This window comes from Talpa europaea (genome assembly GCF_964194135.1).
Source record: "Talpa europaea genome assembly, chromosome: 15".
Taxonomy (NCBI): Eukaryota; Metazoa; Chordata; class Mammalia; order Eulipotyphla; family Talpidae; genus Talpa; species Talpa europaea.
This window is the reverse complement of record NC_140083.1, coordinates 77,920,208-77,976,649: the sequence shown is the minus strand read 5'-3', so window position 1 is coordinate 77,976,649 and position 56,442 is coordinate 77,920,208. Positions and strand designations below refer to the sequence as shown.

At 42.1% G+C, this 56,442-nt stretch overlaps 1 protein-coding gene across 1 annotated transcript; it reads left to right on the top strand.

Moving 5' to 3' along the window:
• Nucleotides 1-3,520: 3,520 nt before the first annotated feature.
• On the top strand, nucleotides 3,521-34,646 carry SLC11A2 (solute carrier family 11 member 2; the record flags this gene model as incomplete). The annotated part of the gene is made up of 17 exons (XM_084255667.1): nucleotides 3,521-3,569; nucleotides 14,790-14,861; nucleotides 17,611-17,759; nucleotides 18,313-18,438; nucleotides 18,818-18,937; nucleotides 20,782-20,888; nucleotides 21,045-21,115; nucleotides 21,219-21,286; nucleotides 22,366-22,521; nucleotides 24,337-24,495; nucleotides 25,295-25,381; nucleotides 26,028-26,147; nucleotides 26,299-26,448; nucleotides 27,010-27,083; nucleotides 27,690-27,843; nucleotides 29,600-29,653; nucleotides 34,569-34,646. The coding sequence occupies 17 exons, from the start codon at nucleotides 3,521-3,523 to the stop codon at nucleotides 34,644-34,646; spliced, it is 1,794 nt and encodes a 597-aa protein (XP_084111793.1).
• Between the last annotated feature and the right edge of the window lie 21,796 nt (nucleotides 34,647-56,442).

Genomic DNA, 56,442 nt, shown 5'->3' with positions numbered 1-56,442 from the left:
GTCCCCAAAGACATACTTGAAGCCAACGTTGTGGAGGAAAACACAAATATTTAATGATTTACCTTCAGTTTCCCAACTGGCTAGGCCTGGAATACAGGTCCATTTTACCCTTAAGAGGTTGTTCTTTTCATTATTGCAATCTGTTCTGTGAATATGCTGATGCTGAATGAGTCTCCCTAGTATCATTACTTTGACATTGCGGAGAGATTGTATGGAATTGGAAGAATTGAGGATTGAACCCAAGGAATGCTTACAGTTAAAGACTAGGTGGAAGAAAAGTAGAAAATGAGAGAGAGAGCGAGAGACAGAGAGAGAGAGAGATATCCCAATAGAAGTACCCAGATAGCACAGTGTGGTGGAAGAGTTGTGAACGGAGTTGTATAACATATCCAAACATGGAAAATGTTAGAGGTAGTGAGCTCTGACTGTAGATGGCCAATGATGATGACATATAGCCACAAGAAAGTAATTTCCAGGATGGATCACAAAAGGTGGGAAAATAAATCAGTTTTAAAGAACTAGAGTAAGTGCAGATCACTTTTGCAAAAAGCTTGAGGTCACAGGAAGAAATCAAAAGGGAAGTCTCCCTCAGACAGAGGCAGTAGGTTTATGAGGAAGTGATCTTAGGATCAATACTAGGGAAGGGAGCAGCTCTGCACAGAAGTCAAGCTGTGATGCAGGATAAAGGCTCAGCCAACCTTCAGTGCATCCCACTAGGGTGAGAGTTATTGAATGTGGGCTGCCTGAGAAAGGGGCAAAGCATGACAACTGAGGGCCAATGACAATGTCATTCCAAGAAGCTGGGGTCATTTATTCACTTTCTGCCTGTGCCCTTACCACAGGAATAGTTCTTCATTCTGGCAGAATCAGGGAGGAATATTTTTAGGATAAAACTTGACTTTGGAAATAGATACATAAACAGACATGTTCTCATTATTATTGTTCATTGCTTGACAGCCAAAACTTATTTTATTTTTTTATTTTATTTTTTTAAAGATTTATTTATTTATGCAAGCACTGGGTACAGTCAGATGCGCGGGAGGGTGAGAGAATTCACCAGAGCCAGAGCGGGGAGCAGAGCAGGCAGAAGGACCCAAGTACACTGCCGAGGGGAGCAGCAGGCAGCAGGAGAGGTCTGCGCACCATGTGGGACCCTCCTCCGGTGGCCGGGGAGCAGCCAGGGGTTCAAACCGGCGCTGCAGAGGCTGCGGGCAGCTTTGCAACCCAGCGCTCAACCACTGCGCCACCGGGGAGGCCCCCAAAACTTATTTTAAAAGGGATAAGACATTTATGGAATACCTATATATGTGCTAGCATCAAAATGTCCCCTTTTGAGGACCTCTAAATTTAGCAAAAGAAGGAGGCAAAAAATCAATAACCCTGTAAGGGAGAGAAACATTAGGTTCTGTCAGGGAGCAAAACAGTCTGCTCCTAAAAATGTCACTTTGATTTGTGGGTTGTTATGAGCTGAAGGAAATTAGGACCCAGTAGATTCAGGAAGACTTTTCTTTACCTCTGTCTTAATTGCTTAAAATAATTTAGATAGAGTATATTCAAGGAAAAAAGGTATCACCACAGTTAAAAAAGTGAAAACCTAAAAGTGATAGACTAGGGGGAGTGAGTTAGTTCTTTTCTCAAATGCTTTTCTTGCCTTTCTGTAAAATTTCTTCCTTCTTTTCTTGAAGTCCCAGACCTCTACCACTTCTCTCTAGAACAGGTTAATGTTGTGTTCTGGTGACCTTTAAGGTAGGTTAGGTATATTAAATACACTTTTTACTTACAGTATTTTCAACTTAAAATGGTTTTAATGGGACTGAATCCCATCATAAGTTGAGGATGATCTGTCCAAGATGGAGGTGGTCTGATATGGCAGTTGAGTGCTGATTCCTTGGTCTAACAGATTGTTGCATGGTTGACTCTGCCACTAATGAGCTGTGTATTCCTAGGCAAAGTATTTAACCTAGAACTCAGGTTCCTAAGTTGCAAAATGGAGATGGTAAAAGTTCCTCTCTCAAAATTAGTGAGGCTTAATTCAAGTTTGGGAGAGGTTAAATACAGTGTTTGATATATAATAAGAATTTAGTTAACATTGTCGGTTTCTGTAGGTGAGAATTCAGGATGTAGAAGGCAAGAGTGGAGCATGTATGTTGGGAGGAAGCACTGCATCAAGGAAGCACGGGGCTAGGGGTAGAGTCTCGTAAAATTCATTCCTATTTTGGAATGCCTACTTATCTGGGATGTTTTTCTCCTGTAATTTATGGATGATTTCACACATACTTACATTTTCTTGTGAGTGGGGCACAAATTGGTGCCCAACCCAATGTCAAGGTAGCTTTGCCTTAGGAAAATCATGTGAGATAGAACAAAGACAAGAAGACAGAGCCAGTAAAATGATAGGACTTTTGGTGGTCACTTTTGAGGATGCATTAGAATAAAGAAATTGTCATCTGGGGTCTAGAGTAGAAGATCCAATAGTTCCTCCCTTATTCTATGGCTGTTTCTCATAGGAACCAAGCCACTTGCTGGAAGCCTGCCTTGACTGATATGAATTGATTACTCTTATTTTCTTTTCCATTCTTAAGATATTTATTTCTATCACACCTATTTGCACACATGTTTATGGTGCTAGGAGATTTTCTTTAAAACTATCAGAATACTTACTGAAAGCAGCTACTTCTTCCCTCCTGTATCCCACCCAGTTCTCACCCCACCCTAACACCTCTCCTTTCCAGCTGTGCTTCCAGCTGGTCCAGTAAGATTTTATGCCAGAAGCAATTTCCCCATTCTTTCAGTTCCTGTCCTCCCAGATTGAGAAATTCTGGGCTTGCCCTGGGTTTATTTTTTTTTTTGCAGCCTCATTTTTTCCTTATCTTTCCATCAGGCACTGAAACCTGGCCTTTCTGGCTTCATCCACTGTGGGTCACTGATTGTCCCAATGCCAGCGGATCCTTCAGATCTTAAGAAAGAGACCAGGCAGCATTTTCACCCAGACTCAGACTCCTCCTAATTGCACCAGTGCTGCACGTACCTATGGGGAAAATAGTTGTGGACTGTCGGGCTTGAGGTTAATTGGTTTCAGCTCACGTCTCAGAGGAGCAGAGTCCTAATGCAATACACCCCTGTTACAGGTGCCCTAACCAGCTTCATTCCAAGGGGCTGGCCCGCTGAAGGAAAGTCATTTCTTTCACTCCACCCCTTTCCTGCCGGCTTACTCAAAGGCCTGCCTCCTGCGCCGGCCAAGTGGAACAGATATGAAACCTTAGAAGAAAAGTTTTCAAGCTCAGTTAACTGTTCATTAATATACAGGAGTGGCAGGTCTAATGCGTCCCTTTTCATGTTAGGTCAAAGATGAAATCTGATTATGCTTCGAAGGGTGTGGTGTGTTTCTTGAAAATCCGCGGGTCCCACGTCTGCTATCGCCCAGAGAAGCCCCGGGTGCGCTTATCTGACCAAGGGAGGCGCGCTTGCGGCTTATAAAGCAGCCGGAGCCCTCACCGGGAAAGTCAAACCCATCTGCACAATGAAGCAGAAGCAGCCTAAGACCGAGGCAGCTCCGCACTGTGAGCTGAGTAAGTAGCCAGTGAGGCGCGACCGCCCAGGAAAGCTGCCCCGCCGAGCAGCCCCGCACGGGCGCCAAGAACGTCTCTCCCCGCTTTATTCTGTTGCAGCACAAGTTGCTCAAGTGAAGCTTCTGGCCTGGAGGAACTTCATGAAGCCCCTCGGAAGCTCCCCAGATGTGTTGCAGCGTCTCAGAACTAACCTGTGCATTTTCTTTTCTCTCCAGAAGAAATTCCTTATGGAAACCTGCCAGTACAGATCACTAATTCACCCAGTTTGGGGGGGGGGGGCGGGGAAGTCCTGCGTGTTTTTACTTTACTGTCAACTGGGGATATCTCTTTGTGCGCTTCACTCTATTTTCCCTCCCTTCTTGTACTTTTTTTTTTTTTAAAAAGATTTATTTGTTTATACAAGGACTGGGGTACAGGTCAGAGGTGCGGGGGTGAGAGGATTCACCTGAGGCAGAGCAGGGAACAGAACAGGCAGACGATAGAAATCCACTGCTGAGGGGAGCAGCGGGCGAGACAGGAGAGGCCTGCTGCGCCCTGTGGGTTGCTCCCTGGCCGGCCGGGGATCGAACCCGTGCTGCAGAAGCTGCGGATAGCTTCGTAGTGCGGTGCTTGACCCCTTGTGCCACCAGGGAGGCCCCTTCTTGTACTTTTTAGAAACCGATTAATAAAATTTCCCCCCAGCAGTTTTTACACCAAGAAAGAAGGTGGAGGGGGTTATGCCTGTTCCCTCTAGGTCAGCGGCTTGCTCAGGCCAGCCTGGTTATCTTTGCTGTCGGCGCAGAGGCTGCAGGATCGCCTCGGAGCTCTGTGGACGATGAGGGCGGGTCGTCAGATCACTTATTTTCTCCCCTCTGAGGCACCGCCGGCCTGGGGCCTCTGCGGGCGGAGGCTGGGGCCGGGGGGCACGGAGGGTCGGTGGAGACCGAGGCGCGGGCGAGAGAAGCGGCTGCAGGGAGGGCGCAGGGACCCCCCGCGGCCGAGGCTCGGGGGGAGGCATCTGGGGAGGCCCGGCCGGCCGCACGGCTGCCCGCGGCTCCTCCCGGCGGGTGCCCCCGGCGGGGCGGGGGGCCGGCTGCACTTTCTAGGACGGAGCTGGGCCGCGCGGAGCCCCGTCTCCACGAGACCGCGGCTACTGCCAGCGCCTCGCGCGCCGCCGCGGCTCCGCACGGCGGGAGGCGCCCCTGCCCAGCGGCCGCCCGAAGGCGGGGGCCGTGGCGGCCGCGCTCGCGGCGCGAGGGGCCCACGCGCGGGCTCGGGCCGCGCTCCCCGCCCGGCCGGCCCCGCCCCTGCGCGGCCCTGGGGGGCGGGGCCGGGACTCGCGCTCGGCAGGGCTCGCGCCGCCGGCCCGTCCCGGGATCCGGCCAATAGGAACGTGCGGCCCCGCGCCCGCCGGCCAATCGCGGGGCGCGTGGGGCTGGCTGCCGGCGTCGGCTCCTGGGACATGGAGACGCCGGCGCGGGGACGACCCGTCAGGCGGTGGAGCCGGTGAGGTGAGCGGCGCGCGGGGTCAGGGGTCACGCGGCCTCGCTCGCCCCCGGCTGGCGGGGGCCGCCCGGGGGGCCGGTGCCTGGGCCGGGCCGGGCGCCCCGGGCCGCCGAGGGCAGCAAGGCCCCGAGGCGCCGGGCGCGCGGGCCAGCTGGAGCCGCGTTATTCGACGGGCCGCCGCGGGGAAGGCGCCGGGTGTGAGGGGCGGTCGCCTGAGGCCCCGGGGGCCTCGGCCCGTCCCCGCCCGCCTGGAGAAATGGCCGAGCCCGGGGCCGCCCCCGCCGCCGCGCCTGGACCCGTGACCCGAGAGCAGGGTGCGCTCGCCGCCCGCCGCCGTGGCAGCGCGGCCCGGCCGGGGCGAGGTTCCGCGGGCCCCTTCTTATCGGAGGCTCCCGGGGCCGCTCCGCGCCCTGGGCCTCCTGCCGCCGCGTTTCTGCAACAGCAGAGGAAAAAAAAAATTTTTTTTTTTTTTTCTGTGCAGCTTCACTTCAACAACAAATTTTTGGTGCGGCCATAAGGCTTTTTATTAGTCCCTCCCCCACTGTGTTTCTATCTCCTTTCCCTCCTCTCGCGCTTGACCTCGGCGCCCTCGCGGTGTGTGATGCCACCGGTTAAAAAAATTCAGTTTAGTGTGGCCGATGTCAAGGGGGCGCCTCGAGTGGAGGCCGCTCAGTAGGTGTGTGGATTTTAGGGCTGTTTGTGTAGCTCCCAGGGCCCAGGAGAAGGGCAGGTTTTTTTTTTGGGGGGGGGGCATTATTGCACCTGGTGGGTAGGTGGGGTGTCTGCGCTGCAAGTGTTCGGTTACATGGGTCCCTGCTTTGCAAGCTGTCCCTTACGTTTACTTTTTTTAATTTCCGGCTTTGGATTCCTTCTTCCCTTTTGTTTTTCCCAACAAAATGCATTATGTACATAATGTATTATGACTGTTTCAAAGCGCAGCCTTAGGGGAGAAGTTGATGACCCTGAGCTGAGTTTTCTGTGTCTAAAATGAAGATTTTACCTACCGTCCACTGCGTTCAGAGGAGTATTACGAAGTTAAAAGAGTTTGACGTCTCTGAAAGTAGAGAACAAAAGCTAGATTTACGTGGGCTACAGGCAAGGGATGATGGGTTTCCAGGAGCTTTTGCTGGTCATAATTTTAGTGAATTGGGTGAAAACAGGGGAGTGTATGTTTACCTTGACGTCTGCGGAATCTCAAGCCAAATGCTTAGTTGGCTGTGTCAGCTGTTGAACACGTTGCTTAGCTTCTCTGCTCTGTTGGTTCCTCGTACTAAGAGAGGGGCTTAATAAAAATAGGGGTTGGGGAGTATTAAATGAGTTAATACACACAGTCTTAACAACAGCTCTTGGCATGCAGGAGTTTTTGTTGTTATGCTAGTACCTTCATTTGCCTTCTGTTCACTTAAAGAGTCCATGCTAAAGAATTCTCACCTAATTAACATTTACTCAGAATCCTATCAGCCTGTTACAATGAACCCTTAGGCCAGTATTTTCCCTCCAGGTCATTAACTTTGAGGATGTGTTATAATTACAAGTGACTACATGCTTTGGCTTTGTGGGTTTTTTTTTTTTTTTTTTTTTTTTTTTTTTTTTTTTGGAGCGGAGAGTCATTAAATAAGGTTGGAAACTCACTGTAGTAGGTCTGTCTGAGGTAACTATGTTGGTAAATGAAACCTGAGAACTTTTTAGACTGGTTAGTTTTTCACTGGATAATATTTCATTTACAGTCTTGGCCTATGCAGAGTTTATTTTGAATCCAGTACCAGGAAGGGCATGATTGCAGCAGACTTGGTTTGTCATGTTTCCCGAATAACTGTGTGACTCTGGACGGGAATTTCTGGGCAGCCTGGCAGCGCTTCTTGTTAGTGAATGGGTAAGGCTGGTAGAAATCTCATGTTACTCTACTGATGGAAATGAACAGTAGTCCTTTGTTTTACTCTGCGGAGCTGCTAAGCATCTTTGGTTCCCTTTGGACTCCATGAAGCCAAGGTTGGAAACTTGTATCCACAAAGTAGCACCTTTTCTGCTTGGGTGAGTGCTATGGAATCAAAGAGGTCTTTGCTCCCTCCCTTCTCTCACACATGTAAATGACTGCTGACAGACTAAGGCTCTTTCTGGGAGGGTAAATATCCCTCTCAAGTTCTGTTCGTACTGTCTGCAAGAATCTAAGGGAAGATTGTTTTGTCTTCCAGTCTCCCAAGTAAGCTGCTGTATAGCCAACATTATAAAAAATAATCACAAAATGAGAAAACTTGAATTTACAAAAGGAACATTGCTTACTGTGTGAGTGTCTTTTTGAAGCCTACTTGTGCTTGAACAAGGAGAGTGACATCTTTCAGGAGTTGAGTGTGTGAGGTGGTTGTCATATTTGTCATAGCATGTCATGTTGTCATGTTTATCATCTGCTTTTTGAATAGCCTTTGAATATACAAAACATAAGGAATTAGAATGTGTGGAACCTTGTCTCACTCATCAAATGCCGTTTATTCTTCTGATCATTTAACAAACATAAACTGAACAATTAGCATTTTTTGGCCCCTGCAGACACAAAGAAGAGTCCTCCAGGTATCATTAGGAATATCTTGGGTAAAATAAAGCAACATATATGTATTATGAATTATATATTAATAAAATAATAATGGAACATAAAATAGCAAGAAATGATAAAACTGTATTTACTGTCTAATTCCTTTTCTACTTTTAATTTAAAGTCAGAATAACTTATTTTTTAGTTTAATCACCAGTTTCCAGCAAAAACATAAAGAGGCCTAACTTAACTAGTCCTTAGTCTCTATGCTAATTGCTAGTAGGTCGTTCCAGTTATTTTTGTTTGCTTTTGTCCCATTTATCACCAATTTTCAAGTGTCTGCTAAAATTCTTAGGTAATGAAAGGAGAAGGCTGCAAGTTAATTATTAAAAAAATTTGACAGGTCCCTGAGAGCAGAAGGAAGCATGTATGAGGCCGGAGAAGCTTATGGCTTTTGTACCCTAGCTCTCTATTTTTTTTCTTTGCTTTAAGGAAAGAAACTCTGAGAGAAATAGGTACTTTAAATTGTTAAGGCCAGGTGTCATCCCAGGACCAATATCTGTCACTGGAATAAGTGAATTTAATGTATCCTAATGGTAATCATTGTTTACATTTGCCATACATTTGCTTAAGAAAGTATGAGGGCAAAACATTGTTTCTGAGGCAAGCAATGACTTTCTTATTTCTGCAGAAAAGTATTTTTGAAGTTGTTTGCAGAGCTTGGAGTCGTGTTCCATGATAGATGGGATAGGCCAGGGTGCCTGTTTGGCCCCTGAATGGGAAACAGACTGCTGTCAACTTCTCTTTTGAAGGAAATTAGAGGAAGCTCACACTGAGTTGGGAGGAACAAAGACAAAGCAAGCTACCATTACTGCAAATAAGACTTTTGTGACCCTGACTTGTGAGTAATCAAGACAGTTGGATTCTGGTTAAGCTTAGAGTGCTGAGCAGAGGAAGTGAAGAGTTCTTTTCAGCAGGTAGCAGCCCTTTCTAATACTGAAGTTTCTTGTTGATGAGTGGTATTTTTGTCTAAAAGATCAGTTCTTCTGGGCAGTCTGACCATGTTTCTGTCAAGTGTTATCATTTTCGACACCCAAGCAGCCAGCTTCATTATCAACTATACTCTCCTCTTCTTGCAGCTAACATTTTCCCTTTTTTATCTTTAGATGGTCTCAATGTCAGGGGTGTTTTTTTTTTTAAACTGTTAAATAAATTCTCAAAAGTCCAGCTCTGGTGAGAAGCAGCAAACAGTTGACACTGAGTTGAAATTGGTTCTCTGGTAGATTAAGCAGAGTGTCTCCAATTTTGAGATTATTGTTACATGCAAAGGTAGTAAAGCAAATAAAGGTCTATGTTGGTGCTTTAGTGGCCACTGTGCCAGAGAAAGAGAGGCAGGCAGGCTGGCTGGCCCCCCCAGACGCCCTGGTGTGTATTAAGCACATAGTACAATAGCAGCACTGTTTGTACTTCATGAACTGGGCATGTTTGTGTTCCTTTTGCTTGAAGGCATTCTAGTATCCAGTTAGGTAGCGAGGATTAGAGTTTTGGGATCTCTTTAAAATTTTTTTTTTTTTTTAATTTTGGAGACTTCAGTAGATTTTTTTTTTTTTTTAAGATTTATTTATTTATTTATTTATTTATACAAGCACTGGATACAGTCAGAGGCGCCGGGAAGGTGAGAGAATTCACCAGAGCCAGAGCAGGAAGCAGAGCAGGCAGAGGACCAAAGTACACTGCTGAGGGGAGCGGCGGGTGGCAGGAGAGGTCTGCGCGCCATGTGGGACCCTCCTCCGGTGGCGGTGGCGGGGAGTAGCCGCGGATCGCTCAACCACTGCGCCACCAGGGAGGCCCTCTTTAAAAATTTTAATTTTGTTATTGAAGTAGCAGAATTATAACATAAGTAAGTTTCAGGTGTGTGTCATTAAACGTCAACATGACTACTTTAAGTTCACCGCTAAACGTACATTCTACCCTTAGGAAGTAGATGTAATCAGTCTTCAACCTGCCTTTTTTACTGTGTTATGTCAAATTTATTTCCAGAAGGGAAAAATAGTATACATTTATCCAAATTAATTTAAAAATTAATTCCAAACTCCACATCGTCAAGAATAATACAGAAATTCACATGGATTCTCAAAGTTCTTTCTCTTCCCTCACTCCCAATAGGGGAAGATTGAGTTTTAGAACTAATTAGACGGATATCCTCTATGGGAAGACTCTGAAAATGGTGTTTCTTCACTGACTTGGAAAGGAAAAATAGAGGAAGTAATAATCTTTCATTTTTTAAAAAGTGGTTAGTCATTTTCCTTATTAAAACACACAGGGTTCTAACATCAATTCCAAAGAGCACCTGCACCCCTATGTTTATAGCAGCACTGTTTACAATAGCTAAGCTTTGGAAACAACCCAAATGCCCAAAAATAGATGACTGGATCAAGAAGATGTGGTACATATACACCAGGGAATATTACTCAGCATTCAAAAAAGATAAACACATGCAATTTGCAGCAACATGGATGGAGCTGGAAGGGATCATGCTCAGCGAAATAAGCCAGAAAGAAAAAGAAAAATACCGGATGGTCTCCTCATAGCAGGAATCTAGAAAACTTAAATAAGGGACCAGGAAAATGAATAACTATAAGAAAGAAAATATCAAAATCGACAAACAACTATGAACCAGAGACATTCTATGGCGGGTGGGGGGGGCCGGGGAAAGGAGGGCTTGGGGTCAAAATAAGGGGGTTGCAATTGTATGGGGAATATAAAAATAAAATTTAAATTAAAACACACACACACACACACAGGGTTCTATAAGCAGTTAGCTCTGTTTAAACCACTTGAATATTTTAGAGAATTTTGTTGATTCCCAAACTTCCAAGGGCAGGAGCTCACCTTCACAAACATCTTATACAACATAGACTTTGCATTAATAGTAATGGTCTTAGGAATATCCAGTACTTTAGCCTGAAAGTAGACCTTTAGGGAAAAGGAAATTTTAAGCTGATCTGGAAACCTTTAGGTTTTCTTCAAAACAAATAGAATTTTTAAATCCCAACTCCTTGTTACACTCTAGTTACTTGGATGTTGTTTTTTCAAGCCTTCATCTGTGTAGCTAAGTTCTTTCTCTCCCCTCTCTCCCAATGGGGCGTCACCAGCACTTTGTCACCAGCATTTCACTGGCATCAAACATAGAGGGTCAATAGGGAAAAGAAATGACTTTGGTAGTCAAGTTTAAATGTTTCCTTTTCACATTTATTTTATCAGTGGCTTCCTTGCAAATGCTCTTCTGGTTGCCCCTATGAAAGTTCTCTTACATAATGCTGTCTTTGACTTCACTGAGATGGGGCTGGGGAAGGGGAGGAGACGGGGAGGCAAGAATTAAAGGACTGTTGAAAAAACATTCCTCTCAACCTTCTGATTAATTTTAGGGAGAACTTTGCAGCGTCGAACACATCTGTAAAAATCAGTGAAATGGTTGTTTTGAATGCCTTTGCTCTCTACAGGGGGAATTTAATAAGAAAAATTTATCTCAAACCCTTTTTTTAACCCTAGGGGGACAATGTTTGAACTTGTATGTGTTGTAAAATGCAGTATTTCAGACTTTCTTGGGGGAATTTTTTTTTTATAAGTTTGGATTAGCCTAGTTGTTCTTCCAGAGTTCTTAATAAATGTTAAGAGAATAACATGATTATTGTTAATTAGATGTTCAGAATTTATTATAGCTGCTATGTATTTGGGGAGATACTTAAACTTACAGAAGGGTTGTAAAATAGTATCAAGGAATGTCAAGGAATAAATCATTTCAAAATAACATAAAGAAGACTGATCATGGCAAGAAGCAGGTGCTTTGGAGAAGAGCGCCATTTAACCCAAATTAGGAAGTCAGGAAAACTCTTCTCTGAGGGGATCTTATTTGATTCTTTGCATTCAGGTGGAGCTCGCAAATCGTAGCTTCAGAGCTTGGCTATCTGGGCACTAAGACAAAATAGTATTAAGTTAAGCTTAAGGCAGTAAGTGCCTGCCAACTGGACAGCTGCAGATCTCTGATTATTCATTACAGAAACTATGGAGAGAGTTCAACTGAACATCCCTGAAGTATTGGCTGAGAAACTGAGAGAATCCATATCACCTTTATGTAAAAAATAAATTATACAGGTACATGGTAATTTTTTTTGTTTAAGTGCAAACAGTATACAGTGTATATTCTGTGAGAAGTTTTCCTTTCACCTGATCTCATTTGTGCTCCTGCCACTCTTAGGGACGTTACCAGTTTTGGGGGTGTTCTTTGGGAGATAGTCTGTGTAGGTGTGTATTTTTTTTTTCTTGCTACATATATGATAACATACTGTATTTGACAACATATCTTTGAGAATTTCCTACAAATACATGAAGATCTGCATTATTTATAATAACTGCATGGTGTTCCATCCTATGAATAAACTATTTAACCAGTACCATGCCCCTATTAATGTTTAGGTTGTTTCTAGCCTTTTGATATTACAAATGATGCTGTGAGAAATATCCTTGCACATACACGTATGTGGGTTTCTTTAGGATGTATCCTAAGAAGTGAAATAGCTGGGTAAAGGATATGTAGACTTTTTAAATTTTGTACAGAAAAGGTAACTTCATTAGTATTTTTTATTGTATAACAGTCTTACTACTTTTGAAAAGAAATGGGATAATATACCCATATTACATTTAATCATAAGTATCACTTTTTCTGTTGTTGATTGCTTTTTGATTGGAGACTTACTGGATTTAAGAGAAGGTGATAACTTGGTGACTGGTGGTGAGCTAGAATAACAAAGCAATATTAATCTTAATTACCACAGTATTACTATGTTGATTTTGGTTGCTTTTATCTCAACTTGTTATTTTCTATAATGTAATTAAATGATTGAAAAGACCTGGTGGTACTTTACTGGAGAGCAAAACTGTTTTAATATTAACTGCTCCTGTAAGGGGGTGGTCCCCAGGAAAAGGGGAGGTTCCAGGTTCCCTGCTCCACCCAAGGGAGGTTGGAGCTGAGTAGAAGTGGGGAGAAGAAGCTGGAGAGGAGACTGGAGAAGGAAGGAAGCAGGATGCAGAGCTAGGAGACCTGGAGGAGGCACTAGCAGCGGAGAGACATGTGAAGAAGCTGCTCTTGCTTCTTGTCCTGGACTGGTTAAAATGTGGGTGAGAGACCCGTGGGGAGGTTAGCAATGGCAGCTTTTATCTTGATTTTGATTTTGCTCTTTTCCTCCCAGACTTGTCTGTTTCTGACCTTTTCAATGGATCCCTGCTGGAAGGTGCTTTAGACCTGTGGCAGGCTTCTGGGCCTTGCTTTGGGCCAGTCCTGTTTGGGTGGACTTTTACCCACAAGGGGATGGTAACTTTGAGTGCTAGATTTGGAAACTAGTCATTGTCTTGTCTGTATTGCACACTAATTGTATTAAAGTTCCTTTCCATTAAACGTCATATGTTTTGTCTTGATGCGGTGGATGGCAGAACCTATTTAGAGCAGGCAGGTTTGGGGGTTCTGGGGTGACCCTCTCCCTGCCTTGTAACAGATTTGGTAATCCAGATGGGACAGAGCCATCTGTGGTTAGCCCTGTGGGGAAATGTGACTTCCCCATGTCACTGGCTACCATAAGCACAAATGTGATTTTGTTTCTCTAATGTGTTTCAGATATGTATAAATTTGCTGTTAAAAAAACAAACTGGTTTGGGCTTTATGAAAATGCTGTGTGTGTCTGTGTATAATTTGTTTGTAGTCACTTGCTCAGAGGTTTGATTTTATGAAATTGTTCTGTGTAGCAGTTTTACTCGAAAGATGGTAGTTCATGGGACTGTGTGGCCAGATCAAAGATGGCGCCCTTTTCCCTGCCTTGTAACACTTCCATATGGCTTTATAAGTTTTCATGGAGACTTAATTACTGTGCTACAAAATATCAGTTATGTTATCTTGTCTTTCCCCTTCTGAACTTGGAACCAACTGAGATTCTTTCATCATGTGATGGGAAGTTTTTCAAAAGTCAGCCTTATTGGTGGGGCGCTCACTGGTGAATATGCCAGAGATCTGTCACCAAATGGGTTTGCTAATATCTCTTCTTCTCCATAGTTAAACAATCCAACAGGATGCTGGACATCAGGGACATACCCCACTTCTACCCTCATCCCAACCTCCCCAGGGCCGCTTATTAAAGGACTGAGAAAGTGCTGGCATTCTGCAGATCTTGTCTAAGCCTTCTCGTGCCTCAGCTCTTCTTCAGAGCCCAGGAGAAGCTAGGCCATGATCAGTAGTTTCATTCCCAGTTGTTGAAAGGTTAGGAATGGGGCCTGAAACGTAGCTAAAGTCTCTGTGCAGGAAAATTTGAGACTGGGAAATAGTGGCCCTTCACTACCAGTACACTGGTGAAGTGATTGTCCCTTCTGTCCAAAAAACTGAAGGATGAATAAGCTTAAATTGTTAGTTAAACCTGTTAAAAATGAAACATAATTCAGCCCAGTAAATTGAAAAGATTTGACTTTATTACACAATCATGAATGGGGCAACATTCCACCTAGCAACTAGCATGGAGCAGAAGACTGTACAAAATGGCTTTTATAGACAAGGAGCAGGGGTAAGGGGCTGCTGTCATAAGGAAAAGAATGAATTGTTTCAGTTCGGATCACCTTCCTTGGGGAACTGCAGCATCTGTGAGGCAGATTGCTCTACTCATCTGGAAAGGGAGATTCCAGACTGGCCAAGAGGGGTTGAGGTACTAAGTGTCAGCACAGGTGACACCATTTTGGACCTGTTGTTACTTTTTTGAACAGATCAAAGAGAGGAATAGTCCTTAAAAAATGGTAAAAGCAATAGGGGAGAATCAGTTTGGTTTTATATATTTGGGTTTCTGTGAAGGCAAAAGCAGAGAATGGGTGTTTGCCTAGCAGCCTGTCTGAGTGCTTATTAAAAAGTGTTTGCTTATTTCACAGAAATACCTTTTGCTTCTATTTGGTTGTGAAGTTTTGCAGCAAAAATATGGTTAAGGCTTTTTCACTTGTACTAACATCTCTCCTTTATACTCTAAAACTAATTATTTTGAAGTTTATCTAATTCAGTAGTAGAATTATTTTTTCACATAGCAATCCTTTGTGCACAGTAACAAAATGCTGGTTCTGAACTTGCTGGTTTTTTTTTTTTTTTTTCTTGCTAATTCCTTTCTTCCATTTCTTCTTTCTAGAATCCTACTCTAAGAACTCAGACACTCGGGTATCCAGCATGGTGTTGGATCCTGAACAGAAGATGCCTGATGGTAATTTACAGTTCTTTGTCATTGTTTACCTTCTTTTTTTTTTAAAAGATTTATTTATTTATGCATACAAGAACTGGGGTACAGGCCAGAGGTGCAGGAGGTGAGAGGATTCACCAGAGACAAAGGGGGAACAGAACGGGCAGACTGACTGAAATACACTGCTGAGGGGAGCAGTGGGGGAGACAGGAGAGGTCTTCTGCACCATGTGGGTAGCTCCCTGGCGGGGGGATGGATCTCCTGCTGCAGAGGCTGTGGCTAGCTTCACAGTCCTGTGCTTAACCCCTTGTGCCACCAGGGAGACACATTGTTTACCTTCTGTTTGGAATCAGCATTTAGTCAGTAACAGAAACTTACCATATTTTTTCCCTTTTGTCTGTTTTTTTTTTTTTTTTTAGAGGCATGCTTTTTATTTATTTATTTTTGTTTTGTTTGTTTGTTTGTTTGTTTCGTTTATACATGCACTGGGTACAGTCAGAAGCGCGGGAGGGTGAGAGAATTCACCAGAGCCAGAGCGGGGAGCAGAGCAGGCAGAAGGACTGAAGTACACTGCTGAGGGGAGCAGCGGGCGGCAGGAGAGGTCTGCGCGCCATGTGGGACCCTCCTTCGGTGGCCGGGGAACAGCCGGGGATCGAACCGGCGCCACAGAGGCCGCGGGCAGGTTCGCAACCCAGCGCTCAACCGCTGCGCCACCCGGGAGGCCCCCTTTTGTCTGTTTCAACAAAAATTATCCTCATCTTCTCTTCCCCAGTCAACAGTATCATCCTGGAGACCGGTTCCATTCAGAAATTAACATATGGTCACTTAAATTATAAGTAAAAATGGATTTATAACCTCAGAGACCTGCTTCATATCTTATTTCTAATTCTAAGATGAGCCAAGATTACCTACAAGTTAGGTTTCTATGGCAATAATGCTTGCAAAGGTGGCATTATTCACAGCTCTAGCATATAAGCCTCCAGAGTACTTTGACTGCTCAAGACACTTCTAATGTTTCACATATGTGTGAAGTACTAAAATAAAGGGCAAGTACCTTATACTGTGCATTGGACTAGAGTTTTTTAAGTGCTTTGACTAATCTTTCCTGATTCTCAGCTTCCCCTTTAAAATTTCTATTCCTTTTCTATAAATGTTCTCATCAGTTCAGGGGTCCTTAGGGTGAAGTAGGCAGCACCATATAGAAAGAAAGTTTTTGATCTTCTAATTGAAGGTTACAAGGATTACTTGCAACCACTGAGATTAGCTTTGTGACTCACAATAAGCCCTTTGATGGCTACATCAAATTGGGTTTGTATCTTGCTGTTTTAGCCTTTTTTCTCTTAAAAACACTTTATTAGTAGAAGACAGAGGCATATTCTTTTTTTTTTTCTTTTTTTTAAAGATTTATTTATTTATGCAGGCACTGGGTACAGTCAGAATCATGGGAGGGTGAGAGAATTCACCAGAGCCATAACAGAGAGCAGAACAGGCAGACTGACAAAGTAACTGCTGAGGGGAGCAGCGGGCGGCAGGAGAGGTCTGCACGCCATGTGGGACCCTCGCCCAGTGGCCGGGGATCAAACCGGTGCTGCAGAGGCTGCGGGCAGCTTTGCAACCCAGTGCTCAACCGCTGCGCCACCAGGGAGGCCCCTAGCCTTTTTTGTCTTATCTCTTCCCCTTCCCTACATTCAGATTAACTGCAAAATGTAGTACTTAGGGAAACCAGCTTGTCTGAGACAAGCCCTCCTATCATGTGGATGCCAGCCTCCTGTGACCTGGAGCTCATGAGGAGGTGAAGGGTTCCTGCTTGTTAGTTTATAGCTTGAGCTGTGGCAGGATTTTGCAAACTTGCACATTTTTTGAGATGCCTGAGGGAGGTAATATCCAGGGAGGATTCATTGACTAAGTCCTAGCACGTAATGGGGTAATGGTTGTTTCACTAGGCTGAACTAGTTCTTTTCTCTCAAAAAGTTAGGATTTTAATTACCAAATGGCTAGTCTAGGAATATTATATTTGAGCCATAGATATCATTATTTTTTAGAAGAAAATGAAATATTCTTAAAAATTGCCAAGTGAGAAGTGTGAAAGTAGGAAAATCATTGTGAGATTAGTGTTTAAAGAAAAAAGAGAAACAACAGCCAAAAAAAAATTGTGCTAAGCCTCACTAATATTTAATAAGTAACCTAATTTACAGTTTTCATTGTCTCCCCAAACTATAATTTAAGATTAAAAAAATATGAAATTTCCTGGTCAGCACTCTGTGTGTTAAGAAGCCCCTACTTTACCCTAAAGGAGGGAGGCCTTGCCTGATACAGTCTTTTGCTAAATAACTTCCCTGTCCTGCCATCTTTTTCAGTATACAACCCTTCCATTTTGTATAGTCCCTGTGGGTATGATAGTCCCTTTGGGTACTATACAAAATGGGATGTTACCTAGTTCATGAATCATTTAATGAAACCAGTTAGTGCTTTACATGGTTGAGTTTTTTAAGATAGGAAGTATTAAAATTGATTTAGAGCTGAGTGACTGGGGGAAGAGGGTGACTGGGGGAGAAGGAACTTTTTTATGTTTCCAGTTTCTCAACCATGTGAATGTATTACCTATTCAAATTAATTTATTAAATATATAAACATAAATTATTAAAAGTAAGTTGAGTTAGAATCAAGCTGTCTTGTACATTTAGGTATTGGAAAGATTTATTTCAGTATTACTAACGGTGAATTGTTAGTATGTTTTATTCATCTTTATTTCTTCTCAAATCTGTTCATCTAGATGATGCTTCTGGAGACCATGGGGATTCTGCCAGTCTTGGTGCCATCAACCCTGCCTACAGTAACTCCTCTCTTCCTCAGTCCACCAGGCACTCAGAAGAACCCTTCACCACCTATTTTGATGAGAAGATTTCCATTCCTGAGGAGGAGGTTAGTCATAGGTGTTAGAGGAAACCATTCCTATCTAGGGAAAAACCCGTCAGTGAAAAGTCAACTGGACAACTCAACAGCAACAGCTTCAGACCTAATTTTGCATGTATTCTCTGAAGACTGAGTTTTTGTAATTAGAAGAGTAAAATGAGGGCCTTGAAAATAGTTGCCAAGTTGGACAGTGATAGCTTTTTGATCGAGAAAGTATGAATTTCTTACTCCTTTTTTTGGTGACTTCTGTTCCTTTTAGGTAGTGGTTGGTAGTGGTTCCATTTAGGTAGTATTAGACATGCTAATACTGTGGTTTTCAAATGACAGGCTGGTGGAAAGAGCAGATGAGGGAAAGGCTCTTACTTGAACAGAGAAGTGACCAGATTATTGATAAGTGAATGAGATGCAAGTGAGCGCACAGTATCCATGGCCACACTCAGTATCCAGCCTCCCACGTCCTTTGTCCTTGCAAAGCTGATACTTTTACTACTGTGTGGTGAAATAACAAATGAGATTAGTAGTTTAGAGGTGATCATCAGTTTAATCTTTTCCTCTCGTGTAGTATTCTTGCTTCAGCTTTCGTAAGCTCTGGGCTTTCACGGGACCAGGCTTTCTTATGAGCATTGCCTACCTGGATCCAGGAAACATCGAATCTGATTTGCAGTCTGGAGCAGTGGCTGGATTTAAGGTGAACATCAAGTTCCTACTTGGGTTTCTTTTAAACAAACCCAGTACTTCTTCATACCCTTTACTCTGCCTACTGGGTATCAATTTCAGGGGCTATAAGCAAGCATTTTATCGGGAGGGACATTACATGAAAAGTGCTTTCCCCATCTGGTTTTTAATTTTATTTTATCCACGTTGTTTCCTTGCACAAGGAGAAAGTACAGATGGGAGAAACCACTGCTCAGAAAGGTACAAAGCAACCAGGCAGGTCATGTGCAAAACCTGAATCAGAACTCAGGTCGTTTGATTCCTGAATGTAGTGTTTCCCATCACATGACTAAACAACCAGATCAAAAATGCCAGGTGTCTAATGAGTGCTGTGGTGGGATTTTGTTCTCCAGTTGCTCTGGGTTCTTCTTCTGGCCACCATTGTGGGGCTTTTGCTCCAGCGCCTTGCTGCCAGACTGGGAGTGGTCACTGGACTGCATCTGGCTGAAGTGTGTCACCGCCAGTACCCCAGGGTGAGTATTGCACTGTCCTGTGTTTCTGTCACTCACATCACAGGAGTCTGTGTGTCTGGCCATGAGTGCTGACCTCACTGTATAGAAACAGGACTTGGGGTCAGTGTCCAGGAATACTGGGAGTCCCAGTAATAGAATGATATAGCCCCTTTTGCTGCCAAGCCTTGTTTTGTTTTTCTTCTCCTTCAAAATTTAACTTGAGATTCACTTTTCCTCAGAAAATTTCCTTAGAAAAATCTATTTGAAGAAATTTTTAGCAGTGACCAGCCCATGGAGGGGCAGAGATACTGTCTGTAAGCACTTTTAGTCATACATTCATATTACTCAGTCTCCTTGCATTTTATGTTTAATGTTTTTGTTTAACTTGACTTTTTGGGGAAAAGCTGTATGTGGCAGTGTCTTTGTATTTGCAACTAATGATTATTCAATTTACCCTGACCTTCAGGGTACCCTGACAGATACACTGTCCTCTATAGCTTCCTTCTGGACATTTGGGGCTTTTTATATAGGCATATAAGGAAAGGATCGATACTGTATCTGGAAGATTCCCTTGAGCCTAGCCTAATCTTTAGATAACTGGTCTTCCTCTGGTTGTCTTTAATGTTTAATCTCCTTTCTTGGCTGTGAGAAAGTGCCCTTTTCTGCTTTTTTCCCCTTATATTTAAAAACCTAGTATCCCCTTATATTTAAAACCCTTATAATTTCTTTTAACTTTTTCTTTTTTAAAAAAAAATATTTATTTATGCATACAAGAACTGGGATACAGGCCAGAAGTGTGGAGGGTGAGAGGATTCACTAGAGACAGAGTGGAGAGCAGAACAGGTGGATCCACTGAAATACACTGCTGAGGGGAGCAGCGGGGAGGCAGGAGAGGTCTGCTGCACCATGTGGGTCAGCTCCCTGGCTGGAGATCAAACGGCTGCAGCAGCTGCGGTTAACTTAGTGCTGCCTCTTAACCCCTTGTGGCATCAGGGAGGCCCCTAACTTTTCTTTTTTCATGTGTGTTTTTGCTTGCTTTTCCCTGAGCCTCTATCTCATCTATACCCATTCCATATTAATTTATTTTTTCATTTTTTTATACCTGGATTTTCTTTATTTTTTTGTTACTTTTAAGTGAAGTAACATTGCATTATTTATATGAGTTTCAGGTGTGTTTCATTAAAAATTAACATGTATATATATTCTTCGTGACTCTTGATAGTTGCTTTTTGCTACACAGCTATTGATTAGTTGATAAATTAAGGTCCTTTTTTTCCCTGGCCTTGGTGAGCCAGCATTAAATAAATGTATCTTTCACCTGGATTGTTTGACCAGGTTCATTTCCCATTTTATTATAAGCCACTCAGTTCCAACCACTTTACCCAAGGTCCCTTTGTATATCTGTCCTTTCTTTCATTTAAGATGGCCCCCTCCTTTTCACATTTGTTTGACTCGTCAGCGATGGTTAGGATAGAGGTTTTCTTCGGTCATTTTCTATTCTCTTCTAAACAGTATTTTCACCCCATTAGGATTCTCATTTTCCCCTAAAACTTTAGGATTGTCTTTAGGTAGGAAATCAGTGGATAGAAAAATTCCATTCCTCTTTTGAGTAAAAGGAATGAGCAAAGAAATGAGGATCAGCTGCTTCCTTGGCCTTGACTCATAGTCTCTGTTACATGTTACCTCTGCCTGCTCCAGCCGGCCACAGTGCAGTGATAGGCCATGTAGTGCCAAGTTCTGGTACTTTGTGTCTAGCCTACGGGCTTATAAAGGATTCTTTATGGTTAGTGCCAAAATGTGAATTTGGCACCGATTTCTTGGAAATGATTAACTAGAATCATGTCTTTCTGCTGCTTGGTGTTTAGGTTCCACGGATTATCCTATGGCTGATGGTAGAGTTGGCTATCATTGGTTCAGATATGCAAGAAGTCATTGGCTCAGCCATCGCCATCAATCTCCTGTCTGTAGGAAGGTGAGGAGGGTTTCATCAAAAATGAATCAATGTTTGCTAGACTTCAAAGTCAACATAAAAATGAAAAATAATTTTCGATTTTCAACATTTAATTCAGTAATATTCTCATTGTTTCCTGTCTTTTCCTTAACTCTCCAATTTTTATCTCTGACCTAGGATTCCTCTGTGGGGTGGAGTTCTCATCACCATTGCAGATACGTTTGTGTTTCTCTTTTTGGACAAATATGGTAAGGAGAGTGGGAATGAGTGTGCTGTAGGGAGGAATGTGCCACCATGTGACTAGGGAAGTCTGCCTGTGTGTGCTCACTGCTGCCTTTTCAAATTCTTTAGGCTTGCGGAAGTTAGAAGCGTTTTTTGGCTTTCTCATCACTATTATGGCCCTCACATTTGGATATGAGGCAAGTGTTACAGGCTATTCATTAGCTTTTTATTTATTTATTTATTGTTCATTAGCTTTTTAAAACAAAAAATACTTTGTTCCTTTTATAATAAATGACAGTATAATACTGAGGTGGTTTTAGTGTATGACACATATTAACAAAAGCCACTCAACCCTGGGCCAATTTTGAAGGAATATGATCTATAGCAAACAGGTAGGTCAAAAAATGCTTGGATTTTTCTAGGACTTTCCAGACTAGACTGCCTGGTTCTAAGTAGGCCATCCCAATCACAGAATAACCTGTGGGAGTCTTATACAGGGAGAAGCTTATGCAGAGGGCACTAGGGTCATTCTTAGCTATTAACTTACAGAGATCCTGGTTTTGGTTATCCTGATTTAACTAACTGTAACTTAAACTTTCTCTGTTTTACAACAGTTTTGGTGAGCTATAGGGAATATAGTGGATGCTTCTCGATTTGTGTCCCAGTGCAGACAAACGTAGGAATCAACACTACTTTACATAGTAATAGCACCTTCCTATGTCTGGTTGTTAATACACTGATTTCTGCTTATTGGCAAACTGAACTTTGAAAAATATACCTAAATTATGAGCAATTATGCAACTCAGTGAATGCTAAGCCAGGAGAAGTATTTATGGGAAGTGTTTATAAGGGTCTCAGTATATATTAGTGGCAAACAAGTGATTTTAGATAAACATGGTTTAATAGATTTAGAAAATCAGGAATTGGCTATATTGCTGGGTCTGTCTCACAGATATTATTGTAAAGTTATTATCAATAAGGCCCTTAATAACCATTAAGTTTCTTTAGAGTTTTAATCACATTCTATAGATTGTATATTGTATACCTAAAAATATGATTTTTAAAATAAAAAAATGATACCCCATTCCTGAAGTCTGACTTTTGGCAACTAGCCTCTTTGTCACTTGGTTTTTTGATGATTCTGTAATCCTCATTGTCCTAGTTGTTGGTGAAGATTATGGTAAGTAGTAAAGGATGTCGATTGTTTCCTAATACTGTGTTTTTCTCTTGGTCTCATATTCCTGTAAAGACTAATAGATGTTATATTGGTATATAGTATGTTACAGTGAAACCCAACCAGAGCGAGGTACTCAAGGGCATGTTCCTGCCGTCCTGTTCAGGCTGCCGCACCCCACAGGTCGAGCAGGCTGTGGGCATTGTGGGAGCTGTCATTATGCCACACAACATGTACCTGCATTCTGCCTTAGTCAAGGTGAGCATGGACCCTACCTCAGTGGCCTCCTGTATAGCTCATGGATTTTTTGCTTTACTTGCAACACTTAGTTTAGAACTGTTAGAGCACTGAAGGAGCCAGGAATTTTAACTTGGTTGGATATTTATAAACTTCATACACTTGGACACTACTTTATCACCAAGCTGACCAAAGATAACTGACCCACTGAGAAGCTGGGACTAAAGTTCTTCATAAGATATGAAAGTACAAGCAGAAGAACTGAGCAATAAGCAGGAAGTTTTCAAAACCAATGAGAATTTTTTTGTAATAACAAAATCTCTAGTTTATTTAATTCCATGTTTCCCAAGCTTAGATTACCTTATTTGCCACAAATATGACATCCTGCAATATAGTATACTTCAAGTATGTATTTTAAAAATTAGCACAACATGAGGATTATTAAATGCATTTTTATGTAAGAAGCTTGCGTGCGTGCAATAATGTTAACAGGTTTTTCTGCATTAATAATTTTTTTTAAAGATTTATTTTTATTTATTTATGCACACAAGAACCAGGGTGTAGGCCAGAGATGGGAAGTGGTGGTGAGAGGATTCACCAGAGACAGGGTGGGGAGCAGAACAGGCGGATCCACCAAAATACACTGCTGAAGGGAGCAGTGGATGAGACTGGAGAGGTGTGCTGCGCCATGTGGGTCAGCTCCCTGGCCTGGGATCGAACTTGTGCTGCAGTGGTTGGCGATAGCTTGATAGTGCTGAGTCTTAACCCTTAGGGCCATCAGGAGGCCCTACACTAGTCATTTTTATTTATTTATTTATTTGTTTGTTTGTTTGTTTGTTTGTTTTTTGTGGGACCCTCGCCAGCAGCCAGAGAACAAACCGGCGCTGCAGAGGCTGCCAGCGCTCAACCGCTGCGCCACCAGGGGAGGCCCCACTAGTAATTTTTAATAATGTTTGGAAAAAACATTGGTATACTTACTGTAAAGGTCCGGTATAGTTTTCTGTTTTCATCCGCAACAACTTTATCATCTCAGCCTTTGCAGAAGCGTTTGTGGCCTTTTTTTTTTTTTTTTCCAACTCAAACAGAAGATTGTAGAGCAGAATATTTGAGATAAGATCTCTACCCTCAATGTAGCCCTCTAAATTACTGCACCCACATCTCTTGTATTTAGATCTCAAAAGTCTAAGTGGCTTCGTGGTTGCAGTAAATAAGCCAAACCAGCTTTTACCAGTTAGGTTTTTTTTTTTAAAGATTTATTTATTTATTTATAAAAGCACTGGGTACAGTCAGAAGCATGAGAGGGTGAGAGAATTCACCAGAGCCAGAGCGGGGAACAGAACCGGGAGACTGACGAAATACACTGCTGACGGGAGCAGCGGGCGGCAGGAGAGGTCTGTGCACCATGTGGGACCCTCGCCAGTGGCCGGGGATCGAACCGGCACTGCAGAGGCTGCAGGCAGCTTCGCAGCCCAGCGCTCAACCGCTGCGCCACCAGGGGAGGCCCTTACCATTTGATCAAAGATTTTAGAGACCTTTATACTTAAGGTCTTTTTGGACTGATGGGTTGTTTTTCAGGACAGTAATTTTTTTTCAAGTCACGGTAAACTGAGAGCTTAGTAATCACTTCATCACTTAGTCATCACATTCCTTAATGGGGGAATATACAGTGTCATCAAAAGGTCATGAAGTTCTTACTTCATCTAGGAAGTAAGCAAATATTGGATCTCTCCATTTATTTGGTCAATTGTTTGACTTGTAAATCTTTCATCTGACTCCAAATTACAGGAAACTTGTTTCAACTAGTCAAAAAATTAATTGCTGCTGTAATCTCTCTAGTCCAGACAGGTAAATCGTGCAAAGAAGGAAGAAGTTCGAGAAGCCAATAAGTACTTTTTCATTGAATCCTGCATCGCTCTCTTTGTTTCCTTCATCATCAACGTCTTTGTTGTCTCAGTTTTTGCTGAAGCATTTTTTGGGAAAACCAATGAGCAGGTGGTGAGTAAGCCAGGGTCATGGTAGTGAATGTGAAGGTCAAGTAAAGGCTGGAATGGGGTAGGAAAATATTACAGTGACTTGGTGCTCACAGGAAATAGGTCTGTAGCTTCAGTGTTGCTCCCTAGAGCACAGACCAGTCCAGGTCTACAATGTTGGGTCTCCCAAGCATGGACCCATCTTTCCCAGCTTTTGACTGAAAAGAGAGTTTGCTTCAGACTCATGCTGTTATGTTAGGGGCTTCATATCTGTTTGGCTCTGTCATCCCTTTTTGTTTCCCATTTATCAATTGCCAGCCTGCTTGCCAGTACCATTATTTGGTGAAGAATCAGCTAACAGAAACTGTGGCTAGGGCAGACTTTCTTTCCATTTTGAATTCTCAGTCACCTTGATTCCTGGTTGCCTGTCTAGTTTTGATCACCATGATGTTTCCCATCTATAAGACCTCTGACCCTTCTTTGACAGGATTTTCTATTCTGGATGTCTGCTCATATTCAAAACTTTCTCAAGGACCCTCTCCTGTCACTATTTAAAAACCCAGCATTCATGTAATACCATACATGTTCTAATTTAGTAAAAATTTTTGATGACATACATAGTGAGAGCATAGAGAGATTATGGAGGGAGAACATAACCACAAGTGACATCACTATCAGTATCTGCCCACATCATAACCTGTCTCCTGTGTCTTACCTGCAGCCTGTATTTTATAATTGACTGTATGTGATCTGTAGGAGAACGCTTACCAACCCTTGCTTTGAAAATAAAAGTTGTTCCTAAACTGCTTTGCTTTGTGTTCCAGGTTGAAGTCTGTAGAAATAGCAGCAGTCCCCACACTGACCTTTTTCCTGATGATAACTCAACATTGACTGTGGACATTTATAAAGGGGTAAACTTGTTCAATTTTGTGATCTTTGTTTCTGAATCAAGATTCTTGGCATATTGTCTAGATTTCACTGGGGGTTTGCTTCAGAGCTGAGCATATTTCCTTAGGAGTGTCACTGATTTCAGAAGTCTAGATGCCAGAGTAGCATTTTTTTACCTGGGCGGGAATAGAGGATCAACTGAAAAGATGAAACATACCAGCCAAGTTTGTGTTGAGAGTGGGTGACCAGAGAAGTCACCCTTTTAGCTGCTTTCATTGTAAACTGCCAGGAATAGTGTTTACAGGTAGCATTTACCAAATCAGTTTCACATTTCTCTTTACTCCTATTACCAATTTCCAAAATGGTGTCTTGAGGAATATACTTTGAGAAATGTGTAGCCTTTCTAAAATTTTTTTTTTTAACACATAGGTTGAGGATTATGGCTTTAGGTACTTGGAGAAGAGAAAGGATTAGACTGAAGAATTTATCAAAATTGAGGTTGAAGCCTCTAGAATAAGGTTAGAACCTGAGTCTAGCTTTGGGACAGTGGCCAGCCAGCACAGCATGTGGTATAGGTGGGTGCAAGCAAAGAGCAGGGAGAGATGGTGTTTTGGGTGTTAGATAAGCAAATCATTGACACAACATATCTTTGTCCCTTGCTTCTCCCAGGGTGTTGTACTGGGCTGTTATTTTGGACCTGCTACACTTTATATCTGGGCAGTGGGGATCCTTGCTGCAGGACAGAGCTCCACCATGACAGGAACCTATTCTGGCCAGTTTGTCATGGAGGTTCGTGTTGTCTTGACTGGTATAGAATAGACGGGAACATTGCCCTTTTGTTATTTTTTAATCCCTTGCTTCTAAGGTCTTCCTGAACTTCCCCACACCACTTTCTGTTTCCTGTTCCAGATATTTATCTTGCCTCTGCGTTTTCTTCCAGGGATTCCTAAACCTAAAGTGGTCACGGTTTGCCCGAGTGATTCTGACTCGTTCTATTGCCATCATCCCTACTCTGCTTGTTGCTGTATTCCAAGATGTAGAACATCTAACGGGAATGAATGACTTCCTGAATGTTCTGCAGAGCTTACAGGTGATGAGGGAGCTTTAGAAATTTACCTCCCTTTTAGCCAGGCAGCATTATATACTTCCCTTAGGTATCAAGCCTGGCACTGGGTGCCTAGGGGCTGAGGGGAAATTGAGAGGAAGAAGAGGTGTGGTGTTGGCCTATAGTGAATGTATATGAATTCCCTAGCATTCAGTGGGCTTTAGAAAGGACTTGGTTTCTTAATCCCATTGATGTGAGTTATAAATTGTAATTATATAGAACACAAAATTCTGTTCATTAATCCAAGCAAACATTAAGTGAACATATAGAACAATACTAGGTCCTGTGGAGGTTAGGAAGACAAGTTTAGTACAAATATTTGTAAAGACACTTATCATATTGATGTTAGGTTAATAGTAGCTCTGTAGGTTTCAGCATAATGCTGGATTATGTTGGGATAATAGAGATAATTATTTCTCATGGAGTAGCAAGGGCAAAGTCTACTTACAGTAGGGCTAGGCAGGGTTTGTTAATAGGGCTGCTTTGCTTTGGGGTGATACAAGGACCCCCAGCACCCCAGTCTGATCTTAGCTCTTTATTTTTCAGCTTCCCTTTGCTCTCATACCCATCCTTACATTTACGAGCTTGCGGCCAGTAATGAGTGACTTTGCCAATGGCTTGTGAGTATACTCCTCTCGGTTTCCTACAGAGTATGGGGGGCGGTATCTTCATCAAGCAGGCCAGTCAGAGAATGAGTTATTGGGAAACTGTATGCTTTGAGAGGTAATTGCTAGAGCTGCCTCCTAGAAAAACGACCTGTAGGTGTAGTGAAGTAGCACAGCAGGTTTTTCATTTCCTGGGGGGACAGATCAGCTTTTAGGGCTTTAACTCTTCAGCTTTATCCATCAAAGCTTAAAGCACCTTAATTCCATGTTAAATGATCTTAATGATAAAGGAATAAACTAAGGACCCTCTGTATACATCTTTAAGGATATGCGGTATTTGAAATGACTTGTTGCATTAGTAGGGACTTCTGTACTTCTAAGGCATTTTGCATTTCTAGGGATTTCAATACTAGGGATTATTTATTTGTTAGTACTTTAGATCTATCAGTGTCTAACTTTGTCTCATTTACCCATATCTGGAACATATTAAAAACTATTTTTTTTTAGTTCATTTAAAAGTGCCTCTTACTCTTGTGACATCTGTACTACAAGATCAGTGTCCTTTTCTGTTTATGGCCAGGTTCTACTATTCCATCAGTTACTATGCTAATTCTTTTACAGGGGCTGGAAGATTGCAGGTGGCATCCTGGTCCTTATTGTGTGTTCCATCAACATGTACTTTGTAGTGGTTTACGTCCAGGACCTAGGGCATTTTGCTCTGTATGTGGTGGCTGCTGTGGTCAGCGTGGCTTATCTGAGTTTTGTGTTTTACTTGGTAAGTGCAGTCTGGAGTGGGCGGGGCATAGGTATCAAGAATGGTAAAGGTGGGGGCTGCCTAACATTCAGAAATGAAGGTACCCCAAAAACTCATAGTCTATCTCCAGAATATTGGAACAATTTATGTGAAATTGTGCATCAGCTGTGGTTAAATATTTGTAACCATGAAATTTACATTGGTAACTTAACAGTTACCACTTCCCTATTTGTTATTTCTATCAGGTTTCCAATCCTAATCATTTCTACCAAGAGAGTGTAGTTTGTGTGGGGAGGGAAAGAAGGCCAGGGATGTAGAGAGTAAAGAGCGGTACAAAGTGGCGTTGGCGAAGGGAGCTGCTCAGTGTGGTTTCAGAACTTTGGGTGGGACACCTGGGTTTACAACCCTGCTCAGCTCTACCACTGAATAGCTGTCCCTTCAGAAAGTAAATAAATACTGATATTCTCTCATGGATTCTTTTAGAGTTATTTAAAACTGCTTATAAAACTATAACCTACATAGAGAATAGAGAATTATTTGTATCCAGATGATGAAAAAATTTGTTTAAGTTATGTAAAAATAATAGCACCTTAGGATGGTGGGATTATGCCTATGTTCTTGCCTCTGTTTTCCATGTCTCTTATAACATTGTATTAATAAACAATACACTATATTAATGAGCAACAATAACCACAAAACGCAAGGATTGAGGATTAGGGATAGCAGAATGTATACATACCTGCTGCAGAGAATGGTTAAGGATGGGGGCTGACTGATTTTATAATACTTGCTCAGTTCCATGCCAGTGTCTGCCACAGGTTAGATATCTTGTTGAGAAAATCACTTTAGTGACTATTGAAAAGTTATATACCAGTGTGATATATCCCTTCTCTTGCTCTTTTTTTTTTAAGATTTATTTATTTATGCATACAAGAACTGGGGTAAAGGCCAGAGGTGCGGGGGGGCTGGTGAGAGGATTCACCAGAGACAGAATGGGAAACAGAACAGGCAGATAGACCGAAGCACACTGCTGAGGGGAGCAGTGGGTAAGTCAGGAGAGGTCTGCTGCGCCATGTAGGTAGCTCCCTGGCCAGGGATCGAACTCATGCTGCAGTGGCTGTGGCGAGCTTCATAGGTTGCATCTTAACCCCTTGTGCCACCAGGGAGGCCCTGTCCCTTCTCTTTTTTTCCCCAGTAAACTTAGGGCTTACTAAGATGATGCTCAGCCTAAAATCTAGGGAATAACCACAGGGAAGCCCAAGTGAATATGCCCTTCATAGGAGTTGTTTTTAAAATTTACTATAGAAGTTAAAATCCTCCACACAAATTGGTTATCAAGGCACCTGAGACCCATTTTTAAACCAATGGGCTCTTTTCTAGAATGGTTTACTGTTTTTTAGCTCTAAAACGTGTACTTCCTAAAGGAGCTCAGGAAACTGTTGAATTGTGTTAGTCTATCAGTCATTCCCCTTTTTGATGAATGGACCAGGACTACTAAGGGAACTCCCAGTTGCATCAAGAAGCACACTACAAACAGTAGGAACAGAGGGAAGTCAGCACTGAAGATGCGATGGAGGACTTTGCTGAGGAAGGCAGTCCAGGATGTTCTGACAGGGAGTGGGTTTGGGGAAATGACTTGTGCAACAGTTGGTGGTAGAGACAGGCATAGCTGGATGTTCACTGAAGAGAGTAGGATTGCATGTGAGCAATACAGTCATGATGGGTAAGAGAGCTCTTCAAAGAGGTTAACAAAAGATGACTGTGTTTTATCTTTCAGAGTTGGCAATGTTTGATTGCACTGGGCGTGTCCTTCTTGGATTGTGGACACACGGTAAGCATCTCTAAAGTCCTGCTGACAGAAGAAACCAGTGGTGACTACACTAAGTAAACAAACACTGGACCAGTTTGCTGTCTTCCACAAGTAGCCATCAAAACCAGTGTGTTTCTATGGTTTACTGTGTGACCATAGGCAAAAGTATGTGCTGTTGCACAGACTAAACCACCTTTGGGGCTCAGCTTTTTATTGGGAAAGACTTTAAGAGATGGAAAGTTTTTTCTTCCTGGCCTCCTAATCTGAGAACTGGTTTAGGTGCAATTTTTAAAAAGCTCACAATTGCTGCTGTCATTTCAACACTAAACTTTTAAATAGCTGCCCAAGGTAAAGCTTGTTTTACCCCTTGGAAAAATAAGCTACTATATATTACTTTTAACCAAGCAATATGTTAAAAATACATACTTGGAAAATAATAAATTTTTCATAATACAAATTAGAGAATGGGTATGCAAATTGTTTTTTCAAAAGGTAATGAAATAATAAATCGGAGAAATACTTTTCTTATGCATACCCTCTCAGTTATTTTACTTATAAAAATTTAAATATCAATTAGAGTGGTTTCATTTATATTAAATATAACATTATGAGAGATCTACCTCTATTAGGTCCAAGATTCTTTTAACTTCTTTCCACTTTAAATTTCTCAGTGGAAGTTAAGAGGGGTGAGAAAGCATAAAGAATGTGCTAAGTAGGCAAATAGCAAAACTCACCTGTAGGTGGTGATTAGTAACTACCTTGGAAAATCACTTCAGAGATATTCCTCAGAGATTGAAAGCTAATCAGGATTTTCATGAGATTCCAATTTTAACGACCCTCCTGTACGTGCAGAACTTTCCTGATGTTATTTACTCTCAACTCATATGATTATAAAATCACCATCCTAGTCCAGAGGGTGGTGGTACAAAAAAGATGGTAATGTTTATGACTGAGACTTTGGGAATGAGGAGAAAAGACTCAAAAGGAGAAGAGTTTCATTCCTGAAAGCCATCTCCTACCAGTCATATTTTTATCTGAAGCTCCGATCTGCTTCCTGCCCAGGACGACTTACTTGCAAGGCAATCTAAGGAGCTATGGACCTAACTTGCAAAGCTCTCTCACCAGTCACTAGGTATCACTGATTGCAGAGTTCTTGCTCAGCAAGGTTGCACTTGGTTACATACATCTCTTCAGTCATTTCCTCGGGAGAGAAATCTCTGAGACCATGTGGTGGAGCTCTGGAGTCAGAGGAAATGTTTCCATTCAGTATGAAGCTGCTGCTCTTCAGCCACTTCTGACGTTTTTTCACATGCGGAGCCTGAGACTGGTTATTGCAAATCCAATCATTTGTTTTGGTGGAGAAGAGTAATCAAATGTTTACAGTCTCCATTGACTGTAAGAACAGTAACGGAGATGGCACTGAAGGACTTGTCCCTCCTCACAACAGTTGTCCTGGCTGGTTGATGTTTTCTGCTCACCTGAGCCCCTTACAGAAGCCATTGCTGATATTTTGCACACACTCCAAACCCAGAGTCAGTGGACTGGCTTTCATGAGATGTTGAGGGTAAACAATTGTGTTTCACTGACCACCCCTTCATCTTAGACCCACCAGTAATAACAGCAGAAGGTCACAGAAGTTTCCCTAAATCTTCCCCACATCCGCTCCTCTCCTCCCCCGCTCTTTCCCAAACTGCATAAAAGGGCACTCTGAGAAGATACTGGGGACTGCCATCTTCATCAGGTTGCAGTAGGTGAAGGCCAAGCTAACCCAGAAAATTTTTGTAAAGAGCACAGTAACATTTACCTTTGCCCTGAGCCCGGATGGGTCCTGTCAGTGTCAGAATCACACTATTTAGAACCTACATAAAAGCTGCTAGCTTTCTTTTTGAAGTTATGTTTCAAGGATGGAAAATTTCCCAGTTAAATGGCATTTTGTAAATCCTCTGTGTGTGATGTTTTATAGTGTGAACATGCCCATACCATACTCCACTTGATTTTCTTAGTACTCTAGGTGCAATAAATGATGTTTAGAACTTAAGTCTTCCAATGTGTTTTTGTGGAAAGTTGAGGATAATTAATTGTACTTGGTTTAAATTAACTTGTCATCCATAAATGTGACGTGAAATAATTGAGCCTCTTCAGCATACTGAGGGTTACCAGGGATATGGAGGAGCTGCAGCTGGACTCCTGTGAGGTCCTGCTAGTTGTGTTAGGAATGGTTGCAACCAACTTTTTAGTGACCATTTAGCACTATGTAAACTTGATTTGTAATTAAAAATTTTTTTTGCCTTTTCCAATTTGGTTTCCTGGGTATTTTTTTAACCTGGAATATGCTAATGAGGTTTGATGAGAATCTTAGGAAGTCTCAACAGCTTTGATACAGAAATATAGAAACATCATCTACCAGCTGGGCTGCGTATGAGGCCCACACTGTTAGTGATTTCCTCCTTAGAAGGGAGAGAGAAATACATAGATTTAGTCTCCAGAAGACTCAATAAATTGCGGACACTAAGACACTAATTTCCATTCACCCACTTAGTCAAGTAGTTCTTCTGTTGCTAAAGGTGGTATCAATAGGTTTGGACTTGGGGGAAAAAATGTTATTCTGCTTTAAGCTGAACATTTTTCTATCTGTATCCTTTTCCCATCAAGGTAGACCTTTTCATTCTGTATATGCTGCCATAAAAAGTACAGACTATTTGATAGAGAAGTCAAAGTGTTGAGTGTAAATATGAATGATCAATTTGGAAGACCTGATATAAGTGTGACTATTGGCATTGTTTAATAAAAACAAAGTCTTTTAAATAAATAAAAATTTAAAGCACAGTACACTACTGGCCCTGTCACCAGACTCATGACGGGAAAATCTTAAGTCAGTCTTCATTTATCACAAGAGTGTCAGTAGATCTTCGTTTTCCCTTTCTCTGTTGCAAACTTTCTCTGCCTCTTACACGAGCTGAATACTCCAAGCAACAAGTAAAAGTAGTCTCGGGAGGATGTTCTCCATATTCTTCCTTGTTTTGCCCTCCTTGATTTGGATTTAATTTCAGAATTAAAATAGGATGTAAAACAATTGAAAGATCCTGATTTGAGACATTGCCTTTCGCTCTGCCCTCTGCAGACCCTTTCTCCTTCTTTGGACAGGACCCGTGGATTTAGCTTCCTCTGTCCTTTTAGCTTAAGCATTTAAAAATGGCTAGCAACTACTATTTGCTACTTTTGATTTTAGCACTTCTGTTTTCTCATTTAATTCTTATACCAACAAGAGGATCAGCCTCTTGTGAAACTAAAATAACTTCCCAAATCACATCCCTGATCAGTGGACAATTGATACTTAAGTAGTTCAACTCCGGAACCCACATTGTCATTACCTAACAAATGCATATAATGTGTAGTACACCCTTCGTGGGGTTAAGACACCAAGCACTGATGCTTAGCAGCACCAGAAACATGAATACATGGAAGTATTTGCTTGATACTCTGATTTAGTGCTAGAATATATTTTAGCTCAGAACGTGCCAGCTGCGGTAGACCAATTTTGTTTGACCTGTACTAAAATTTAAAGAGTAACTTTAAATGCTTTCTGGTAGGTATAGAAAATGGGCAGGCCCCTTATGATCTCATCCCAGCAATAGCTACTACAAGTAATTGCTTTCTCATTTGCTTTACTTCTCTGACCTGAAAGCTTTTTAGCTTACCCCTGTGCCATTTAACCCCTTTTCTCAATGTCTCAATGCACCATGACCCACTTCTCCAAAGAAGGAGTTCAGCCTACTAAGCAGTATGAGTGATATACAGCAGGATAAGGTTACTAACACTGCAACCCTCGCTTGCTACCTAATGAGAAAGTCTACCACCTAAGCTCACTGGAGAAAAGGCTGCAGTGAATGGTCAGTGTATCTGACAATTGCTCTTGGTTGTTAAAACCTGAGGTACAATACCCAGAAGTGAATAAGCAAGCTGAAGAAGTGTTTCAGTGTGTTCCTAATCCACTCGTTGGGAATAGTTTTATAGTTTACCCTGGTCTTTTCAGCATCATCACCAGCCTGTGAGGTATACAAGCAAGTTGTTAGGTATTATTTATTGAGGAATAATACGAGATAGCATGTTAGTGTACATCCTATTTATTCCCATTTTACCAATACACATGATAAGATTCCAAAAGGATATGTAACTTGCTCAGGGTCATAAGAAGTGGCAGAGTTGAATCCCTTTCCATTATAATAGGAATATTTTCTTTGTATAGATGTATAGTCTTGCAGTGTGCATTAACACTCTGAGGAACAATAACATTCCTAAAGTCTCAAAATGACAGTAAGGCTAAAAGCAGACTGAATGATTGCTCCAAGGTGTATGCAGAGAAAAGAGAAAAATGCAACATCACAGATCCTGATGGGTCAGGTCTCTAGGACGGGGTCTAGCAATGTGTTTTAACAGGAGCCAAGGTGATTGTGATGCAGCCCGAAAAAATCTTCAGACCATATTCCTCATTAAATATGGTATTTTATGAATTTTTTTAATGTAAGATTTTTCTCTGCTCAGCTTCCAAAAGATAGTGGGGCCAGGAAGATAGGGCACAGGATTTAGACCATTTGAAATTTGATTTTTAGAACACACAGTAGCAAAAGTCGATCTGTGATTGCTTAATGCCCTGATCAGGAACGCCCATCCAGAAGCACAGCGTACCACAAGAATAATAAAAGTGCAGATTTTGCTGAGGCATTAGACATTATCTCAACCATTAACTGTTTCAGCTCCTAGCTATTATCTTACATATTTGAAATGATGTCTCCTAATGCATTTTTTTGAGGGGAAGTAAAAATAACAGCATTGAAAAAAGGCCTAAACTGATAGGTTGATTATAGGTAGTTAAGGCCAATTTCAGTATTTAAATACTTCAAAATCAGTTTAACCCTTTCTATCTTTTTGTCCTTAGTACCACCTGGGATTGACAGCTCAGCCTGAACTCTACCTTCTGGACACTGTGGATGCCGACTCGTTTGTGTCAAGATGACTGACAGCCTGAGAGACTGTATAAGAATAACTTTTTCTTAGTCCTTTGGTGCCAAGAGTCCTGTTAACATATCTCTGTTAGTTCAGAGGTGAGTTTTGTTCAAATGTTTTGAACAAAAGGCAAAGATTTCCTCATGGAAAGCATGTTAAGAGCTGACAGCTCAAAGTGTAGGTCAAAGACCTACCAACCTCACAACAGTCCTGCAACAGCCAGAGTTAAGTAATGGGCCTAGGAAGGCCCCACACCCCTATGGACCTGTGACTTCACTTCTGGTTTGAAAACTATGTTGTGTATCTATTTATGTAAACCTGAACATACCCGTTTGGGTAGAATTTTAAGGATATATAAAATTGATCCATCTTTTGAACTTTTTTTTAATGTATTGTACAGTAATTCAGATACTTGTGTCTGGAGCACAAATGATCTTTGTCAGAAACATCTGGTCAAATTGACTTACCTTATAAATATATAGTGATGCTTTACTATGCCAGTTAAATTTCACTTTGATTTTAATTGACCAGACTTTTAGTAACTTAATATTGGTACATCATTTCTAAAGAAAACATTTCTTCCATTTGGTAATCATATTTAATTTTGGTTATCAGTGTGCTTTGTAATCATGATTTTTTTGGCTCTCATTTCACTTGGCTTGTTTTTCATAGATATGTTGTTATTTGGAAAAGAACTTAATACCAAGTAACAAGACCCAGACCAGATTTTTAACTAATGATCTGTTTTCCGTGTTGCATTGTAACTCATTCCCTTCTAGATTCAAGTTTTCGTTAAAGAAAGAAGGAACATTTAACATTTGACTTTGTAAGATGGAAGAGAAGATAATGTGTTTGTTTTCTTTCTAAAGATTGATTAGTGTCACCCTGTCTTTTCTTCTCACTTTTCCCATTAATACTTGAAACACCATTTCTGGTCCAAAATCTCTATCCAGGAAAGGCTCCTGGATCTATTAGGGCATCTCCTAAGGAAGTCTAAGCATTTTATTTTAAGGTATTTTTACCAAGTACTGTGAGATGAAAACTGGACTGGGACTTGGAAAATTAGCCCACACGTTACAAACTACCTGTCTACATCTAGGTCTTTTTTTTTTTTTACCTCTCTTCCTAATCAGCAGGTTTTTTTTCATTAGAACAAAAATGTAAATATCTAAAAATTTTTACAAAATTGACTGATTGAAAAGTGAGATTTTCAACGCTCCTGCAGAGAGTGTAGTCGACTGGCTTGAACGGCAGCTGTCCATTTCTAATGGACTGTACATCAGGGGGGCACACACTCCACACACCTCCTTTCTTTCCAGACCCAAAGGCCTGGAGTTTGCACACCCTGCAACCTTCTATGACTTCAGCATCAATTTTCAGCGTTAAAAAAACCTGACCTCTCTGCCTTATTTTACAGCTTGGTGACTTTCAATAAGTGTTTTGTTTTTCAAACCAACACTGTTTCTCTTTATGTGTAATGCCTGGCCCTCCACATGGGGGTGAGTTTTTCTAAATGATATTTCCAAATTCTACTTCAGAGGCTCTTGAAACTTCTGACAAGAGCAGTAGCCTTTCTGTACACACTGACATCCTTGTGATCTTAAAGTTGAAGCTACATTAACATCTGTTGTCAGCTTTAAAAGAGAAATTTTAAAATGTATCAATGTTTTATATTTTCTTCATAAGCAGATAACAATCAAACTGAACCAGTCAGTTGGGTTTTCCTCTTCCCTAGGCAATTTCATGCCCCACTAGTTTCATTACCAGAGAATAAGGAAAGTAAAGAAGACAAAAAATAAAATCCCTTTTCACAAATCCTAAAGAGGTAAGATAATTGTACAACAGAGATTAAGTATGTGGGGGCTTTCTATAGCTTATCTCATTCTTTAACTGAATGTTGTTAGTAACATATAAGAGTTTACAGAAGTTTACAAGTGTATCTCTTAGATCATGTGACTCCTTTAATCAGAAAATTTGATAATAAAGCAAACTGAATCATGCTAAAACCAGTAGAGGAGATTGCTATCTAAAGAGTGAGTCTAAATATTTTGCTGAGTTAATTTTAATTATTTATTATTCCTTAATTTATGATTTACAAATTGGGGTTTTTGTATCATGTGCTTCTATACCTGTTAATATATTCAATCTTGAGATTAATCTATGTCCATACACTCTTCTGAGTGCCTGACATTGTGGACTCAATTTGCAAAATATGCTCTGACTGCATATACCCAGAAGGCCAGAAAGATGCAATTCAGTAATTGTTACTGAGCAGCTGCTGCTACATAACTGTGTGTCAGCCTGATAGAAAAAATAGTCAGTATATAGCCAGGCACATAAGAGGTTTAGTAGTTTAAATATAAAATAGTTTATTTAGCAAGTGAGACATCAGGGGTTATAGTAGCCATGAAAATACCCTTCTCAATTTCAAACATTCTGATATTAAGTCACCAAAGCTTTGCCCCAGGAATATTTTCCAAAGTCTAGTACTATGTATTCTCTATTTATAGGGTATCCCTGCAATGACCTTCCCTCTCTACCCAAGCTAATGTGAGTAAATGAGTATCTTCATGCTTCTAACATTCCCCAAATGTGAGTTTACATTTTAATTTAAACCCCATTTTAATTTAATTGTGCATTTTCATAGTTACTCTTAATAAATACTTTGCATTGACTTTTTCAGATAATAAATATAGTAATTTACAGGTGTATGTTGAATCTCAGAGATGATTGTATAATTCTGGAGCCTGTTGGGTTCAATGAGAAAAGCCAGTTTCTCATTAAACACTTAATCTGTTCTTAATGCAATGTGTGTTTGGCAGCATAGAATCTTTCTTATAACGTGGTTAGAAATACCTTCTCATTGTATAATCGTCATGAAGGATGACTTCTCTTCCCACCCATCCTCAGCTTACCTGATCTTCATGGAACATGTTTTGATGCATCTACTGGAATATTTACTTAATGAATAAAGCAGTTGGATTTTTTTCCTTGTCTATTTTCCAAAGAGCACAGTGTTGACCAAAATATGAATACTTGTTGGTGGCACTAGATGGGCCTCATGATGTCTACAAATAACAACACTGTAAGTAATTACTCAGGCAAGTGGAGAAGAGTGTATATAGTACACAGAACAGTGGGTTAATGCCTAGAATGCAGACATAGATTTTGATTTTCCTTCCCCAAATACCAGACTTCACCTCCCCATGAGGGTCACCCTTAACTTCAGGGAATATTAAGAAGGAAGTCACCACCACACGTTCTCTTACAGTTCAGACACTGTGTCTTCATTTTATTTCAGGGAAAACGTCCCCCCAAGGTTGGAATCTTACTGAGGAAGTCTGAGTCACGACAGTTATAACTTGAACACAGTCTGGTTACCATTACAGAACCCAGGGCAGGGGCCAGCAGCGTCTGAGGCCACAGGTTTACTTAACATTTACTGTCTATTTCGGTTTCTTGTGTTTTCTACAGTGTCATACCAGAGCAGCAATAGCGCTTCTAGACTCAATCCTTTCACTTCCAAAATACCTCCATCAGTGGAAAAAGGGTTTGTTAGCAATTTACCTTTGCATCCCTAGAAATACCTTCAAGAAGGGTAAAATGATGTATAGTTAAATGTTAGACATTTATGCTTATGGCAAAATGGTCAAGTTTTTATATGAGTGAGATGCAGAGTGGTGATCTAGCATGATAAGTAGCATGTTTTTTTAACATAATTAAATAGCAACATGGCTGTCTCCTCTGATGTAATTGTTGCCCATTCTAAAAATAAATTTATGGAATTCTTAATACCTTGTTCTATTTGGGAAAGATACATTCACTAAGTAATGAATAGAGTGTCACCTTTATCATGGTCATAGAAAAGTTTTCAGTAGTCACTACATAACTACTAATTTTCAGATTGCTTTGACATAATGTAGATTATTTTCTGTTACTAACTAGAAAATAAAAAATTTAAGTCAGAAAATCATGTCCTAAAATCATGTCCTGATGTATTTGGAAATACATCACCAAAGATATTTTTGAGTTGGCTATGGTATCTGATTTGGAAATAAATTATTTAAACAATTGAGACTTACTATACAAGGCTATGAAAATTCTGTCTGATACTCCTGAAGCATAATTTGCTATATATTGAAAATTCACTATTCTTAATAGTTTTCAGAAAACTTCCTGCCTTTTTTTTAAAGATTTATTTATTTATGCATACAAGAGCTGGGGTATAGGCCAGAGGTGTGGGGGATGAGAGGATTCACCTGAGACAGAGTGGGGAGCAGAACAGACTGATTGAAATACACTGCTGAGGGGAGCAGTGGGCGAGTCAGGAGAGGTCTGCTGTGCCATGTACGTAGCTCCCTGGTTGGGGATTGAACTTGTGCTGCAGCTAGCTTCATAGGTTGCGTCTTAACCCCTGGCGCCACCAGAAAGGCCCACTTTCTGCCTTTTTTTGTGTATGACTGCCTTTTGGATACTTTGGAGGATCCAGGTCTAATGTAATCTTTATATATAGGATGGAGAACACATAGAAACTAAAAGATGCTTATCAACAGAGAAGCCATGGAAACAAACACTGAATTTTTTGCACTTGTAGTTTTCCAAAACTAGCCCACAATTTACAAATAAATGCTGTCCCTCTTACCAGCTTTGGCTGTGATCATATAAGTAGCTCCAAAAAAAAAAAACAAAAAAAAAAAAACACCACCTAGAGCCCTTGAAGAAGTCCTTAGCGAACATTCACAAAGGAGAATGGTTCTAATCCCTTCTTCTAGGTACTCACCATCTTTTATATGTGTCCTCAAGGATGCAGTCCTAAGTCTGTGCAGAAAGGGGGAAGTAACTGGGGAAACTGCCTGAGAAAGAGAGGAGTTGATTTAATGGATTCCAGGGATGTCAGCAAATATCCCCACACAAGTTCAGGAGTCACAGATTTAAACTACAACTCACCCTTGTCCCTATCCATATCAGCTATCAAGACATCACCTATTAGTAGATAGTCTAAACTAAACCTTTGGCTTATTTTTCCCTCTGCTTTCTTTTGGACATTGCTCATTAGTACCTTCGAAGAGTATACACAGGATAAAGTGTCAGTAGGTTAGTTCTCATCTCAACGTAACGGCAAAGTGAGACAGATGTCTGCATAATTTTTCTAATGAAATCATAGCTATCATGGATTCATAAAATTCAAGTAAAAAATCTTTTTAAACAAATCATTGTGAAATCTGCTGACTAAGAAATAACCAGGCTGCAATATAAACAGGACAGTGACTTTTTTGAGAATAGCAATCATACTTTGTGTTCTGGATCAAGAGGCAGTCCCAGAATGTGTCCATTAGGGTCAAGACACAGGGAAATTTTAAAGTATCAGGTATAGTTGTGGTCAAAGCTTAGGCCACTTGTTTTGAAACTTTTGGATTAGTTTACAGGTAGGAAGTATGGAGCCTTTTGCCCCAGTTTGCAGGTGGTTCCCTGTCTTGCTCCAGATTACAGAAAAGAACAGTGACTTGCTTTTATAGACAAGAAGATAGAGAATTGAGTCCCACTCATTGACTTAGTTCTCAACTCAGCAGTTGGAGACAAGATGGAGTCTGCTTCATTCAAAATACATTCCACATGGGGCCTCCCTGGTGGTGCAAGGGGTTAAGTCTCAGCACTATGAAGCTATCCTTAGACACTGCAGCAGGAGTTCAGGCTAATCCATATGGCACAGCAGACCTTTCCTGTCTTGCCAGCTGCTCCCTTCAGCAGCCAATCTGCCTGTGCTGCTCCCCACTCTGTCTCTGGTGAATCCTCTCACCCCCCATACTTTTGGTCTGCACCTCAGTTCTTGTATGCATAAATAAATAAATATTTTTTAAAAAAACAAAGACCAATCATGTGAGTAGAGGATTCTTCGACTTAGAGGGAGAGGCTGAGTTCAGTGACATTGCCAGTGATTCCTTCAGTCATGCCTGCATAATGAAACTCCAATAAAAACTCTAGACACTGAAGCTTAGCAGAGTTTCTTGGTTGGTAAACACATTGATATGCTAGGAAGGGCACATGACCTGATACCAGAGGGTGTCAAATAGGCATTAAGATTAAATGAGATGATATATTGATATAAAGCAGAATGATAAGAACATCATAAATAATCATTGTTAGCTATTATTGTTTTGTCCAATATACATCCATTCTCCCACCAAATCTGTTCATCCTTTATTAGAGAAAAGCAAACCTTCCATTTGGTGCCTAATCAGAAACAGGAGTCATTGTGGAATCCACCTTCTTTCCCCTCCCCAGTCATTTAGTTGCTGAATCCTCAGCATTCTAGAACCCATCTCCCATTCTGTAGTCTTTCAGGAACCATTTAATAAGTGGAAATAAGAATCAAAGTGAATATTCATATTTGTATTTTTTTTAATATTTAAAAAGCAGGTTTATTAGAAAAGGGATAGGGTAGTAAAAGACACTTGCATAGACACAAGCAGGCAGGAAGAGCTGCCCCGAAAGGGACAGGTTTGCTGAGAAAGGCCTGCATGATTGCAGCTGGGTGGCCTTGAGAAGAGCTGCCTCCACTGAGGGAGGTCAGTGAAGAGTATTCTGGGCATGGTGCAGGTCACGGGCAGGCAGGAAGCTGCTGCACTGCAGGAGAGAGTTGGTGAAAAGAAGCACCTGCATAGTCACAGGTAAGCAGACAGAGTGCTGCTCATATTTGTATTTTATAGACTGATTAGCAATTAATGAATTGAAATAAAATGACAAATACCAAAAATCAAATACATTAAGACAACAATAACAGGTATATTGAAACACGGGTACAATGCTGAAAAGTTTGGACAAATCTTTCTGGAAGATCTATAAGAGCTTATCTTATGTATCTCTAGCAATACACAAGAAGTGACGTTAATCTGAATGTGCTTTCTTTCCTGGAAATACTAATTTTGGGAACATACTCCAAGGAAATAAGCAAAAGAAAGAAGCTGACACAAAGAGGCTTATGGTTACACCATGTAGTCAAACTAAAACCTAAATTGGCCAAAAAGGAAGAACTGCTACTATTCTTGCTTAAAATAAATTGTAAGTATAGGAAATACTAATGCACAGAAATGTACCTAAGGAATGTGAAGTCAAAGAAGAAAACCCAAATCTATCAACACAGAGGTTAAATACATATTCTGCTTACACAGACTTTAACTGATCGTGAGAAATTTTTAAACAATATAAAAAGATGACAGTGATGGAGGCGTTTAGGAAAACACAAATGTTTTGTGAATTATCTGTACAGAACATTTCCTCCTGCAGCAGGAAATACGTAGTGGATTAGCTAAAAACTATTCAATAATATATATCCAAGTTTTATCATTATTTATATTTCTAACAAACACTTGGCTTTCTTGCCTTGATTAAATCAAAACTGTTCTTAAATTGGTTTGTTTCATTTAGTGATTAACGTCAGAACCTTTGCTGTTTTCTTAATTAAATTAAGTGAAACTGGGCCTCCCCAGTGGCGCAGCGGTTGAGCGCTGGGTTGCGAAGCTGCCTGCGGCCTCTGCGGCGCCTGTTCAATCCCCGGCTGCTCCCCGGCCACTGGAAGCGGGTCCTGCATGGCGCGCAGACCTCTCCTGCCGCCCGCTGCTCCCCTCAGCAGTGTACTTCGGTCCTTCTGCCTGCTCTGCTCCCTGCTCTGGCTCTGGTGAATTCTCTCACCCTCCCGCGCTTCTGACTGTACCCAGTGCATGTATAAACAAACAAACAAACAAATAAAATGCCTCTATAAAAAAAAAATTAAGTGAAACTTATAAATATAGAATATAAAGTAAAATTTTGATTCCGGTTGATATGTGAATAATGACACAGAGTAGCTAGATTTCCAATAACGCTTAATGGAAACTCATGACTTATGCCTATTTAGAAGTTTCATGGAATTAATACATTCAGAAACTTATGTGAGTCTGATAAATAAGTCATATTTCATGTTTCCAGACAAAGTCAACACAAGGAAAGACACGTGGCTACAGTAGATAATAATTTTTAGGGTGGCTTAAGCTTCTGAAAGAAAAGAAACAGAAAATTCTGATTTTTCTGCTTTTAAAACGTAATATTGGTGCTTAGCTTTTGTCAGTTGGTGTTCACATCAGTATAGTGTTTGTGGCAATTGTAAACATGCTAAGTATTTTGGGACAAGCTAGAGAGGCTAAGACGCCAGGTCTAATTATAATACTGCTCTTCAAACTGGACTGGATTTCACCATCAACCACAACAGATGGAACAAGATGTCAGCAAAAAGGCTCTGAGCACCAACCCTCAAAGCTCAAGCTCTCAGTGTACCAGTGGGCCCAGGCTTTCGATCAGCTTCTTTAAAAAAAAAAAAAAAGTATTTATTTATGCATATAAGAGCTGGGGTGCAGGCCAGAGATGCGGGGGTGGTGTGTGTGTGAGAGGATTCACCAGAGACAGAGTGGGGAACAGAACAGGCAGATTGAAGTACACTGCTGAGGGGAGCAGCAGGTGAGGCAGAAGAGGCCTGCTGTGCCATGTGGGTTGCTCCCTGCCTGGGGATCGAACTCATGCTTCAGAGGCTGCCGATTGCTTCATAGTGCTGTGCTTAACCCCTTGCACCACCAGAGAGGCCCTCGATCAGCTTCTTTACTCAGAATTGACTCACAGTCCTTTCAAGCTGGGGCAGCTAGCATCTGATGCCACAGAACACTGGAAGCAGTCGTTTCTGAAGGCACCCGACAGTAATGGAAGAAACAGAAAACTCAATAAACATCAGGCACAAGAATTTAAAGGCTTGAGACAAAAAGGCTCACATCTCAACAGTCCCTAAGAGACTTTCAGTACAGAAGCCTGATTCTGCTGCTGAGGGTCCTTCACCATCATGGGAGAGTTAAAGTCCATTCAATCAATTCTATTTGTGTGTGTGTGTGTGTGTGTGTAGAAGAACTGGGGTATAGGCCAGAGGTGTGGGATGGGGGTGGGGGGTTGAGAGGATTCACCAGAGACACAGTGGGGAACAGAACAGGCAGATCTACTGAAATACACTGCTGGGAGCAGCAGGTGAGACAGGAGAATCTGCTGTGCCATGTGGGTAGCTCCCTGACCAGGGATGGAACTCATACTGCAGTGACTGCCTATAGCTTCATAGTGCTGAGACTTTAACCCCTGCACCACCAGGGAGGCCCCTCCTTATAACTTTTCATGTTTAAGTGATTTCCGATTTACTCAGGAGTTCCCAGAAAACCAGCCCCACTTGTTTTACATTTAGCCGTGTTTGTATTTTGTTTCTCTCCCTAAGTGTTTTCTCTGTCCCTCTCCCTTCCCCTCTCTTTCTCCATCCCCCTCACTTCCCCATACCCCCTCACAGGTGACATATTTATTCCCATCCTGTAGCTTGAAACTTCAGTCTCTTCCACGGGTATTTCCTGATTTAGGGGGCCAGCCCCCCCACAGCTGACTCTGCTTTCTTTTTTTAAAATATATTTATTTATTTATTTATTTAATAAATTTTATTTTTATATTCCCCATACAATTGTAACCCCCTTATTTTGACCCCAATCCCTCCCCTCCCTGCCCCCCATCCCCCATAGAGTGTCTCTGGTTCATAGTTTTTTGTTGATTTTGATTTTCACTTTCTTATAGTTATTCATTTTCCTGGTCCCTTATTTAGGTTTTCTAGATTCCTGCTATGAGTGAGACCATCCGGTATTTTTCTTTTTCTTTCTGGCTTATTTCGCTGAGCATGATCCCTTCCAGCGCCATCCATGTTGCTGCAAATGGCATGTGTTTATCTTTTTTGAATGCTGAGTAACATTCCATGGTGTATATGTACCACATCTTCTTGATCCAGTCATCTATTTTTGGGCATTTGGGTTGTTTCCAAAGCTTAGCTATTGTAAATAGTGCTGCTATAAACATAGGGGTGCAGGTGCTCTTTGGAATTGATGTTTCTGTGTCCTTTGGGTAAATCCCTAGGAGTGGAATTGCTGGATCATATGGAAGCTCTGTCTTTAGTAGGTCCAGAAATCTCCACACAGCTCTCCATAGTGGTTGGACCATTTTGCACTCCCACCAGCAGTGCAGGAGAGTTCCTTTTTCTCCACATCCTCGCCAACATTTGTTGTTGCTAGTTTTTTTAATATGTGCCATTCTCACTGGTGTAAGATGGTATCTCGTGGTACTTTTGATTTGCATTTCCCTGATTACAAGATCTGCTTTCCTGTTTGCTGAGTCAGTGTCTCTGCCAGCGGGGAATTGACTTTGAATTCAGAAACACGGTTGGTAATTGACTTTGAATTCAGAAACACGGTTGCCTTTGCACAGCAGGGGATTGGCGAGTAACTGCCTTTTTAAGGGAGAATTTAAAGCAGTATTTTAGAGAGACCCATAGCTTTTGTGTGACAGGGAAAATGAAATGAATTCTTATAACACCTCCCTTCTTGATGCCAAAGACATTTTGACAAATGGAACTTGGCTGAGATTCCACTGAAGTGAAGGCAGGATGAGAAATGTCCCACCTCAGCACACTCAGAGTTCCTGTGTCTTTTGTTCTTTCCGGGTCCTCAGTGGAAAGGATGCTCCTGGCCAGCACTGGCGAGGCGTCTTTATTCAGTCTACTGATTTCAGTGCTATTCTCTCCCAGACACCCTGGAAGACATACTCAGATGTCATTTTTTTTTTTTTTAATGAGGCATGTTTTATTTATTTATTTGTTTGTTTGTTTGTTTTTGTTTATACATGCCCTGGGTACAGTCAGAAGCGCGGGAGGGTGAGAGAACTCACCAGAGCCAGAGCGGGGAGCAGAGCAGGCAGAAGGACCGAAGTACACTGCTGAGGGGAGCAGCGGGCGGCAGGAGAGGTCTGCGCGCCCTCAGATGTCATTTTTATCAGCTACCCAGGTGTCCCTTAGCCCAGCTAATTATTAACCATCACAGTCTTTCACAACTCTGATATTTTATTTATGCAGGCTAATTATTTTGTAGGATCTCTCTCAATTCCGGTTTTTGCTACTGCTTAGTCATCATTAGATTTTCTGACGCTTTCTTGTCATTAGGTTGAGGTTGTACAGCAAATTCTCAAATAACGAATATCCCTATAATATTGATGAGAATAAGACTGGCCTGGTAGACCTCGAAAGAAATGATGTATTCAAAGACCTGTTTCTGTTACCTATCATGTAGCTGAAGGCACTGTTTCCAGTAACCTTTTGATGATGTTAAGTGAGGACAGGTGCCACCTTCCACCGGGCCTGGGTTCTGCAATACAGACAATATCTGGGCTGGGAAAGACTGTGTTTGGCTTCATGCCCACCTATAAACTTTCTCTCGCTCCCTTTTCTCACCCCCTATAAATACATTCTGTCACCATTGTTTCTTCTTGTGTGTCTGCTTTTGAGTCATGTCCTACAATTAATGTTAACTCACCAGCGAGGATTCATGAACAAGGTCATGTCCTTTCCTGGATTTGAAGGGCTTCAATAACTGAGCCAGTGTTATTCTGAAAAATATCTAATTGATTCTCCAAGGGAAAAAAATGTCCTGATTTGTAACATTTGCCAATTTCCATGATTTAAATAGTACCCCAATTCCAATCCAAGCCACCATTCTCGCAAAATTGGGAAGCTCCGCACCTTTCCTGAGTTGATGTTGCTTGCAGAATCCATCTGGGTCCTGTGGCCTGTCACCCCCAAAAGCCAACAAACAGAGAAAGAATTGAATCTATAAGCACTTTCATTTTTCAGATCATTGGCCGCTGATCTGAGAGAATGATGGCCACAGCACCCTGAAGAGACCATTGCACCATCTCATCTCAGGCTGGCCTTGTGTAGTGGGTTAGAGATGCTTAGTCATAAGCAAACAGCCCAACAAGGTTGATGTTTCTGTACTCGTCATGTTCAGCCCCAGAACTTGTCAGCATCTCAGTTATCTTTACCCCAGTGCATCTGATGTCCCGCACACATTCAGGCTTCCTTGGGGCAGGGATCTCAGTAGGAGGCAAGCGTTCACAGTCTTCAATAGGGGCAAGAAAAAATCAAAATCAACAACCAACTATAAACCAGAGACACACTGGGGGAGAGAGAGGAGGGAGGGAGGATCAAACAAGGGGGAGGGTGGGGATTGTATGGGGACTATAACCAAGATGAAAATGCATACATTGTGCAAAAATGAAAAATGATGTAAAAAACATATAAAATTAAAAAAAAAAAAAGCAATGAATGTGATAAAGATTTGACCTCTGGGGCAGCTGAAGGGAAAATGACAAGATTTCCGAGCAGCTCTGAAAGTCTAACTCGGGTTTTGTGCTTTCTCCGGAGAGCAGCAGCTGAAGTGCCGAGGAGCTGGGTCACTTGTATGTTCAACAGAGCTTACCTGAGAGCTGCCTGTGCAAAGATGAGTTAAGACAGTGCCTGGTCCTCAAGAAGCTTAGCGTGAAACTGGGCAGACAGATGAACAAAGTGACAGTGAGAGCACGTGGAGAAGGTGATAGGGCAGAGGCAGGGACAGCAGGAGTCTAGGTAAGAGACCTGTAAAACACTAGAAAATTTTAAAAGTCGGGTTGTTGTTGTTTTTAAGAAAATGACTTATGGGATATTTTTAGAGAATGACTAAATTTTAGATGAAGGGGGGCAGGTATATTCCAGGCAGAGGGCACATCCAGGCAAAGGCACAGAGGCAAATAGCCGAACGGCAGGATGTGTGGAGAGGACAGAGTGACGGCCAGCAGGGCCAGATCCCAGGAGTCTTGGGTTTAAGTTAAGGGTTTTGAACTTTCATTTGAAAGCTGTCAGAAACTATCAGACTTTCAGGTACATTTTCTATTTAGGTTCTAGAAGCAGCAGAGGACAGCCGGGGGTGGGGGTGAGGGGGAGGGGGGGTGTCAGGCTAAGCCGATTACTCCCAGGAAGGGGTGATATGTGCAGAAGTGAGGGAGGAAGAAAGGAGGGGGGAGATAAGCGAGAGAGAAAGTTAGGACGATGTCCTGGTTTCCAGCTTGACTGACAGTGACAAAAATGATTTTGTCATTTGCTAAGATTTAAAAAATACAGAGAATAGAAGCAGATTGGGGTAAAAAAAGATCCAAGGATCAGAGATTGGCAGATTTGTCTGGCAAACAGGATATGAATAGGAGAGTCATGTGGGTTGATTTACTCTGCAGTCCAGCCTGGTGGCAGACGGGAGTGGATGTGGGTGGGAGTGAATGTGGGTGGGTGGCAGGTGGAGGCAGGAGAGATCATGAGGAGGAAGGACAGCTTTCGTGGGAAAGGCATGAAGCTAGGAGTCTGTGTTTCAAGAATGAGACGTCAGAGTTTAAAATTTCCCGTGTGTTACTTTAGAGGTGATGACAATATGCACAGACGGGAGCTTGGCATGGCTGTTTTCCTCCAGAAATTTGTAGGCATATTTTTCCCAGGGAAAGAACCTACATCTTTCATCAGATTCTCAGAGTCTCTTATGAAAACTTAAGAATTGTTTCTAGGTGACACGGTTTTTATTTCATTCTCACATTTTCAGACATGCCTGTTATTCAAGTGCTGTGTGAGTATTAGGCAAATGTTTCTTTAAAATTTTTTACTCAGATGAAAGGGCTGTTTCCCAGAATATGAAGGGAAAAAAGTAGAAAAATGTAGGCTGACAAGTTAATAATTTATTAATAATGTTCCCTTTCTCCATTGCTCCCTCCCACTTTTAAAACTGGCAGGCAGTGTGGTAGACATAAATGACATCGTTTATATTTACAAATAAAAGCATGCAGATGTTTGTTTTAATATTACAGCTTGTGTTTTTTTCAAAAGAGGGTTTTTAGATTCCTATATTCCTAAGCTGTAGTGGACAATACAGGTGAAAAAAACTCTTCCTCCGAGATTAGAGATAATACTCTTTTCCCATAACTTGAGAAGTAAGATAGAATTTGAACTTAATGCTGCTGCTTTTACACTCCTAGTGCTGGCTGCTTAGCCTGACAGCCAGAATGGGAGGCAGGATTAGAGGGGTTTAGATCATGTCTGTCCGGTGCTGCGTGTGGGAGTGATTTGCAGCAAGTGCAGGCAGCAGTGTATGAAGGCGCCTAACTTCTTGTTACGTGCAAAAACGAGAACTGCCAAGTTATCTTTTTTGGGCAATTCCTTTAAACATATATTGAATCTTCAGAAAACTTTAGTGTGTAATAAGCCAGATGATTGAAACTCCATTACTATATTTATAGAAAGATATCTTTTTTTCAAAGATTTATTATTTATGCATACAAGAGCTGGGGTACAGGCCAGAGGTACGGGGAATGGGGGCTGAGAGTATTCACCAGAGACAGAGTGGGGAACAGAACAGGCAGATCTACTGAAATACACTGCTGAGAGGAGCAGCAGGTGTGACAGGAGAGGTCTGCTGTGCCATGTGGGTCATCTCCGTGGCCAGGGATCAAACTGGTGCTGTAGTGGCTTCTGATAGCTTCATAGTGCTGAGACTTAACCCCTTGCGCCACCAGGGAGGCCCAGGAGTAAGATATCTTTTCTGAGAGAAAAGCAAGTTTCATTCCATTTCTCTCATGAATGCTCAAGGAGACAGGGCTTGCAGGTGAGGGACTGAGGAAGCCGCAGCTTGTCCCCATGTTGTAGCTTCTGAGGCATCTTTTGCACTGATCTCAAATCATCCTCACAAGAGCCACGGGAGATGTGGATGGTGTTGTCCTCTAACACTAAAGGAAAGAAATACCCATAAGATGCAACCGTGAGGTTTGGATTCAATTCACCTGTTTCCAAAACTCATGCTTTTTCCACAAACACACAGCTGGGGTGGGGGGTGGGAGCACTGACGTGTCGGTTAACAGGTGGCCCTAATTAGGGAGATTAGTAGTTTAATCTCAGCCTTATGCCTTCATAATTTTGAGTTCTGGGGATAGCCAAACTAAACTGTTTTGGGAATTAAGAGCGTGAGACAGGGGGTGTGGAGGCATGGAGCCCAGTTTAAAGCATTTTCTGGTATGAGAGGCCATGCTTTGTGCCAGATTTGGGAGTCTGCCTAGAAAGCCACTTCTTTGTTCCAGGAAAGTTGTCTGCTGAGCTTCTATTTTTGTCATGCTACATTACTGGGGTGAATATGGTGAAGGGGGCAAAGAAGGTTAAGTCAGTTGCAAAAGGAATGTTTTTCTACTTGTGTCTCCAGATGCAATGTCTCTCCCTCGTATTATTTTAATTTTTTAATTTTTTTAATTTTTTATATTTAAAGAGTAGGTTTATTAGGGACAGGGACAGGTTTTGCTAAGAGAGGCCTGCTAAGAGAGGTTGCAGGCAGGCGGCCTTGAGGAGAGCTGCCTCCGCTGAGGGAGGTGAGTGAAGAGAGGTCCTGGCATGGTACACATCATGGGCAGCCAGAAAGCTGCTGCCCTGCAGAGGGGGAGAGTTGGTAAGAAGAGGCACCTGCATAGTCACAGGTGGACAGTGGGAGTGCTGCCTCTCCCTCACTTTAGAGTTCCTGTTCTATCCTTGAGTATTATGCAGTACCGGCAAGTTCCTGCAGAAATGGTTTGTGTAGCCTTTCTGACTCAGTCCATACATGTGGTCCTCCAGGCGCTAATTCTCAGAGGAGGAGGGTGGCTATGGAAATGCAGTAGAAGTGTAACCCATGGCTGAAGCCAAAAACTGTTACAGGTGTTGCCCCTTGGAGGGGCTTGCTGGTGAGTATGGAGACCCCCCAGCGAATATGCGAACAAAGTATTGGTGGGGGTGGAGACTCCTATAAAAAATATAAGCCACTGCAGAAGCAGCCCCTGGGATTGCGCGTTCGAGGATTCAGTGTTCAGGATTTCAATATTTTCAGATCTTCAGCGATTTGGGGGTCAGCAATTTCTGCCTACACCATGCTGATCTCCCAGAAGGCTGTTATGGGCCTCTGAAGGACAGGGAGAGGCCTCCAGCAGCCAGCCTCAGAGAGGAAAAGTTCGGAGGCTTTGCAAGTAGCTGAGTGACTGAAACTGTTCCCAGTTTTGCTGCTGTTAGTCTGGCAGAGAAGGCGAAGACCAGGAGCCGGGCACCTGGCTGAGCCTGGCTGAGCTGTGTGAGTATTGCCGTTTGTGGGGTCATTTGGCCGCTGCAGCTGCTGTTTTGAGCGTCGTTTGTCTGGTGCTGTGCTGGGGCAACTCGGCAGCTCTGGAAGCATCTCCTGTTGTGTCTTCTGCTGTCTGAGTGAGTTGGATCCCGGCCTAGAGGCTGGCTGCCACGTGCTCCAGGTCCCCAGTGCTGGGAAAATGACATCTTGGGAGTGTTTGTGTTTAGGACTTAAAACACTGGACACTGCTTCAGGTGAGGTAAGCAGCCATTTTTGGCCTCAGTAACTCTTTGTTTTTCCCTGGTTTGTTAAATAAATCCCATTACTGTGGTTCTATGGATCTGAATAGTCTTGGCAATTGTGCGCGTGGGTGAAGAACTCAAACAGTGACTAATAAACTATTTGGTCAGTGTCCTTAGCCAGTTTTAGTGCCCCTTGCTGGCCTGTAGCAGAAGGACAAACTGGAGTGTATGTAAAAAAAAGAGGCAGGGCTTGATGGACCTGCTTTCTGAGCACCTGCTGTGTTTGGCATACAGAACAAAGAAGACGAAATTGGTAGATTCACTCCAGTGGGCATTAATGGGTACTTCTTGAAACAACCATGGAATGCTATCTGACCCTTGGAAAATAATCATAGGTATGGAGGAAGTCGGAAAATGTTGTTTATTTAGGGAGAGAGATCAGAAACGCTTTTTTAAAAATGTGTTAAGTTCTAAATATCAAAAGAATGGCAGAAGCATAAGCTAGAGAGAATAAGAGAGGCTAAGGGATAAGAGCTAAGAGAATAAGAAAGACTCAAGGGATTGAACAGACACAAGGATCCTAGCACACTTATTCACACTATACCCAGTGGAATGGTGGAGCTAAGAAACAGGGAAGGTGAACAAGAGACATAATTAAAGAGGTTTTAGATTCAGAAGAAGACATTAGTAAACAGTACAACGTTGTGGGAGGCCTGGGCTAGAAGTCAGGTAAATTACATGGGAACACTGGTGTGGCCTTAAGCAAATGACAGAATAGCCACAAGTTTGCTTTCTCATTTTTGAGATGCAGACAATTATACCTGCCTTTTGGAATATTGAGTCATATATAAAATAGCTGTGTAAAAAGTTAGTACCTGGCATAAAGCAAGTGATGAATGGAGTAAAAGGATCATTCCAAGGAGAAGTTGACATCAGTGGCAGATACATTATTAAGATTGACAAGGATGGGCCTCCCCGGTGATGCAGCGGTTGAGTGCTGGGTTGTGAAGCTGCCCGCAGCCTCTGCAGCGCCGGTTCGATCCTCGGCTGCTCCCCGGCCACCAGGTGAGGGTCCCACATGGCGCGCAGACCTCTCCTGCCGCCCGCTGCTCCCCTCAGCAGTGTACTTGGGTCCTTCTGCCTGTTCTGCTCCCCGCTCTGGCTCTGGTGAATTCTCTCACCCTCCCGTGCTTCTGACAGTACTCAGTGCTTGTATAAATAAATAAATTAATTTTAAAAAATCCTTAAAAAAAAAGATTGACAAGGACGCAGTCTGGGTTAATTAAGACTATTGGGAGTGAGAGATTTTTTAGTTTTTTTTTTTTAAGTTTTTTTTTTTAAAGTTTTATTTATTTTATACAAGAACCGGGGTACAGGCCAGATGTGCGGGAGGGTGAGAGGATTCACCAGAGACAGAGTGGGGAACAGAACAGGCAGACAGAACGAAATATGTTGCTGAGGGGAGCAGCAGGTGAGACAGAAGAGGTCTGCCGTGCCATGTGGGACCCTCATCGCCCAGCAGGGATTGGGATCGAGCTGGTGCTGCAGAGGCTGCAGACAGCTTCACAGAGCGGCGCTCAACCGCCTGCGCCACCAGGGGAGGCCTGAGATTTTTTACTTTTAAAAATAGTGAATTCTGAATAGTAATTTTCTTTTTCTTTTTTTATTTCTTATTTTTATTTATTTATTTTTTTAAATAGAGGCATGTTTTATTTATTTATTTGTTTGTTTGTTTGTTTGTTTTGTTTATACAAGCACTGGGTACAGTCAGAAGCGCGGGAGGGTGAGAGAATTCACAAGAGCCAGAGCAGGGAGCAGAGCAGGCAGAAGGACCGAAGTACACTGCTGAGGGGAGCAGCGGGCGGCAGGAGAGGTCTGCGCGCCATGTGGGACCCTCCTCCGGTGGCCGGGGAGCAGCCGGGGATCGAACCGGCGCCGCAGAGGCCGCGGGCAGCATCGCAACCCAGCGCTCAACCGCTGCGCCACCGGGGAGGCCCTCTTTTTCTTTTTTTAAAAGATTTATTTATTTGTACAAGAACTGGGGTACAGGTCAGAGGCGCAGGAGGGTGAGAGGATTCACCAGAGATAGAGCGGGGAGCAGGACAGGCTGATGGACCAAAAGCACTGCTGAGGGGAGCAGTGGGCAAGACAGGAGAGGTCCGCTCTTGAAGGAGGATTTGAGGTTCTCTTTTATACAGTGTTTTTGTGGGCTTTCTAACTCGGGACACCAGTTTGCACCAGTTCACTGCTGGGATATCTGGTCTCAGGCATTGGCCTTTGACTCGGAATGTGTCCTGGCCTCTGCCTCTGCATTCCTGGAGCTAGGCTGGTTTTTCTGGCCATCGTGGTCAGTTTTATGGTCTTGTCCCTAAGCCAACCTTAGGGACAACTTAGGATCAACTTCCTTGTCTATTTCAGCCTCCCAAACCTGTCTTCTGGGCAAGGAGTGGAGGCTTACTTATTAAAGTGTACCCCAACTTTAAGTGCATTGGCCATTCTGTTCATTTCCTGTTGCCCTCAGTTAGTGAGATTCTCCGGTGGTTCCATAGTTCAGAGAATTCTGGTTATTCTTTAATATAGCTTCAAAACTTTGGGTTTCAGTATGAAAGATAAAGTGATACTGAGCAGTTTTCTTTTTTGCTTTTGTTGACATTAGCTTGCTATTATTCTCAATTGCCTTCACTGGTCAACAAGAATTGAATTTCAGTTATGCTAAGTTCTGTGTTTTCCAAAGCAATATCAGAGGGAAAGGTTTATGTCAGGGTGAAAAGTACAGAAGAAACTATTGTGAAATGTTTGCTTTACTCTCGATTCAAGTGTGAAATATGTAGGAATTCAGAAAAAAAAATTAGAATATTAGAAAACTTAAGAACAGAATGCTTTATAATAGAATTTTAAATTTGTTGTTGTTAGGTATTAAAAAAAGAATTGGGCATATGGGCCCACGGTCTCAACAAAATTAGGAAGAAGCTGATGGAAACAGCTATCCCCAACTCTGTCCTCATAGTCTGATGGTGAGCCCTGCCTGCTTGCTAAACATTTATTTATTTATTTAAAAATATTTATCTTATTTATTTATGCATACAAGAGCTGGGGTGTAAGCCAGAGATGGGGGGCAGTGAGAGGATTCACCAGGGACAGAGTGGGGAGCAGAAGAGGCGGATCTACTAAAATACACTGCTGAAGGGACAGCAGGCAAGACAGGAGAGGTCTGGGGTGCCATGTGGGTATCTCCCTGGCTGGGGATCGAACTTGTGCTGTGGTGGCTGTGGATAGCTTCATAGAGCTGAGACTTAACCCCTTGTGCCTCCAGGGAGTCCCCACTAAACATTTAAACATACTGCATTTCCTCCTATTTGTGGCACAAACAGTTTCATTAAGCTGAAATAACCTTTATTTATCCTCTGGAATTCAGCTAAGATGTCACTTCTTTCAGGAGCTGATTCAGTCTCTTGGTGTGAAAGCACCATCACAACCGTTTGCTCCCTAGAGCGAGAGACAGTGTCTAGCTTACTCAGGGCTTTCAACCGAGCACCAAGAGCAGAGTACACAGGAGGCACTGAATAAATTTTTGCTGAATGAAGTCCCCACATTTATCAAGCACCACGTGCTTCACTTCACTAACTCCTCACAATAACCTTATCCGTAAATATTCATCAGTGAGACTAGAGAAGGAACTTGCCTCAGGTCAGGCAATTGCACAGTCAGGACTGGACCTAGGTCATGTTGATGCCAAGGACAGTGTCATTTGTTTTCCGCATTGCATGCATTATCCCACTGAAAAGCCAGTGTTCTAAACTCTAAGAGAGTAAGAAAGGCTCAAGGGATTGAACACAGACATAATGAGTCCTAATGGAGTAGTCACAGAAATGGTGGAGCTAGGAAGAGACAGAAATAAAGAGGTTTTGGAATCAGAAGACTTTTTTTTTTTTTTTAATAAATTTTATTGTTGTATTCCCCATACAATTGCAGCCCCCCCATTCTGACCCCAATCCCTCCCCTCCCGCCCCCGCCCCCCTAAAAGTGTCTCCGGTTCATAGTTTTTTGTTGATTTTGATTTTCACTTTCTTATAGTTATTCATTTTCCTGGTCCCTTATTTAAGTTTTCTAGGGAATCAGAAGACTTTAATGACTAGCACAACGTTGAGGGAGACCTGGGCTAGAAGTCAGATAAATTACATGGGTACACTGGTATGGCCTTGGGCAAGTGACAGAATAGCCACTGGTTTGCTTTCTCATTTTTGAGATGCAGATAATTATACCTGCCTTTGGAGTTATGAGTACTATGTAATATAGCTGTGTAAAAAGTTAGCGCCTGGTATAAAGAAAGCATGTGATAAATGGAGTAAAGTATCATTCCAAGGAGAAGTTGACATCAGTGCCAGATACATTTTTTTTTAAGGATTTATTTATTAATGCATACAAGAACTGGAATATAGGCCAGAGGTGGGGGTGGGTGAGAGGATTCACCAGAGACAGAGTGGGGAACAGAACAGGCAAATTGGCTGGAATATACTGCTGAGGGGAGCAGCGGACAAAACAGGAGAGGTCTGCTGTACCATGTGGATCACCTCCCTGGCCAGGAATCGAATTCATGCAGCAGTGGCTGGTGATAGCTGGATGGTGCTAAGACTTACCCCCTTGCGCCACCAGGGAAGTTCCCAGATAAACATTAAAGATTGGCAAGGATGCAGTCTGAATTAAAGCTATTGGATGTGAGAAATGTTTTACTTTTAAGAATGGTGAATTCTTTTTTTTTCTCCTGATTTTTTTTTTCATGTTGATGATATAGTACTTTGTTTTTTCTTATATCGTTGTTCATTTTTGCACAGTAATTGGTTTCTCTCCGCAACCCCAATATGAAATGGGTTGGCCTGACTGTGGGGCGTCACCCACATATTTAAAAGAGACTTATAATGAGATTCAACCACAGGTATACACAAAAAACCACAGGTACACACAAAAAGGTTAATAAAGGGTTTATTTACAAAAGGGGGAAGTGAAGAAATGAATAACTCAGAAATGACTAACCCTTTGGTGATTGTGTCCTACTATTTCCACTGACCTGGATCCCCAATAGCACACTGAAAACCGGGGAAAAACCAAGGGCCCCCAAGGCCCACATGTCTGGTGATACCAAGCCTGGCTGTTTAACTCCACCCCCAACATCCTCCCTTTGGTGGTGATGACATTATGGGATTTGTAGTCCTTGGTGTCTTAGATCTCTTTGGTCTGGATTGGGGGTGGGGTCCATAAAACCCATTTGTGGAGTTTGTTTGGGACATCTTTCCTCCCAACAGGTGTAGTCCCTGTAATTCTCCTGCCATTATTTACCCGTAAGCCATCACCATAGTGCCTTGTGCTCATCCCTCTCTTCATCTCCCCCTGCTGTATCCCTCAGATCTATGGTCAGCTTGCAAAGTTTTTCTTTTTTTCTTGACTTTTTTTTTCAGTTTCTCTGTATTCCACATTTAAGCATGATCATCCCATATTTATCTTTTTCCTTCTGACTAATTTTGATTAGCATAATCCCTTCCCGCTTCAT